At 34.3% G+C, this 72,089-nt stretch overlaps 3 protein-coding genes, 1 long non-coding RNA gene and 1 other non-coding gene across 26 annotated transcripts; 3 read left to right on the top strand and 2 right to left on the bottom strand.

Moving 5' to 3' along the window:
• Window positions 1-3,175: 3,175 nt before the first annotated feature.
• On the top strand, window positions 3,176-3,282 carry LOC128039301 (small nucleolar RNA R71). Its single transcript, XR_008193805.1, has one exon. It is a non-coding gene; the product is annotated as a small nucleolar RNA R71 (small nucleolar RNA).
• Window positions 3,283-36,348: 33,066 nt separating this feature from the next.
• On the bottom strand, window positions 36,349-41,807 carry LOC128035617 (uncharacterized). Of its 3 annotated transcripts, XR_008192147.1 has the most exons (4): window positions 41,603-41,807; window positions 40,974-41,398; window positions 40,539-40,891; window positions 36,412-40,429 (listed from the first exon to the last, which is right to left on the bottom strand). It is a non-coding gene; the product is annotated as an uncharacterized LOC128035617 (long non-coding RNA). The 3 variants fall into 3 exon arrangements; XR_008192145.1 differs by having other exon boundaries at window positions 36,349-40,429; window positions 40,974-41,807; XR_008192146.1 differs by lacking the exon at window positions 36,412-40,429 and having other exon boundaries at window positions 40,509-40,891; window positions 40,974-41,807.
• Window positions 41,808-43,478: 1,671 nt separating this feature from the next.
• LOC128035608 (uncharacterized) lies at window positions 43,479-48,550 on the top strand. 14 transcript variants are annotated; one of them, XR_008192142.1, is made up of 3 exons: window positions 43,479-43,618; window positions 43,799-43,863; window positions 47,633-48,550. XR_008192142.1 is itself a non-coding variant. In XM_052625845.1 (3 exons), exons 1-3 carry the CDS (start codon window positions 43,746-43,748, stop codon window positions 47,678-47,680), a joined length of 258 nt encoding a protein of 85 aa, XP_052481805.1. In that variant the 5' UTR covers window positions 43,625-43,745; the 3' UTR covers window positions 47,681-48,550. The 14 variants fall into 14 exon arrangements, 2 of the variants coding, with proteins under 2 accessions (XP_052481805.1, XP_052481801.1); XR_008192120.1 differs by having other exon boundaries at window positions 43,564-43,618; window positions 43,799-44,018; window positions 47,649-48,516; XR_008192138.1 differs by having other exon boundaries at window positions 43,567-43,618; window positions 47,649-48,550.
• Window positions 48,551-51,140: 2,590 nt separating this feature from the next.
• LOC105788025 (probable dolichyl pyrophosphate Glc1Man9GlcNAc2 alpha-1,3-glucosyltransferase) lies at window positions 51,141-56,089 on the top strand. 5 transcript variants are annotated; one of them, XM_012614698.2, is made up of 9 exons: window positions 51,141-51,347; window positions 51,475-51,573; window positions 52,349-52,411; window positions 52,509-52,608; window positions 52,731-52,783; window positions 53,066-53,815; window positions 54,105-54,311; window positions 54,606-54,843; window positions 55,653-56,089. In XM_012614698.2, the coding sequence occupies exons 6-9, from the start codon at window positions 53,075-53,077 to the stop codon at window positions 56,003-56,005; spliced, it is 1,539 nt and encodes a 512-aa protein (XP_012470152.1). In that variant the 5' UTR covers window positions 51,141-51,347; window positions 51,475-51,573; window positions 52,349-52,411; window positions 52,509-52,608; window positions 52,731-52,783; window positions 53,066-53,074; the 3' UTR covers window positions 56,006-56,089. The 5 variants fall into 5 exon arrangements, with proteins under 5 accessions (XP_012470152.1, XP_052481799.1, XP_012470150.1 ...); XM_052625839.1 differs by having other exon boundaries at window positions 51,470-51,573; window positions 52,509-52,557; XM_012614696.2 differs by having other exon boundaries at window positions 51,470-51,573.
• Window positions 56,090-58,530: 2,441 nt separating this feature from the next.
• Window positions 58,531-61,380, bottom strand: LOC105788024 (1-aminocyclopropane-1-carboxylate oxidase 5). 3 transcript variants are annotated; one of them, XM_052625833.1, is made up of 5 exons: window positions 61,122-61,380; window positions 60,697-61,010; window positions 60,251-60,614; window positions 60,099-60,170; window positions 58,531-58,850 (listed from the first exon to the last, which is right to left on the bottom strand). In XM_052625833.1, exons 1-5 carry the CDS (start codon window positions 61,224-61,226, stop codon window positions 58,626-58,628), a joined length of 1,080 nt encoding a protein of 359 aa, XP_052481793.1. In that variant the 5' UTR covers window positions 61,227-61,380; the 3' UTR covers window positions 58,531-58,625. The 3 variants fall into 3 exon arrangements, with proteins under 3 accessions (XP_052481793.1, XP_052481783.1, XP_012470148.1); XM_052625823.1 differs by having other exon boundaries at window positions 60,697-61,373; XM_012614694.2 differs by lacking the exon at window positions 60,099-60,170 and having other exon boundaries at window positions 60,697-61,368.
• Window positions 61,381-72,089: the final 10,709 nt, after the last annotated feature.

Genomic DNA, 72,089 nt, shown 5'->3' with positions numbered 1-72,089 from the left:
GGTTAAATGTATGGAGAAAGGCTGAAAAAGATGGTGAAAATCGAGATCGAATTGATAAATTACCAAATTAGAAAAAATAAACAAATGTTGAATTAAAAACAATTACATCAATCAAAAACTATTCAAGAATAACATCAGCTTCTTCTCAAAATATAAATTTAACTATTCAAGCTCAATTAACATAGAACTAAATAATAATCATTATATATGTATTTTTATGTGAAGGAAAAGAGAAGGGAATGCGAGAGATAGGTGTAGGGGCTATGAGGCTGGGTCGAAGAGGGTGTAGGGGTCGAGGTGGGAAGAGGAAGGCCAAGGGAGGAGGGTTTGGGTGGGGATGTGCTGTACGACGGGGGTGACGGAAAGTGGCTGCATCGAGGGAAGGGCGAGGGAGAGGAGAAGAGAGAGGCCAAGGGAAGGGGTGTCTCGAAGGGGTGAGGAAGAGGGAAGGAACGGCAGTCGGAAAGGGGCAGTTGGAGGGAGTGGGGGCTAGGGTTTGTTGAAGGAACTTGGGGAGGAAGAAAACAAACTTAGAAAAAAAGAAAAATTGGGGCTAGGGATTTTTAAGGGTGACACAGTCGTGTAAAAGCCCGTGTTGAGACACACAACCGTGTCACACTCCCATGTGGCTTTCCCCAGCCCATATGTGTTTAAAATACCAACCCAGTCTTCACACAGCCTCGGACATGCCCATGTGCCCAGGCCATGTGGAGGGGGTGTCTCGAAGGGGTGAGGAAGAGGGAAGGAATGGCCGTGTCACATGTCGTGTGCCACCTCCTTCACTTCTCCTACGCCCGTGTAGCTCGGTCGCGTCTCGCACACGATCATGTGCCTTAGCCGTGTAACTCTCTAACTTGATTTTAAAATGAAAAAATTAGCTCCAGGTTTTACAGGACTCGCCCGTGTGTCCAGGCGTGTGGTCCACACATCCGTGTGACTATTTTAGTCTGTGTCTCTGTCTATTTTTGAAAAAATTAAGTCCCAACCTCCACACGACCAGGGGCACGCCCATGTGTCCAGGCCGTGTGGGTCACAAGGCCATGTAACTCACTATCGAACCCCTTTTTGTGCACACGGCCTAGGACATGCCCATGTGTCCAGGCCATGTGGGTCAAAAACCCTTTTTTTAATTTAATTAATTTTAAAAATATCATGAAATAAAATTCAAAAAATTAGTAGTGTTAACACTCGAGTTACCTCTCGAGAAGCACTTATTTGGAGTCTGAGCTCGACTTGCCTCAAATTCGCACGGTCGCGGTGGTTTACGGAGTTGAAACTCCTCTTTCTCGCTAGTAATTCTATTATCAAAATAAGGTTTGAGTCTAGTACTATTTACCTTAAAAGTGTCAAATTCAGAATGAATTACCTCGACTGTACCATATAGGAAGACATTCAGTACCGTAAAAAGAGTTGCTCCGTTTGCATTAAGCTCTGAAGTGGCAATACGTGGATCTGTTTACTTCAATTTGGTTTGTTCCATCTACATGCTCGTCATGGGGTCGCTTTGATTCTGCATAGTGTATTCTCGGTTTCTCCTTGACATGTGTCCATCATTCATCTTGTTTATCGATCTGTAGCATTCGTTCTTTATGAGTCATTCTATTTTTGTCGCATGGATTGGAACATGGCTCCATCACATTTTTCTGAGGGGTTTCCTGCAAAGAATTTTGAGCCACAAGGTTACTCATATTAACAGAACTCATATGATCATCTTAATCACTAGATGTCTTAATAAATCACGAGCTTAGAGTGTAATCGTGTCATCACCTACACGAAGTATTAATTCACCTGTACCAACATCAATAATAGTTTTGGCAGTTGCTAAAAAGGGCCGACCTAGAATCAAAGGTACGTCACTATCCTCATCCATGTCTAAAACAACAAAAACAACTAGGAATATGAATTTATCAATTTTTACAAGTAAGTCTTCAATAATACCCCTAGGAAATCTAATGGTTCTATCTGCTAATTGAATACTCATCTTAGTTTGTTTGGGTTTCCCACGACCTAATTGTTTAAACATTTTATAAGGCATGGCAATAATACTAGCCCCTAAATTAGCCAAAGCATTATTAACATTCAAACTACCAATTAAACAAGAAATAGTAAATGCCCTGAATCTTTCAATTTTTTGGGTAGTTTATTTTGCAAAATGGCTGAGCATATTGCATTTAGCTCCACATACGATGAATCATCGAACTTCCGTTTGTTTTCCAAAAGCTCCTTTAAAAATTTAACGGAATTGGGCATCTGCGAAAGAGCTTCAATAAACGGTAAGTTAGTACGTAACTTTTTCAAAAGTTTAAGAAATTTACCAAATTGTTCGTTTGTGTGGTCTTTCTTTGTTTCCTTAGGATATGGCACTCGAGGTTTATAATCTTTACTAACTGGTTTTTGTTCATTTTGGCATACCTCGACCTTACCATTACTTACCACAATTTCTTGCCTTGGTTCTGATTCAGATTCAACTAACCCTTCTTTTTCATGAACAGTAATTGCATGAAGCTGCTTTCTTGGGTAGTTTCGGTGTTGCTAGGCAAGCTACCTTGTGATCATTTTGAAATCAACTTTGCAAGTTGACAAATTTGGTTCTCGAGCCCTTGAATCGACGCTTGTTGATTTTTAAACATTGTTTCAGTGTTTTGGAAGCGGGTTTTTGACACCAAAATAAACTTCTTCAACATCTCCTCAAGGTTCGACTTTTTCTCTTATTGGTAAGGTTGTTGAAAGCCTGGAGGGGGTTGTGGTCTTTGGTTTCCTTGACAACCCCAAGAGAAACTGGGATGGTTCCTCTAACCTATGTTATAGGTATTACTATAAGGATTATTCTGAGGTCTAGAATTATTACCCATATAGTTGATTTGTTCATTTTCTGTGCTAAGAACGTAGGGTAAACATTCTGGATTATTCATTCCTCCTCCATTCATATCGTACTGCATCACCGTATGTACCTGTGTAAAACCATATAAACCATCAATTTTTTTATTTAAAAGTTATTCTTGATTCAATAACATGGTGATCACATCCAAGTTAAAAACACCGGCTGCTTTCATCGGCTTTGTCCTCATGACTTGCCATTGATAATTATTCAGTGCCATCAGCTGCTGCATCAATTAACTGTATAGTTGAGGGATTTAAACCATTGTAAAAGGTTTGAACTTGTAGCCATAAAGGTAACCCATGGTGAGGGCACATTCTCAATAAATCCTTATACCTCTCTCATGCATCATATAAGGTTTCTAAGTCGATTTGAATGAAGGAAGAGATATCATTCCTCAACTTGGCCATCTTAGCCAGTGGGAAGTACTTCAATAAGCATTTTTCGGTCATTTGATCCCATGTAGTGATAGAATCTCGTGGTAAAGAATTCAACCACTACTTAGCCTTGTTCCTCAACAAGAAGGGAAACAACTGTAGGCGGATGGCGTCATCAGAAAAGCCATTTACCTTGAAAGTTTCACAAACTTCCAAAAAATTAGCCAAATGAGTATTTGGATCTCATCTTGAAAACCATCGAACTGAACAAATTGTTGTACCATTTGAATAGTGTTCGGCTTTAGTTCAAAATTATTCGTAGAAATGGTGAGTCTCACGATACTCGATTCAGCCCCAATTATAGTGGGCTTGGCATAATCGTACATAGTTGAGAAGCAGGATCTGGATTTGCAACAACTACAGGAGGCAGCTGATTATCCTGATTATCACCCATCTCCTCAGTGATAATAATAACGTCATCTTGCTCGTTTACTATGCTCTGTCGACTCTTCCTTGCTTCTCTATGATGTCTACAAGCTGTACTTTCAATTTCACTGTCAAATAATAGTGGTCCCGATGGGTTTCTTCTAGTCATAAACTAAAGGAACCTGCCAGAAGCAAATAAAAGAAAAATTAGAAAACAAAAATTAAACTAAAAACAGAAATAAAATGCAATAAAAATAAATGGCTAAATTAATAAAAATCAAGTGTTCCTAATATTTTAGTCCCCGAAAATGGCACCTAAAACTTGATGGTCACTAAATACGACAAAGTCAATACACCTATCGAAAAATAGAATAGCTATGGTGAGTAGGGAATATCGTATCCACGAGGACTAAAAGTACTAGTAATTACCATTTTTCTATTATTTAGTTGATAAATTGAAGTGATTGTTTTTAATCTAATTTAACTAATCTAAATTAACTACGAACACAATAGAGAATGAAATGGGAAAAATAACCGAAGACAACCAATGAGAAAGACAATACCCAGGAAAGAATCCACCTAGACTTCACCTATTATTTTGAATCTAAATTAAATGATTTATTCACTTGTGTCTTGATCTGTAGAGATCTCTAAATTATGTTAATATCTCTTTCAAGAGTAAGAACAACTGACTCTAGGTTGATTAATTGAAATCTCTTTCTAATTAAAACCCCTATCGTCGCATTAACTCGACCTATGGATTCCCCTATTAGTTTATGTCGTCCTATTTCTAGGATTGCATGCAACTCCACTCAATTATGCTAGATCTACTCTTAAACAATGACTTTTGCTCCACTGAAATAAGCATATTAAACATGAATAAATATCCCAAAAATATTAAAACACGAAATAAGCATACATAATTGAGAACAAGAATAAAGTATATTTCATGTTAATCAGAAATCAAATAATAAGATTCGTCATACGTTTCATCTTCCCTAGGTATCTAGGGAATTTAGTTCATAATATGAAATAAAATCATCTCAAAGTCAGAAAAACCAGAAGACATAAAGAAATTCAATAAAACTTTGAAAGAAGTTAAAAGGAGATCTTCAATCTTGAAGGAGATCTACTTCTGAGTTGGCTCCGATGGTGTTATTCGAGTGATTTCTACATTCTTCCCTCCGTTCCCCCTTAGATTGTCTTCTAATTGATATTTATAGACTTTAGAATGCTCAGAAAGCATAAAAATTGGGTTTTTCTGCGTGTTTTGGAAATAGGGAGTGATATTGACACGGGCTGGCACATGGGCATGTGGCCAACCCGAGTGGATCACATAGGCGTGTAGCCAGCTCGTGTGGATCCTGAAAATAGCTCTATTCATCTGATTTTGGCTCATTTTTTGTTCCTTTTGCTCCCAAATGCTCTTCTAAGCATAGAAACATGAATTTAAAGGATTAGGAGCATCATTTTCACTAATTTACATCATTAATCATCCAAAAATGCATTAAGAATGAGATTAAAATATGTTACTTTTACAACTTATCACAAAGCCTAGTTAAAAAATTTACTACAAGAGACTATCACATCCTGGGAAGAATTGTGCAGCTATTCTTGTGCAGAACTTTACCGGTGATCGCAATTTTCCATACCTTCGATGAACCATTTAATTTTGAGCAAGATCCAATAGAAACATTAGGTCAAGCATGGGACAAATTTAAAATAATTCTACGAACAATACTTGGCGCAGTAGTGATATAACAATACAATTACAACACTTTTATGGAGGTCTGGACCACTACAGTAAAGAGCAACTTGACATTATTGTACGGGGTAACATCTAGACTAAAAAAACCCATAAGATGGTCGTTCTCTTTTAAAAATTGAGTGGGAATGATCGTATTTAGGAAAGAAATGAGAACCTAAAATAGAAAAATGAAGTAGTGGTAATCAAAAAAAAAACCAAACAGAGACCTAAGAAGCAGTTGAAAGAACAGTAGGTATTAGTAAGTATATGGAACAGGAGCTGACTAAAGATGGTTCAAACAGAGAAAGAGAACAGTTTGGTGACAATGAGAGTAGTGCATCAAATAAGGAAGATACGATGGAAAATGATCTTGTTGAGGACCTTGTGGGAAATGATCTAGGCTATGTCTATCGATTAGACTGGTGGAAACACTGTAAAGAAATGTTGGGTCCATTGGATGATTCACCTAATAAGATGATTCCATCAATAACCAAACCACCCACTCTAGAATTGAAACCACTTCCTACACACTTGAAATACAGGAATCTGGGTGAGCACAACACCTATCCTATAGTTATAGTCGCTCATCCATCGGTAAACTGAGAAAGTGCATTGTTGGACGTTTTAAAAAAAATACAAAAAGAAAATTGGATGAATGATTGCTGACATTAAAGGGATAAGCCCAACATTATGCCAACATAAGATACAGTTAAAGGAATAAAAGAAACCAGTAGTCGATACACAAAGGCGACTTGACCCGACAATGAAGGAGGTAGTGAAAAAAGAAATAATAAAATGGTTAGATGCTGGAATGGTTTACACCATCTCCGATAGTGAATGGGTTAGTCCTGTAACACCCCTTACCCGAGACCGTTTCCGGTATCGAGCACGAGGCATTACTTAGCTTATCTTACCAATTCGGAGCATACAAACTAGGTTTGAAAATTCATTTCACTATTTACAGCAAATCTGTCCAATCGCGCAGCAGTTACTAAATTAATTATAACTCGAGCTACAGAACTCAAAATTTAATTCCATAAATTTTCCCTAAAACTAGACTCATATATATACTCACCATAAAATTTTTAAAATTTTTGGTTCAGCCAATTAGTACAGTTTATTAGTTAAAGTCTCCCCTGTTTCACCACCTGACTGCCCTGACCTCTAGTCACTAAAAATAAGTTTTCTCACTGTAGGATTTTCATATGAAGTTCTTACTTGTTTATACAGAAAATAGACTCAATGAGAAATCTATACATATAAACTATAACTCATAACCATTTTTGTACAATTTTTAATTATTTTCTAAACTCAAAACAGGGGACACCAAAAACTGTTCTGACCCTGTCTCACGAAAATTCACCTATCTTAAAATATAAAATTCCTTTCGCTACACCGTTATTTTTCCATGAAAATAGACTCAACAAGATTTAATTCCATATATCATTTACCCTCTAATTCATTTTATACTATCTTGGGTGATTTTTCAAAGTCACGTCACTGTTGCTGCCTGAATTTTGTTTCTTTGCAAAATTTCATCCTTTCATGATTTCCATACATAATTTATCACCTAGACTCTTATAACAACAAATACCTTCATACTTAACCATTTTAATAACCATACATCATCAAATACTTACACACCATTCTTTAGCAAAATCATAATCACAAACATACAAAATAACTAAATCCCTATACATGCCATAACTCAAACGTGTTTCGATATAAAATACCGAGCAGTTGTGGTTGATAGTGTGGACGATCTCCGACTTCTTTAGGATCCTTGAAGTAGCTTTGCAATACTATAAGAGAAAGAGAAATAAAAGAAGTAAGCATAAAGCTTAGTAAGTTTACTAGCAAATAAATAACAATATTTAACTTAAATAATTAAACTCAATGTCTATATCTCTAGTTTACTCTTTAGTTAATCTCATACTAGTTCTCGTACTTGTTTACTTAGAATACTTGTGTGCATAACTTACTCAATCCTTGCTGCATCGTTGAACATCAATTGATAGTATAATAAGTTCTTAAGTCTTACAACTTACCTGAGCTTGCCATTTATGCTTTAAACTGAACTTTCATGAACATAATTCGTTTACAAGCCCGTTGAGCTACATTGGAATAATAAGGATACTCGGGTCTCTTCTGATAATAACATGCCAAAGCCATGTCCTGACATGGTCTTACATGGATGTTCTCATATCGATGCCCATGCCATGTCCTGACATGGTCTTACTGGGACCTCTCATCTCGATGCTAACGCCATGTCCTGCACATGGTCTTACATGGGACCTCTCATCTCGGTGCCAATGCCATGTCCTGACATGGTCTTACATGGGACCTCTTTACCCAAATGTCATGACATTCGTATCCAAGACCATCCTTATGTATCAACTGGACTTTTTAATTTTAATTCTCTATCATTTCATGCTTAGATCATCATCAAATAAATTCATAAAATAAATTCATAGTTGCTGGAAAATAACAGCATTGATAATAAATATTGAAATATTGCATTTATTTACCGTAAACTTACATCGGTACCAATTATAGCCAAATTCACCAACTTAGTCTTCAACTTTATTCTTCCCTTTGTCTAACCTCGAGTTTCGTACTTCTTGATCTAAAATAGTAAATTTAACTTATTTAATAATCACATTCATCAAAACAGCCCTCGACTCTAACTTTTCAAAATTACAATTTTGCCCCTAAACTTTACATAATTACATTTTTGCCCCAAGGCTCGGAAATTAAACTTCATCTCTTATTCTTATGTTTTATAACATTCTGAACATTTTTACCTTCTATGGCAACATCAAATTCCCACTCTAACATGTACTTATGAACATTAGGTATTTTTACCGATTATGTCGTTTTACTCGTTTTCACTTAAAATCGCTTAGCAAAAGTTGTTTAACATAATTTCTAGCTTCATATCTATCATAAAACATCAAAATAAACACTTTTCACCTATGGGTATTTTTCCAAATATAAACCCTAGGTTAAATTATTGCTAGAATAAGCTAAATTAAGCTACCGGGATCTCAAAAACGTAAAGAACATTAAAAACGGGGCTTGGGATCACTTACTATGGAGCTTGGAAGCTTGAAAACCCTAACTATGGCTTCCCCCCTTGCTGATTTCGTTCATATGAAGAAGATGAGCATAATTTGTCATCTTTTTCCTTTTAATTCATTTTAATTACTAGATTACCAAATTGCCCCTAACTTAAAAATTTTCTATTTCACTTATCTCATGTCCATTTTTGTCTACCAAGTTACCAATGGTATAATTACCATATAAGGACCTCCAATTTAAAGTTTCATAACAATTGGACACATCTAACATGTAGAACTCAACTTTTGCACTTTTACAATTTAGTCCTTTTGACTAAATTGAGTGCCCAAACGTCGAAATTTTCGAACGAAATTTTCACGAAATCATTTTGTGAAATTGTAGACCATAAAAATATAAGAAAAATAAAATTTTTCTCATCAGATTTGTGGTCCCGAAACCACTGTTCCGATAACCTCAAATTTGGGCCATTACAAGTCCAACATAGTGTGTTCCGAAGAAGGGTGGCTTAACGATTGTGGCAAATGAGATAAATGAGTTAATTCTAACTCGGAGAATGATAGGATGGCAGATATGTATTGATTACCGGAAACTAAATGATGCAACCAAATAAGATCACTTCCCACTTCCCTTCATTGATCAGATATTAGACAGATTGGACGGAAAGTAGTATTATTGTTTCCTTAATAGGTACTTGGGATATCACCAGATTCCGGTGCATCCGAAAAATCAGAAAAAAAAACAACTTTCACATGTCCATTTGGGACATATGCTTTCAGAAGAATGTCATTCAGGTTGTGTAAGGCCCTAGATACTTTCATGAGATGCATGCCAGTGATTTTTTCCGATATGATAGAAGATGGGTTGGATGCTTTTATGAATAATTTCTCGATATACGGAGATTCGTTCACGGAATTCTTGAGCAACTTAGAAAGGGTTTTAGAAAGGTGTGAAGACAAAAATTTGGTCCTTAATTGGGAGAAATGTCACTTTATAGTGAACGAGGGAATTGTCCTAAGGCATCAAATCTCCAAAATAGGGTTGGAAGTAGACAAAGCCAAGATTCAAGTCATTGAGAAATTGCCACATCTAGTGACATTTCATGAAGTCCAAAATTTTCTAGGTCATGCCGAATTTTACAAAAGGTTCATATAAGACTTCTCTCATATTGCAAAACTGTTGACTCAACCCTTACAAATGGACACATCATTTGCATTTGACAAAGTGTGTGCTAAAGCATTTAAGGTTTTAAAGCAAAAACTAATCTCAGCTCCAATTATAATAAGCCTGAACTGGACGAAACCCTTTGTAATCATGTGTGATACTAGTGACTATGCTGCTGGGACAGTACTAGGATAAAATATTGCATGCCATTCATTATGCTAGTAAAAGATTGAATCCAGATCGATGCAATCACACTCCTATCGAAAAAGAGATGTTAGTAGTTATGTTTGCTTGTGAAAAATTCTGACCTTAATGGTGAATCAAGTGTATATTTACAATGACCCTTTAGCCTTGACGTATGTCATGAAGAAGAAAGAAACAAAGGCTAGATTAATGAGGCGGGTACTGTTACTGCAAGAGTTTGACCTTTGGATTTTAGACAGGAAATGTAATACCCCTAACCCGTCTCCATCGCTAGATCAGGGTTATAGAGTATTACGATGGTTAACAAATTTAATAATAATATAAAAAATTCATATATGAATTTAAGTATCAAATATTCATATATAATCATTAATCATAGGATATATACGAAGACAGGCCATAAATTGAGCTTATATAACCCTAAAATTAGTTTGGAAACAAATAAGGACCAATCTGTAACAAAACAAAAAATGTGAAAAAAACTGAAAATAAGGGTCACACGATCGTGTGGCCAGACCGTATGGCTCAAAGACATAGTCGTGTGGCCAAACTGTGTAGCAACCTGAGTCCTTGTAACTAAGGGTCACACAATCGTGTCGTAAGGCCATGTATGGCCTCATTGTAACTAAGTTTAAGTTCTCCCACCATGTGGGAAATCTTGCACCAAAAATCAAATAGACCATATGGCCTTGTGGGGTAACCATGTGTGGTGCACGACCATGTTGTAGACCGTGTGCTCTTAAAATAACTTCAAAAACAAACCATTTCAACTACCATTTCTTAGGTTCCAAGCCATACCATTTCCATCCATTTTTACCTATTCAAAATACATTAAAACATGCCAAAATATACTAAAAACATCCAACCTAAGTGCCTAACCAATATGCCCCCATTGGTACCACAATTCAAGCATTAAACCATACACATTCATCAAGCACATTCACCTTCAAGTATGTAATATTCAAGTCATAACACTTTACCACAATTCAAACCAAGCTTTCAAGGCATGAATCAACTTGCTCACGTGCATATATATAGACATAATTAAGCCAAAAGCACCAAATATGTTCACATCCACAAACTTTACAAAAATAAGTTTTAAACAACATCATTATAAGAAAATAAACTTAGAAACTTCTAGTACATGCCATTTGTAACCCAAAACCAAAATGATCAAAACTTCTTCCGGGTCAATTAACGGATAGTGTGAGCTTTGACTTGAACTTCCAACCGATCGTAACTTCTAGTAATCGATAGAGAAAGAATGCAATGGACGTAAGCAAATCAATGCTTAGTAAGCTTGTATCAAAACTTAAACTTAAACTTACCGAATAGGAATCAATTTAAACAATTCATGCTTAATTTCAATAACTAGCTCACGAGTTCATCCATTTTCTATACACACCACAAATCTCACAAGTTAGTAAGTTCACAATATGAATATTGTAACTACATCATAACATGAAACATTTATAAATAACTAATATAAAGCTCAATTCATCCATCACATGTTCATTTTGCATTTCATCTTTCAATTCAAATATTCAAAACAAAAATCTCCATTCACATGTCTAATTCTATATAACCATTTCATATGTTATTTTAATTTACACATTTAGCACCTGGTGAACCAAATGAAACAATGCCCACACGAGTCCTAGGCCTAGATGTTAGGCTACTCGATGCTACTTACACGAGCAGTGGAGAATCCGCAACAAATGCAGGACCTCAACCATCGGTAGGACATCCAAGACTTGCACCCAAAACGGTAAATACCCTAATGACATGTCATTTGTATCTTAAATTGTCATGAGGTTTATATGGGCCACAATAAACATTCAATTCATTTAAATGTATTCACTTTAAACCATTATAAGCACACATCCATATAGTTCTCACTTTTCATACAAAATTATCAATTTAACTAATATGACAATTTAGTTCAATTCACTAATTATCATATATCAATCAATTAACCCATTCACAACATGTATAATAGTAAATAACCATAAAAAACAACCATTAACTAATTTAGTCAACATATGAACTTACCTTATAAAACTATTACAAATATGATGCCGACAACTATTCCGCTAACTTCACTTTTCCATAATTTGTGTCGGTTGATTTGTTTCTTGATCTAAATAATAGTTTTAACTCAATTAACCATTTAAAATAACTTAAACAATTAAACATTTTTATGACTCAATAAATCACGTATGGGAAGAACTGTATGTATTTCGATAATGCACTGATCAATTAATCAGGTGATGTATGGAAAAAGAAGAAGTAGACGGTATTTTGAAAAGATGTCACACGTCACCATGTAGGGGTCATCTTGGGGGAAAAACAGTATAGAAAATATTGTAATTGGAATTCTATTGGCCGACCATGATTAGAGATACTTATGAGTTCGGACAGAGATGTGATAGATGTCAGGGAAGAGGGAAAATCTTTAAATGGGATGAAATACTGCAAACAGGGATCTTAGAAGTGGAAATCCTTGACATTTGGGGAACAAACTTTATGTGACCATTGCACTGTCGAAAAATGACACTAAATTGGTGGTATAATTTCTATAAAAAAATATCTTCTCAAGATTTGGAACACCCAAAGCTCTCATCATTGATGAAGGATATGATTTTTGTAGTAAGCAAATAGAATCCGCCTTAGTCGAATATAGTGTTAGACACCAGATCACTACTGCATATCACCCATAAGCAAGTAGACAGGTAGAAGTGTCAACTTGGAAAAGAAAGTGAATCCGAACTAGAAAGACTAGGCGATGAGATTAGACAATGCATTATAGGCGTATAGGACAACCTATAAAACCCTGTAAGGTATGTCCCCTTACCAATTAGTTTATGGGAAAACTACAACCTGCTGATTAGTTTGGAGAAAAAAGCATATTAGGCTATAAAAGAGCTAAACTTAGACCCCAACTTAGCTAAAGAAGTGAGATTGTTTTAGCTACATGAGTTGGAAGAATTCAAGTTTTTGGCCTACGAGAAAGCAAAATTATATAAGGAAGAAAGTAAGTTGCGGTATGATGCCATGATCAAGAAAAAGAAATTTCTACTAGGACAACAAGTACTGCTCTTCAATTCTTGGCTGAAATTATTCCTAGGCAAGTTGCGATCATAATGGATAAATCTATATATAGTAAACCATAAATTACCTCATAGTGCAGTAGAATTAATTGTTAAAGACATGAAAGCCTTCCTTGTTAACAGGTAAAGAGTGAAGCACTACTTTAGGGGCACGATAAAAAAGGTTTGCGAAAAATAGTATTTAGAGTGCAAAGTCATAGTGAAGGTAGATAACAAAACGGAGGACCAAGATGAGGAATGGAGGTTAAACATGTATATGTAAAAAAAAATAGTTGTTTCTATGTAGGTAACCTATATGGAATATGCATGACTATATCGAGCTGAACATGCAAGACGAGAACAACCCAACTACACCTTGTTGTACCATTACGGAGAAAATGGGTAGCTCTAACTCTTACCTTTAGTTGTGGCACATTAGGAACAATGTGCAATCTGAAGTATGAGGGGTTACATAAAGATTTTGAAAGTTATTTTGCTGTTGTGTTTTACCTATTTTATTGTATCCTCTCATTGGCATTGTCGAAACCACTTTTTGAAAACAAAAAATAGTGTTGACGAAAAAATGAAAATTGGAGTCGCCACAGATCTTTTATTGAAGTGTGATCGGATCACCTAAAAAAATGATTTTGGTCTATGAGTTTTAGAAAAACAGGTTTGGGAGTCAGTTACGTACGAGGAAGGATTAGTACCCCCATAATGCCCAAAATTTGTAACTAATTGATTATTTAATGTCTTAAGGTCAAATATTAAAAAAAATTTAAAAGTGATTCCCCTTTTAAAAAATCTTTATTGAAATTTATTATTTTGAAAACTAAAAATTTGGTCATCTTGCTTCAATAAGGAAATCGAAACTCCGTAAGTTAGGGTACGATTCTTTGAAGTTTCGATGACAACAAGAATTTACCTTTATTTAAAAAACCTCGTCTCGAGAGAATAAAATGTCATATCCAATGAGTTAGGACACCACATTTTGAATCCTCGAGATATGCTTTAATTTTGGAATTTTTACGTTTAAATTGAAAAAGGGATATTCGGTTACTTAAATTCAACAAGGAGAATTGAAGCTCAGTAAGTTAGGGCACAATCTTCTCGAGAATCTTGGATACCAAGTATCTTGAAAATTTATGGAAAAACCATTTTAATATTTTAATCAAAATGCAACCTTTTAAACAAATATGCGATTGAATGATAACGTACAATGCAAAAGGATAATTTGTAAATAAACATACACTAACAAATAACAAATAATCAATCGCTAAATACAAACAAGCATAGCAACAATAATCTCAATCATACATTATGCACATACTAAAATCAACATTCAAGGCTAATGAATTAAAAGCCAATTCTAAAAAAAATCCCAAGCAAATTAATAAAAATAAAATATAACAAGTTTTAAAATAAATAAAAATAAATATTGAAATAGATAAAAAAAGTTAGAAATAAACACTATATGAAATATTAATATATAAATGAATTTTAAAGTAAGAATTGCATATGAAGAAAATCAAAATAAGTAATATACAAAATAATATATATTAATCTAAATAAATAATACATATGGAATGAGAGACTCAAAATAGATAATAATATATATAATAATAATACATGTAAAACTTAAAATAATAATATAAGATAAAAAATATTAAGCTCAACCATCAAATTAAATTTAAAGTTAACTACATTAAAAAATGATGGAATAATAAAATTTAAAAAAAAACATTAAAATAAACTAATAAGGATTAAATTGGATTTAAAATAAAATTAGAAGGAAAATATGCGAATAAAATAAAAATTGAGGACCAAAATGCGGCGCGCGAATAACATGGGGGACTAAATGGGAATTATTCCCTGCCCTCCAAAATGCGGCGCTGCAACTTGGGTGAAAATGAAAAACAAACCAACTGTAGGGCCAAAATTAAAAAAAGAAAAGGACCAAATTGAATATACTATGAAAGCGGGTGGATTGAAACCATAAATTTCCCATTTGGGCCTTAAAAACACACGGATCTCTTTCTGATCGGGTCAGGTCGTGCAGGTCACAACTAAAACGGCGTCGTATCTCAGCCCATATAAATAACAAAAAAAGGAAAAAAAAAACATTTCAAACTGATTTTAAAAAAAATAGAGAACTCTCTGTTCTCTCATTCTCCCTTCCCTTCTGGCCTACGGTTTCGGCCCTGGCCGCAACCGTGGTGCTGCCGTGGCCCGTGCTGAAAGAGGGTCTTTATTTGCCTTGTTTTAGTGCGGATCTGAAGGTGGAGGTAAGTTTTTTTTCTACTGTTTACTATAAAAAACGAATCGTAACCAAGCAAAAGAGAGAAAAAAACGAATATCTACCTTGAATCTTTTTTTATTTTCTCTGTTTGTTAATACAAAGTGTTTTTTTCTTTTATTTCGTATCTCCCCCTTTTACAATATCAAGTCTGCTTTTTATAGCAGACAATGGAAAAAGAAAATTGTAATAAGAATCTAACTTTAAATGCATTATTTGCTTGTTGCCTTTGATTTGTGATTTTCCTGATTTTCTTGCTTGTTGCCTTTTTTGTTGTGCAGGTACAAGCTCAGAAGAAACGCACGCACGCAGAGGCGCAGCACGGGCGGGGGCCATGAGCGGCGCATGGATCTTCTAGGGTTTCTGTTTCGTGGTCTAAGGCTAGGCATTGGGCCTCTGTAATTGGGCCACTGTTTATTGGGTTTTATATTTCGGCTTTAAATGTGGGTTTGTAATAAGAAACTATACTGTTTTTTTATTATTTTTGTTTTTTATTTTTGGTGCTTATTTATTTAATTGGGCCCGGGCAAATTGGGCTACTACAGCTGCCCCTATTTGCTCATTGTCATGTAATGAGAATGAAGCAAAGACTAAAAAACGTCAATTTTGCCCGGTCTTGCCGAGCCTCGACTTCTTTGGTGCTTTTTTTCTTCAAATAGCCTCATTCTAACCCACTGCAATTTCGGAGAGATAAGGCTCACTTCCTTCAAACTACTCCGCTGCAACTTCAGGGAGATAGGGTTAATCTGCTCCACTACAACTTCAGGGAGATAAGATCTATAATTTATAACTTCAATCTGCTCCACTGCAACTTCAAGGAAATAAGATTCGCTATCTTTAGTCTACTCCAATGCAACTTCAGGGAGATAAGATTTGCAACTTCAACCTGTTCCACTACAACTTTATGGAGATAAGGTTTGATATGATCTCCTTTACTGCAACTTCAGAGAGATAAGATCTGTAATTTAAAGCTTCAATCTGTTCCACTGCAACTTCAGGGAAATAAGATTCGCTATCTTCAGTTTGTTCTACTGCAACTTCAGTGAGATAAGACTTGTAACTTCGATCTACTTCGCTGCCAATTTAGGAAGACAAGATCTGTTATCTTCAGTCTACTCCGCTGCAAACTCAGGGAGGCAAGGCTAGTGTCTTCGATCTACTTCGCTGCTAGTACAAGAAGACAAGATCTGCTATCGTCAGTCTGCTTCGCTGCAAACTCAGGGAGGCAAGACTTGTAACTTTAATCTGCTCCACTGCAACCTCAGGGAGATAGAATTATTGGCTTTAATTTGCTCCACTGAACTTTAGGGAGATAAGATTTTCCATATTCAGTCTGTCCCACTGCAACTTCAGGGGGATAAGACTTGCTTTCTTCAATCTGCTCCACTGCAACTTCAAGGAGATAAGACTTGTAACTTTAATCTGCTCTACTGCAAACTCAGAGAGATAGAATTATTGGCTTTAATCTGCTCCACTACAACTTCAGGGAGATAAGATTTGTCATCTTCAGTCTGCCCCACTGCAACTTCAGGGGGATAAGACTTGTTTTCTTCAGTCTGCTCCACTGTAACTTCAGGGAGATAAGACTTGTAACTTTAATCCGTTCCACTGAAACTTTAGGGAGATAGGATTATTGGCTTTAATCTACTCTACTACAACTTCAGGGAGATAAAATTAGCCATCTTCTTCAATCTATTCCACTGCAACTTCAGTGGTATAGGATTTGTAATTTCACCAATCTGTTCTCTGGGGAACATGACCTGTAGAATCCATTTCATGGACCTATTTATGCCTAATGATTAGGATGTCATGATCGAAATTAGTCAAAATTTACTAACTAGTTGTTATGAATGAATGGAGAATGAAGATGATCCCCTTTTTTAATGTTTGGGTTATCATTACTCATTATTCATCAAGATTTCATCACTGATATGTTATAGAGTTATCTTGTTCGGCTGGTGCCTTCAACAGAGACCCAAAGAAACACTCAATCAGTTTGCCTCACTGTAACCTCAAGGTTCAACTGTTCTTCTGAGACCTGAGTTTTGGGTCATCTTTCTTCCACTGCAACCCATAGGTAAAAGATCTGACTCTTTTCAAACCTCTTTTATCACAATTCAAGGGCATAGTATGAGAATCTTCTTCCCTCATTTTGGTCATTTACACCATTTCTAGGATGTCGTGACCAGGTATTTATGCACGAGTATAGAAATTTTTCCAAGGATAACTTCTTCTTATTGCTTGGCGATCGAAGCTTTATTACTGGCACGATATTTTGTTCAACCAATGTTTTTGACAACAAAACCCGAAGAGATAGTCTTTATTTAAACTTTTCCTTTTTAGATATTTCAACCTTTAAACTTGGTGCATTCTAAACAATAGTCCTGTTTCAGGTTCCTGTATTATTTAGAAACTTCTAGAATAATATGCAAAGCTTCCTTTGAGAAAGTATTATTAGTCCATTAATCATTATTCCAATGCAACATGCTTGCAAAAGATCATATCAATGGATAAAAATAGAATTGATTTGAGAGTACGGCCCAAATGAATAAATTATCAATGATAGTAAGAATAAAAGAGGAATTAAGTGGGAACATGTATCTTGAAAAGAATGAAGTATTCCAAGAACAACAAATTTGATATAAATAGTATGAAGACCAGGTGCCCCAAATATCGTAGCTTGAACTTCTCTGTACAACTTTCTGAAGACCATTCTGAGTTTGACATGTGTTTAAGAGATATAAGTACTTCACCGATGCTCCAAGATATCGCCTACCCTTTCCTGTTGATTCAAGTATAGCAAGATCACCACATGCACCAATCTAATCAAAATTTGCTGCTCTGATCACCTCATGTCCCATTCTGATCAAAATTTGAGCCGCCCTTTTCGGGTTTTCAACTCAAATCTCCTTTAGTCTCAAGGTGCCCTTTACGGGTTTTCACCTTGGCCTCTCCTTTTTTTAAGGACTCAAGGCGCTCTTTGCTGTTTTCACTTTAATCTATTTTCTTTCTTCAGGTGAAGTATTTCTTGACTGAGTCTGAGTTTACAGGATTTGGCAAGTTTTTACCATCCATCTCGCTCAAAATCAAAGCTCCTCCAGAAAAGGCCTTCTTTACAACATAAGGTCCTTCCCAATTTGGCATCCACTTCCCTCTAAAATCCTTTTGTAGAGGAAGGATCTTTTTCAACACTAGGTCCCCTCGTGAAATTCTCTGGGACGAACCTTTTTGTTATAGGCTCGAATCATTCGTTTTGGTACATCCGACCGTAATGAATAGCTTTTAGCCTTTTCCTTTTAGCTGGTTTAACTGATCATATCGAGATTGGATCCATTCGGCCTCATCCAATTTTAGTTCAGCTAATACTCAGAGAGAAGGGATTTCAACTTCAATAGGTAAAACTGCCTCCACCCCGTAAACCAGAGAAAAAACGTTGCCCTGGTAGAAGTCCTGATAGATGTTCGATAGGCAATGAGAGCAAGTGGTAATTTCTCATGCCAGTCCTTGTAAGTTTCAGCCATTTTTCCTACAATTTTCTTCATATTTTTGTTGGCCATCTCCACTGTAACATTCATTTTTGGGCGATACGGTGACAAATTATGGTGTCTAATTTTGAATTAACTGCAGACATCCACTATTGTCCTATTATTCAAATTCAGTGCATTTTCAGATATGATTCTTTCAGGCATTCCATATTGACATGTGATCTCTTTTTTCAAGAACTTACTGACTGCTGACTTCGTGACATTAGCATATGAAGCCACTTCCACCCATTTAGTGAAATAGTCAATAACCACAAAGATGAAACGATTTCCATTAGAAGCCTTCGGCGATATTGGCCCGATGACATCTATAACTCGTAAGGAGAAAGGCCATGGAGAAGTCATAACGTGAAAGGGTGAAGGAGGTACGTGTATTTTATCCCCATAAAATTGGTATTTATGGCACTTCTTAGCATAATTGATGCAATCTCTTACTATTGTGGACCAGTAATACCCAAATCTCATAATCTGTCTAGCCATGCTGAATTTGTTGGCATGCGTTCCGCAAATACCCTCATGAACTTCCTCCAAGATTTCCTTGGCCTCCACAACGTCCACGCATCTCAATAGTACTTGATCCTTGCCCCTTTGTATAAAATCTCTCCATCTAAGACATAGTCAATGGCTAGTCTCCTCAATGTCCTCTTATCATTCTCCGTTGCCTGATCAGGGTACTCGCGATTCTTCACATAAATGCTAGAGCAATAGGCCGGGGTCTCATAAATGCTGATTGGCATAGGCTTCATGTCTTCTAGTTTGCTCACTTTGATCATGGAGGCTAGGGTAGCCAGAGCATCAGCCATCTGATTTTCTTCTCGTGAGAGATAACAAAAAGTGATACTATCAAACTCTTCGATCAACTCCTGAACCAATCTCCGATAACAGATTAACTTTGGGTTTCTCATTTCCCATTCCCCTTTGAGCTGGTATATTACCAATGCCGAGTCCCCGTATACCTCTAGTATCTTAATTTTTCGCTCTATGGCTGCCCAGATGCCCATGATACAAGCTTCATATTCAGCCATGTTATTGGTGCAATTAAAGTCCAATTTACTGGTAAAAGGATAATGATCTCCACTTGGGGACACAAGGACTGCCCAATCCCATTCCTACGGCATTCGAAGCTCCTTCGAAATTTAACCTCCAATGATGATTTTCTTGAGAATCCTCTTCAGAAGTTGCCACACACATTAAGTCTTCATTCGGGAAATAAAAATTCAGAGGTTCATAGTCTTCTAAAGCTCTGCTGGCCAAAAAGTCTGCTATCGCAGTCCCTTTGATAGCCTTTTGATTTACATATATTATATCAAACTTGGAGAGCAAAATTTGCCATCTAGCCATCTTCCCATTCAACACCGTTGACGTTATCATATACTTTAAAGGGTCTAACTTTAAAATTAGCCAAGTCGTATGGTAGAGCATGTATTGTCTCAATCTCTATGTCATCCAGATCAGGGCACAACATAATTTTTCAATAGGCGAATATCTCATTTTGCAATCAGTGAATTTCTTACTGAGATAGTATATCGCCTTTCCTTTCCTTCCTGTCTCATCATGCTAACCCAGCACACATCCCATAGAATTATCAAACACTGTTAAATAAAAAATCAGTGGTCTATCCGGGCTAGGCGGTGACAGCACTGAAGTATTGGACAAGTATTGTTTTATCTTGTCAAAAGCTTCATGGCATTCTTCATCCCACACACCTGGATTATGTTTCTTCAGAAGACAAAATATGGGGTCACATTTCTCGGTCAGTTGTGAAATGAACTGAGTAATGTAATTCAGTCTTCTTAAGAAACCTCAAATTTCTTTCTGAGTACATGGTGGAGGCAAATCTCGTATCGCCTTGACTTTGTCTGGGTTCATCTCGATTCCTTTTTCACTGACTATGAAGCCCAACAACTTTCCTAACCTGGATCCAAAAGTGCATTTCGTTAGATTAAGCTTGAGTTGGAACTTTCTCAGTCTTAAGAACAATTTTCTCAGGACCTGCACATGTTCCTCTTCTGTTCTGGATTTTGTAATCATATCATCAACGTAAACCTCAATTTCCTTGTGCATCATGTCATGGAATAAGGCTACCATGGCTCTTTGATATGTTGCTCCCGCATTCTTTAATCTGAATGGCATCACCTTATAGCAAAATGTTTCCCACAAGGTAATGAATGTGGTCTTTCTCATATCTTCAGCATGCATCTTTATCTGATTATATCCAAAGAAACCATCCATAAAGGAAAACAGTGAATGACCCACCGTATTATCCATCAAAGTGTCAATATGAGGTAATAGGAAGTTGTCATTTGGGCTGGCCTTGTTCAAGTATCTGTAATCCACCCGCATTCGTACTTTCCCATCTTTTTTAGGGACTGGAACGATGTTGGCTACCCATTCAGAATATTTGACCTCTTGTAAAAACCTAGCATCAAACTGCTTTTTGACTTCCTCCTTCATTTTAAGCACAATATCAGGCCTCATCCTTCTGAGCTTCTGCTGAACTGGTTTGCAATCCTCTCTTATAGGAAGGTGATACACTATAATATCAGCGCTTAACCCAGGCATATCCTGGTATGACCATGCAAAAACGTCTTTGAACTCTAGAAGTAACTCGATGAAGTTTCGCTTCATTTATTCGATTATGCATGTCCCAATTTTCACCATATTTCCCTCTTTCATGGTCACAATTTCCACCGTTTCCTTATGAGGTAGTATTTATTTCTCTTCTTGCTCTACCATCCTCAACAAGTCCGGAGATAAGTTATAATCTATGTTATCTTTAAAGTCATAAGATCTCTCTAGACACATGTCTTGTTCAAAAGGATTTTTTGAGTCCATAGCAGAGTCACTCATGTCATTGATATCTGGGGACCTGTTATAGGTACCAAGGAATATACAAAGAACTGTATGAATTTAAGGATATTTATTTGTATGGTATGATTATGAATGAAAGAATGATTTGGAAAAGAATTCAAAAGAATGAAAGAATCTCAAAGGAATATCTGCTCAAAATAATTGCAAAGATATATTTCATTAAAATAATGATGTTCGAATATGAGCCTATCTCACAAAGGAGTTCTTATTGTCTCTAGGCTAAAATAACAAGTGTATTCTGAATATTACTCTGAGAAAGCTCTAAAAACTTTAGGTATTTTTTTTGCGGTCCAATTATTTAGAACACTCCCAAGTTCATAAGGACGGATATCTAACAAGGTCTCTTCTTCATTTGTGTCCTCATGTATGGCATTGATGTGAACATTTTCCAACATCTCTTCGATGCTTTTTTCTATCGATATCCTTCTCTCAAGATGAATAATCCCTCTTGATACAAAGGTTTTGGATATATAGGGAATTATCATTGGTTCCCATTTAATTTTCTCCCCACCTAGGCGTGCCCTTCTTCTTTCTTTTGTTTTTTTAACTCCTTCTTTCTCTGTCTTATATCTGGTCTGTATCCTAAGCCAAAGCAATCTTTTTTTCTTTTAGCACCGGAGCCTCAATTCTTTCTTGAAGATGTCTCCCTAATCCTCCTCCGAGTAAGGCTCATATCCCTACCAACAACTGTAACCCCATCTCCGTGGTTTTTGATATTTTAGGCACTAGAATTTTGTTCCCCTTAAAAATAAATGTTGCATTTACAAACTCCAAAGATCGAAAGGAGCATTCAACTGCCTCATCATTAATTTCCACGTACTACGCATCATTGGCTATAGCTGCTATGATATCCTCCTCAGCATTTATTGTCACCAGTCGACCTTCTAACGCTAGCTTCAACTTCTGATGTAATGGTGACGATACAGCCCCTGCCGAATGTATCCATGGTCTCCTTAATAAGTAATTGTAGGAAGGCTTGATATCCATTACAAGGAAATCCACCTCGTAGATAGTCGGACCAATCAATAAGGGTATTTCGATTCTTTCCATAACCTTCCTTTTTGTGCCATCAAATGCCCTCACTATGTTCTAGCATGTCTTCATGTGCGAGCTATTAATGGACAACCTGTTAAATGTGGATAGAGGCAATACAGCCAACGATGATCCGTTGTCAATCAAAACTCTTGGCAAGGTATACCCTTTGCATCGGGTAGTAATGTACAAAGCTTTAGTAGAACCCATACCCCCAGGTGGTATTTCATCATCGCTGAAGAAAATAAAGTCATCGAAACTTATATTATTGACCAGCCGATCTAATTTATTGACAGAGATATCATTGGCCACATAGGTTTCGTTTAGCACTTTCATCAACGCACTTCGATGTACCTCTAAACTCAAGAGCAAGGCTAGTACAGATATGCGAGCTGGTTGTTTATGCAGCTATTCCACAATGTTGTACTCGATGTGCTTCAAGAATTTGAGGAATTCCTTGGCTTCTTCCTCTTTTACTGGCTCATTGATAGGTAACATAAGCGCAGTTTCTTTCCCCTTCTTTTGTTCTGTCACTATGGTCTTTCCTTTTACAGGTTCTATTTGAGGACTTATCAAATCGTAGCATTTTCTACTACGCGTATAAGAACCTATACCCTGATCTTCTTTTGCAGCACTGGCTGAAGTCTCCCTTCTCAGGATGGTTACATTGCACTCATAGTTCCACAGGACTTTCTTGCTATCCTTGTAAGGGAAGGTTGCAGGTTTCTGAATTATGATCTTCGGCATTACCGGTACTCCCGCTTCATTATTCTTTGGTTGCGAGATGAACACCATAGGATGATTTACTTTCAAAACATTTGTCGTCAATTTTGACGCGCATATGCTTCCTTCTTCCTTCACTTCATCGTAGAACTCCACTTTCTTATCATCCATCATGCCTTGAACCAAGGTTCTAAATTCTATGCACTCTTGGATCTCGTGCCCTTCTTCGTGATAGAACTCACAATAATTTCTCGTCTTTTTACAGCTCCCTTTTAAATTCGAAATGATTAACCCCTTTTCTACCATCTTCTTCTAGACCAATCTCAAAGGAGTTCTTACTTCTGCAATGTCTGCCTTAATTCTTCTCCTCATGTTTCCACTCATCATGTTTACCCCATTATCAGTATGATTAGGTAATGGATTTTTTGCACTGGATGAATCATCAAATTTGACTATGTCCATACTGATGAGCCTTTCAACTAGCTTTTTAAAAGCAGTGTAATTTTCTTTGGAATGCCCCGTAATTCCCGCGTGATAGTCACATTGTGCATTCACATCGTACCATTTGGGGTACGAAGGTTGTAAAGGTTTTAAGTAAAAAAAGGAAACAACGTGTGCATCGAATAAACTTTGATACAACTCCCTATACGACATTGGAATTGGCGTAAACTGAAACTTCTTAGTGTTTTGTCTTGTGTCGGATTCTTGTCTTGATGAACCTTGTTGGTTAGCAGCCACCTTTCTTGGCTGATTCACCGTAATTGATTTTGAGTAACCCTTGCTATATGTACTTGTGTTCTTCACCTCATTTTCCTTTTTCTTCAAGGTCGTTCTTCTGTAACTTTCTCCAACATCAATCTTCCCACTTCTTATGGCGTTTTCAATCATTTCACCATTCATGACTATGTCAGAAAAGCTTTTTATGGCACTTCCTAGAATATGTGTGATAAATAGGGCTTTCACTGTGTTAATAAAGAGCATTGTCATTTCTTTTTCCAGGAGCGGTGGCTGAACTTGAACAGCAATCTCCCTCCACCTTTGTATGTATTGCCTAAAACTTTCCTTCAGATTCTTTTCCCTAGTTTTTAGGGTGATTCTATTAGGGACCATATCTGTTACGTGACTATACTGCTTCATGAATGCTTGTGCTAAATCTCTCCATGAATTAATCCTGGTACGGCTCAATTGGTTGTACCATTTAGATGGTGGCCCTGTGAGGCTATCTTGGAAGCAATGTATTAGCAGTTGGTCATTGTTAACATATTCAGTCATCCACCTACAAAACATGGTGATATAAGCTTCAAGGCAACTAGTCTCATTGTACTTCTCAAATTTTGGCATTTTGAACTTGTAAGGGAGTACCAAATCCGGGACCAAGCTCAAATCTTTAGCATCAATCCCATGGTAGTCCTTAGTGCTTTCTATTTCCCTGAATTTTTCTTCAAGCCATTTACACATTTCCTCTAGCTGTTTTGGCAATTCATCCTTTAGTTTTTCTTTTTTAGCCATTTCATTGAAATCAGGGGTAGCAGGATTAATAGGGTTATCTTCGGGGTTAGAGCCTGATCCGGCTTGAAAGTTCATTGGTATTAAGACACCGGCCTGAAACTACTGAGGCCCTATTGTGATAGAGGATTTGCGCGGGTATACCTCAGCTTGGGTCTGCACATGTGGAGGAGTAAAGCCTGGAGGATAGAGAGGTCCCTCATTGTCTCCTTCTTCAGCATTAACCATAGGGCCCTTTCCTTTATCATTTCCCCCAGCCAACAGTTGAGTCAACTGAGTCATCATGTTTCTTTGAGACTACAACATTTTGTTCATCATATCTTACTGAATCTTAGCTAGCTGCTCTTGTATTTGCAGCTGAAGTTGGTCTTGCATTTCCTTTTGGAATTGTTCAAGCCCTTCCAATCTTTGGTCCATGTCTTTGGTTTTTGCTCGAATACCATAACGGTGTTTGGTTGGTTGGTTGGTTTCCAGATTAACTGATGAATGATTTTAATCAATTAGGATCTTTAATATTCTTTAATACATATGATGCAATGCAATGAAATGAATGCAAAAAAAAAGCGTCAATTTTGATTCAATTCCATTTAGAAAACTTTACTAGAAAATAAATTTATTTACATAAAATGGGCTACAAATAAGACTTTACCCTAATACTCAGAACTTTAATCTTCCTAAGTAACGAGGCTAACTCTCACCTCCGATCTGATTCCAATTCATACTTTATACTCAGCGTATCGGCCTGCACTGCCAAAGTCTACAGGTGATCAGCTACCTCTCGAATCTCAACCACGGCTTCTCCCATAATATGATCCCTGTTTCTAACTTGATTCTGAAAGTAATGAAGTTGTTCATTATGATGATCTTAATTTGCTTTCAAGTACTCGATCTGGATTTCACAATTTTGCAATGTCGTTTCTAACTCTTCTATTCTTTTTTCTATTTCTTCAATACTGCTCAAGCTCGCTCTCAACTCTATCACAGAATTCTGATTTCGATGCTGACGAAGAGATCTTTCTAACTCAGCCACTCTGTCTTTTAGTTCACCTTTTTCCTTTTGGTTCTCTGACAAACTCTTCTCTAAAGCCTCATTCCGTGTCTGAACCTCTCGGAATTTCCTTTCCCATCTATTAGCCTTTTTCTTTTCTTCTCGAATCTCTTCATGCCACTACTTTGAAGTTTTTCCCAACCAGGCAGTTTTCATTGACAGTAGCAGCTTCTTATAATCTGTCTTCAAGCTATGTAAATCCTCATCGGCTTTATTTTTTCCCTTTTCTTAATTTCTCAACCTCGAGTTTCTGAACATCCATGTCTAATCTCAAGTTCATCTTTTCTTCTTCCATTTGTTCTATCTTCTTTTCTAATTCTGCATTTCTTCTTTCAAAATCTTGTCTTATGATTTCTAGCTCGGAAGGGACAACCCGCAGATGTTCCTCTATTGACTGATTGTTTCCTTAACTTGGCTTGGGGATATTATCATTGATCCTCCTAATCCACCATTCATTATACTCAGAAGTTGTCATTGGACCCACGGCTAATCTCTTCATCCGGCGAGTCAGGTTCCATGCATTGGACATCTCTCGAATCTTCTTTTAGTAACCATGGCCCCTGTATGAGAATTCACATTCAGTTATTCCCTGGGTTGCTGGTATAAGTTACCTTGACCTATACTGCCTGAGCATTAGCAATGGGGCATAACCAACAGCTCCCCAAATCCTAAGCAGAGGAACCCAATCAAAATCACTGCATCGATACAGGATCTCATTTGGAAGCAACCAATGACCTCTCCACTCAATTTCCTCTTCCTGAAGATTCCGAAGAATTGCCATCCATTTCTCCTCCAAGATGTCATCCCTCCTCGGTGTAGCTACTATCTCTTTCAGTGGTGAATAGTTTTCAGTGGTGAATAGTCATCCCAGAAATGACTATGGAACCATGTGAGTAGGAGCTACGCACATCCGATGAATCTACCCTCACCCGCTTTCCGACATGCATTCAGTGACCTGAAGGTTTCTGCCAAAATCACTGGGACTGGTGTAACCCTCTTATCAAGCCAATCGAATAAATCAATAACTGCTTCATCAACCTGCCCCAAAGTTTTAGGGAAGATAACTAAGCCTTATATACTCAAAGTAAAGACATTCACCCTCTTCTTCGTATCTGGGTGTGCTAGAATTATATCCTTCAAGCTCTTCTAGGGAATGCACTTACTATCCCCCTTCTGCTTGATCGCGGCTACAACCCACTACTCGTTCATCCCTGTTATATTCATCAGCTTCCTCAAAAAGGTCGGTACATTTACAGCTCTCGAGTAGGCTCTATCTACTTAAATCTTCGAACATCAAAGTAAAGTCATATATTCTTCTATTATAGGCACCAAATCGACCTTCCCAAATGTGAAACAACTGTAAGTTGGATTCCAAAACTGGGTGAGAACCCAAAACAGGTGCTTGTCTATCTTCATATCAAGCAGATAAGGCAAATCCCCATAATTAGAGTAGAATAGATGTAGACCGAGTTCATCTAGGGCAAAGGTACCTGAACCAGCCAATTCCTCGATCTTCACCCATTATAAGCTCATGTAGACCGAGTTTAGTTCAAGGGAATACATTTCCCTATGACTATACGGAGATGAAAATCTCACGTAGGCATAGGTACAGATGTATCTCGAAAGCGATCCACTATCCTATACAGAGGTGAAAACCTCATGGAGGAATAGTCCAACTTATGTAATGCGAAATGAAAATACACTAACGGACATAAACCAACCAACCAAGCACACTATAATGACATTGAATGCAAAGGGGATATTATGAATTTTAAAACAAATTTTGATTTTTCGACCATAAGACAAAAATTAATCAATTTGTGGCTCAACTCTCTTAAAATCAGTCCCTAGTGGAGTCGCCAAGCTGTCGAAACCACTTTTTGAAAACAAAAAATAGTGTTGACTAAAAAATGAAAATTGGAGTCGCCACCGATCTTTTATTGAAGTGTGATCGGATCACCTAAAAAATAATTTTGGTCTACGAGTTTTAGAAAAACAGGTTCGGGGGTCAGTTACATACGAGGAAGGATTAGCACCCCTGTAACGCCCAAAATTGGTACCTAATTGATTATTTAATGTCTTAAGGTCGAATATCGAAAAAAAATTTAAAAGCGATTCCCCTTTTAAAAAATCTTTATTGAAATTTATTATTTTGAAAACTAAAAATTTGGTCATCTCGCTTCAATGAGGAAATCGAAACCCCGCAAGTTAGGGTTCAATTCTTTGAAGTTCCGATGACAACATGAATTTGCCTTTATTTAAAAAACCTCGTCTTGAGATAATAAAATGTCATATCCAATGAGTTAGGACACCATATTTTGAATCCTCAAGATAAGCTTTAATTTTGGAATTTTTACATTTAAATTGAAAAAGGGATATTCGGTTACTTAAATTCAACAAGGAGAATTGAAGCCCAGTAAGTTAAGGCATAATCTTCTCGAGAATCTTGGATACCAAGTATCTTGAAAATTTATGGAAAAACCATTTTAATATTTTAATCAAAATGCAACCTTTTAAACAAATAATGCGATTGAATGATAACGTACAATGCAAAAGGATAATTTGTAAATAAACATACACTAACGAATAACAAATAATCAATAGCTAAATACAAACAAGCATAGCAACAATAATCTCAATCATACATTATGCACATACTAAAATCAACATTCAAGGCTAATGAATTAAAAGCCAATTCTAAAAAAATCCCAAGCAAATTAATACAAATAAAATGTAACAAGTTTTAAAATAAATAAAATATTGAAATAGATAAAAAAAGTTAGAAATAAATACTATATGAAATATTAATATATAAATGAATTTTAAAGTAAGTATTGCATATGAAGAAAATCAAAATAAGTAATATACAAAATAATATATATTAATCTTAATAAAATAATACATATGGAATGAGAGACTCAAAATAGATAATAATATATATAATAATAATACATGTAAAACTTAAAATAATAATATAAGATAAAAAATATTAAGCTCAACCATCAAATTAAATTTAAAGTTAACTACATTAAAAAATGATGGAATAATAAAATTAAAAAAAACATTAAACTAAACTAATAAGGATTAAATTGGATCTAAAATCAAATTAGAAGGAAAATATGCAAATAAAATAAAAACTTAGGACCAAAATGCGGCGCGCGAATAACATAGGGGACTAAATGGGAAATATTCCCTGCCCCTCCAAAACGCGGCGCTGCAACCGGGGCTAAAATGAAACAAAAACCAATTGCAGGGCCAAAATTAAAAAAATAAAAGGACCAAATTGAATCTGCTATGAAAGCGGGAGGACTGAAACCATAAATTTCCCATTTGGGCCTCAAAAACACGCAGATCTCTTTCGGATCGGGTTGGGTCACATGGGTCACACCTAAAACGACGTCGTTTTGGACACCGATGCTTAAGTCCAAAACGGCATTGAATCTCAGCCCATATAAATAACAAAAAAAAAGTAAAAAAAAAAACATTTCAAACTAATTTTTAAAAAAACAGAGAACTCTCTGTTCTCTCATTCTCCCTTCCCCTCCAGCCTAGGGTTTCGGCCCTGGCCGCAGCCGTGGCCCGTGGCGAAAGAGGGTCTTTCTTTGCCCTGTTTTAGCGCGGATCTGAAGGCAGAGGTAAGTTTTTTTCTACTATTTACTATAAAAAAATGAATCGTAACCAAGCAAAAGAGAGAAAAAAACAAATCTCTACCTTGAATCTTTTTTTTTATTTTCTCTTTTTGTTAATAAAGTGTTTTTTTTCTTTTATTTTGTATCCCCCCTTTTACAATATCATGTTTGCTTTTTATAGCAGACAATGGAAAAAGAAAAATGTAAAAAAAAGCTAACTTCAAATGCATTATTTGCTTGTTGCTTTTGATTTGTGATTTTCCTGATTTTCTTGCTTGTTGCCATTTTTGTTGTGCAGGTACAAGCTCGGAGGAATGCTGCCTGAGGCGCAAAGACGCATGAAGGCCGTGAGCGGCCTTGAATCTTCTAGGGTTTTTTTTTCAAATGCATTATTTGCTTGTTGCTTTTGATTTGTGATTTTCCTGATTTTCTTGCTTGTTGCCATTTTTGTTGTGCAGGTACAAGCTCGGAGGGAACGCACGCGCGCGGAGGCGCAACACGCATGGAGGCCAGGAGCGGCCCCTGAATCTTCTAGGGTTTCTTTTTCGTAGTCTAAGGCTAGGCATTGGGCCTCTATATTTGGGCCATTGTTTATTGGGTTTTAGATTTGGGATAAATTTGGGTTTGTAAAAAGAAACTAGATTGTTTTTTTATTATTTTTGTTTTTATTTTTGGTGCTTATTTATTTAATTGGGTCCGGGCAAATTGGCCTACTACAGGCATTGTATGAATTGATAAATATGGAACGTGGCCACGGGTTGCTTGTTCTCGAACAAGCAATTTATCACAATCATTTATTGACAATGATCATATTAATCATTAAGAAGACACAATGGTGATAATGAGATAAAATAGAATTGTATTGAGTGAAAGGGTTTAAGTCAAAGGAATCAAGGATATCATATGAGGGTAACACACACATGACAAGGTTATTGGACAAAGTAGTTGGATAAAATGATTTAGAAAAAGTATACAATAAGGAGTTTTCAATCATGGGACTTATTGTGGATTGACTCAATGATTAAGTAAATTGTGAATTATCAAAACAATGCTTCTGGATATAATTGCAATTACTAGAGCCTAATTGTATATGTCTAATTGATCCCTCTACTAGCTCAACAAAAACTTGATCGGACTGTATTTGAATCAGAAGAAAATTCTACAACTTTGGAAATAATTTAATTGAGTCGATTTATTCTATGTGGAATTAAATTAGGCATTCATGAGAATTATTCAACTAGAAATTTTGATTAATAAATTTTCTTGAAAAATTAATTTGGAAAATCTCAGTAATTTTTGGGAAAATTAATTTTTATCAAGCAAAATCAAATTAATCAAATTAATTAAATCTAATGTGATATTTTTAAAAATTAATTTTCAAGTCAAACAATTATTTGAATGGGTAATTGAAATTGAAAATTGGAATTCAGATCGACAATTTGACTCGAGAACCAAAAACCGAGACCGATACCCAAAACTGGTCGAACCGGGCCCAGTATGTGAAACTAGGCCAACAGTCCAACAAGTGGCTAAACCAGACTAGTTGAGCCGTCATTGGCCCGGACTGAACCGACAATAGTTGAACTGGTTCGGGTGCCATGAGGGTGTCGCACCTGCGATGGAACCATCGGACATGACGATGCCAGTGGCGGGGACAACGGCATTTCGGTGGCCTGCTAGTGGTCCTTTAGTTGTTGAGCACTGGAAGAATTACACTTCTTCTGGGACTCTGATAATTCGGTTTCAGATTAACTATTCCAAAAATAATATGATTTTAATAGTTTTAATATTAAATTAAATTTAATACTTATCTTAATAACATTTTATTAATTTAATATCAAAGTGATTATCTTAATATTAAAGCGATTAAGTTTAATCATAGTTGAATTCTTTAAACTCTCCGTATATAAAGAGAGTCATGGGTTATTATTTTTCACTCACTTGAATTCAATAGAAAGTAGTAGAGAGAAAATTCTCTGAAAAAATTATGTTAGAAAATTTCTAGAGATATTTTTCTTATTTACAACTTGGCCTAGAAGTTTAATGAAGTTGTAAAATTACACCACTGGTAATTTTGTGGAAAACTTTTTGACTCAAAACGAGCCTACACTCGATAGACGTGAGCTTAAGGATAGCGGAGAAGACTATTCAGTCTAAGTGTTCATACTAGACGAATCGAAAAGGTACAATTTTGATTAAGTATTGATTTCTTTAGATATCACAACAAAATTCTTGTTTTTGGAAAAAAAATTTTAAAACTTTGGTTTTTCCCTTAAATTTATTTTTCGCTATGTTTTTCAAACCCGATTTTCCAACAATAGTAAGTATTGGATCCTTAAATTAATTGCATTGCAATCAACATCGATTCAAAGGGTTTCAGATATCAAAGCTTCAACAATTATTTGTGGATCAATATTTCTCCTCTCCCTTTTCTTACTTTTACATTTACTTTGAATGCGCAAAATTCAACTAGGGAAAATTGCATCTAGTATGGACATGAACTAAGAACCCTAGGAAGATTGACGAGTGGAATGGAAATGATTGACTAAGGGTTTAGGGTTTGCCACAAATTAGTTGACACATGTTAAGTGAAATTAAACCCTAGGATTGACGACCTTAGGAAGTAACTTAGGTAGATGAGTTCGAAAGGATAGTCTACCTCTAACCAACATAATTTATCCCAATTTAAGTTATCGGGTCGAAAGATAAGTACATTAGATCGACCAATTAATTTAGTTATAGGCCGAAAGGTATTAACTAGGTTAATCGTTAGCTAATTTGTTAAAAACCTGAATCTGAAGTTAATCATGAACATGGATTTGAGTTAATCTCATGTCTACTTAATTTAGTTGACATTCAGATATTTACTTTGGTGTTTACTCTTATGCTCCTTTATAAATAATCTTTTTATTATTTGTCTAGTCAAAATATAATTAGTACGTAAGTAGTATTTAGACCTAGTAGTGTGTTAATTTTCAATTTAATTTAGGTAAACCTCCCTTGGGTATGATCCTCAAAATACTTTTTTGTGTTCCGTTGTAAAACTTACTATATTACAATTTGACCTGTATACTTTTAGATACTGCGAATAATTAGATATATTTAATTACAAATTTACAAGCCGTAATGCACATACGTCAAGACGCGGTCACCCGTACAACACCCTTATGGAAAGTTAATTCGTATTCTGAAGGAAAATTTTAAATTTCGAGACTTATTTGAATTTGGACCATAGAAAGGTCATATGATATTATGCTAGGTCATTTTGTTTAGAGTTTCAGAGTTGATCAGATAAATTACGAGACGAGGGGTAAACGATAATTTTGCCACTTAAAAGACTTATTGTCATTTGTCATATTTTGATATTAGAATATTAGTGTTTAAATGATTATGAAGTGATGAGATGGTATTTAACCTTTTAAAATTTAATTTATTATTGAAATGAAATTTGGACAACACCATTGATTTGTTTAACCTTTCACCCCTTTCTAAGTATTTTAAAATACCAAATAATTGGAGATAAGAGGAAAAAAAGTCTCAATTTCTCTTACCAACGAACCACACCAAGGAAAATGAGAAGAAACTCTTGTCTTCCATCCTTTGCTCATCTCACACAAATCCCCCTCAAACTCTTACCCCCTTTTTCATCCTTTTTCTTGCAAAATCATCTTACAAAAGCCTCATTTTAGCCAATACTACCATCATCTTCTTCACCTATAATTAGAGTTTGTTGCTTTACAGTGAGAAAATTGGATGAAGTGAGAACAGGGTTGAAATAGGTAATGATTTAAGGACGTTCATCTTATTCATACATATTTTCATATTTATATGAAATTGTTAAATAGTTAAACCATATTAATGATTATTTATTATTTCTCCTAAATGAATCTTTATTTATATTCAATAAGAAGTGGAGATGAGAGCTTCAAGCAAGAGAAATGAGAAGCTTGTTGGTTGAGTGAAAGAGGCCCTCTCTTGTTTTGAAAACTTTTGTTGGTAAGATCTCATGGAAACATTTTTTATTAAAAGAAAAGTTTTGAATTAATATTCTTTATTCATTTTAATTAATACTTAAATATAATTTTTAATTAATTAATGCAAAAAATTCATTTATGAAAACATTTATTCTTTGTTTTGTTCATTGAAATATTTTTGTCATATAATGGAAAATGCTTTACTCAAAATCATTCAAATGAGAAAATATCACATTTTCTAGAAAGTTATATCATTTTTTTAAAATCATTAGTTTTCAGTTAAACAAATAAACCCTAAGTTATGTTTCATTAACTCATAATACTAATTTAATTAGGGATTTAAATAATAAAATAGATAATAAATTTAGTTTATATATATTATAAAATACATAATTTACATGTACTATTTTTATCATTCGTCCTTATATTTTTATTTTATATACCCTGTTACTCATATATACATTTTTCGTTAAAAAAATTAAATCAACCAATGGCAGGATGCCAACTTTCAATTAAAATAAAAACTCTTAATTTTTTAAAAATATTAGAAAATTAAAAATTAAAAATTAAAATATGAAAAAACCAAAAAACCTTAAAAATTAGAAAATCATTAAACAAATTAAAAATAATAGAAAATTATAAGCACATGAAACTTAAAAATGTTTAGAAAAGTAAAATTTTTCATAATATTTAAAAACAATCATTTTTTGGAAAATCTTAAAATTTTATCAAATTTTAAATAATTTATTATATTCTTTTCTAAAAATTTTAACATTTTCTTTTGCATTTTAATGAATTTTTGACATTTTAAAGGAATTTTGACTTTTTAGTAAAATTACCATAAAATTCTTTAAAATTGGCTTAGTTGGATAGATGTAGTTAAACAATACCCCTAGACACGCATAAGAAGTTTTCTCCTTATACGACTCGAGAAAAAATAACTAATTAAAAGTTATGTCTATGAATGAAATTAAAATGTAAAAAGATCTATAAACAATAAATCAATTAGACATTTCAGCTCATCTTTTCTCTGTTTTTTATTTTTTAAAGAAGAAAAAGCATTTACACTCTTATTATTTAAGCCAAATAATTTTCAAATTGCTAAAAAAAATCCTCTTGTTGAGTGGTCTCTAACTATCTATTAAAAGAATTTTATGGTATTTTTATTAAAAAGAATAATAATTTCTTAAAATAAAAATCATTAAAAGATAAAAAAACCCTAAATTTTCCATAATATCATAAAGTTTTAAGAATTTTAGGAAGCCTAAAATATCAAATAAACGTTTTTTTAATTTATGAAAAATTTTAAATTTTGTAAAAGTTTTGCGTACTTACAATTTTAATTTTTTATATTTTTAAAAATAAATTATGATTTTAAAATTTTAAATAATTTTCAATTTTTTAAGAGTTTTTGAGTTTTTTAAAAATTTTAAATTTTCAACCTATTACACAACGAAAAGTTATTGAAATTAGTTCTACTTTCTTAGCACGTTACTATCTGCCACTGCTGGTAGGGGTGAGCATTCGATCGAATCGAATCGAATCGAAAATTTTCGAGTTAATCGAGTTTTCGAATCCCATTTTATCATCCTAACTTTATTTGAAGTTTTCTCGAATCGAGTCGAGTGAGATGGAATAAAAAATCGAATCGAATCGAATATATTTGTTCGAGTTAAATTTTAAAAAATAATTTTGGATCCTTGTAACCACTGTCACCCATCGTAATAAAATTTGTCCACCTTAATCAAATTTTTTATTAACTTTCATCACCTCATAATTTATTTATTAATTTTTATATATTGGTTAGCTTCTTTGCTTGTTTAGTTGTTTCAATTATCTTGATTCTTGTCACTATGTATTTTGGAATTAAAAATATATTAAATGTAAAAATATGATTTTTAATAAAAGTTATTTTAAAAATAAAATGTGAAATTGATACCAATATAAAATTTTAACACGAATATTTTATGGCATAATTAATAATTCAATTTTAATATAAATATTCAATATGACTAAACAATTCAATAATATAAATAATATAAATAATATAAAATGTGAAATTTAATTTAATAATATAAATAGTAGATATAAATAAAATTATTACTATTTATGTTTAGTGAATTTTTTGGATAATTTTGATTTTTTATTTGAGGGTAAAGGGTGATAAGTAAAAGTTTAGGGGAAAAATAAAAAGTTTTGGAGAATAAAAATTTGAGGGAAAGTAAATAAGAGGCGTAAAATTTTGGAGGGAAAATATTAAAAAATTTTTGAGGGGGGAGGGTTTGGGGTTGATGGGAGGTGGGATGGGAAGGGAATAAAAGTTTTAGAGGAAAAGTGGGAGGGAGTAAAAATTTTGGAAGAAAATAAAAGGTTTTGAGAGTTTTGGGAGTAAAATTTTGAGAAAAAATAAATGAAAGAGTAAAATTTTGATGGGAAATGGATTTTGGGTAGATTTGGGGGTTGGGAGGGGAGGGGAGTAAAAGTTTTGGGGGAAAGTGGGAAGGAGTAAAAGTTTTGAGGGAAAAGTAAAAAGGTTTGGGAGTTTGGGGTAAAAATGTAAAATATTATAGTTGTTATTCGAATTATTCGAGTTATTCAAATTCGAAAACTCAACTCGATTCGAACTCGAAATTCGAAAAAAAAATTCGAGTTGATTCGAATAACTCGATTAACTCGAATAACTCGATTCGTTTAACTCGAAATTCAAATTTTTTTTCGATTTTTTCGAGTCGAATCGAGTTTTGCTCACCCCTAACTGCTGGCAAGTTATTGTTCTCTTAGATTAATTTTTTGGTTTTTATGGTTTCGTTGAAGGATTCTACGACATTATTTTTATCAAAGGTTCTACTTTTATCATTGCCAATTGCCATTTTAGTGATTGATTTGATTAAATGGAAAAAGATTTGGCTGCTTGTCTTTAAATGACGAGGAAGAGGAAATTATACACATCCAGAAGGAATCTGATTCGGATCCAGTAGAGGAGTATTTGTGTTTAACTGGGTGTTTTTTAACAGTAAATATTATTCACTTTCCTGCGATGAGTAGTATAATGACAAATCTGTGGCATCAAATAAAAGGGGTTCAGATATCGGATCTAGGGGAGAAAAGATTTTTATTTAGACTTTTCCACAGAATGGATCTGGAGAGGGTACTTAAGGGATCCCCGTGGACTTTTAATAATCATCTGCTAATACCACATCAGTTGATGGATGGAGAGGACTCGTTGAAAGTTCCATTAATCTATGTGAATTTTTGGGTACAAATTCATGAAGTTCCCCTAGGGTTTTTTTCTGAAGCGTTGGTAAGGCAGGTTGGGGATTTTATTGGAAAATTTATAGAGTATGATGGTTCAAATATGGGGAAGGGAGTACGACATTATTTGAGAATAGAGGTTAAGTTGGATGTGAGAAAACCTCTTAAGAGAAAGAAAATTTTATTTTCGTCAGGATTTTGCTCTTATGTCAGCTTTAGATATGAACGATTGACTTTATTTTGTTTCTTTTGTGGACGGTTAGGGCATAATGATTCTTTTTGCCATTCTACGATAGAGCTAGGATTTGAAGTCACTGAGATGGGATGGAATTTGTCAATATGAGCTCAATCTAGAAGAGCTCTCGCAATGAATAGTGTGTGGCTACGAGATGATGGTGGAGAAATCCAATGAGGGAGTTCAATCGAAGGGCGTGAATTAGGGAGAGGCAATTGGGAACTTACAAATAAAGGATGTTCCAAGAATTTTGTTGACCCCATTTTGGAGGGTTAATTTGGAGAGGAATTTGAATTGGTTTTGAATGTGGAGTTAGGATCTTCTAAAATACACAAACAGACAAATATAGAGCATGATGGAGAAGATGGTGTTATTGAAGAGGGAAATGGTAAAAAGAGGCCTAGAAGAGAGGATGATAGATCTTTGATAGGGGAGGAAACAGGCTCTCTAGTTCTTAGAAACAGGAGAGGACTGGAAAAAAATCTTTTGATATCGACGGCTGCCAAGGGGCAAGCCTACCGGTCACAATAAAAATCATAAGTTGGAATGTCCGTGGATTGGGGAGTCAACGGATAGTTAGAAGACTTTGACATTTGCTGAAGATGTACAATCCCCAAATGGTTTTCTTTATAGAGATTAAAATTGATAGAATGTGAATGGAAGGTGTAAGAAGATGTGGGTATTTGAATAGGATTGATGTTGCATCAGTTGGTTCAAGGGGTAAATTGTGCCATTGCAATTAGCTTCAAAAGCTATTCTAACTCTCATATCAATGTTGAAATTCAAGATAATAATAATGAAAAATTGTGAAGATTTACTGGATTTTATGGCTCACCATATGCGCATAATAGAGAGGTTTCGAGAAACTTGCTGAGGAATTTGAGTCACACACAGAGTTTACCATGGATGGTATATGGCAATTTCAATGAAATTCTATATTCTTTTGATAAAATGGGAGGTGTGTACCAAAAGATAAAAGGAGAATGATAGCTTTTAGGGATGATTTAGTGGACTATCAGTTGCTTGATGTTAGGTATAAAGGATCGTGGTTCACTTGGGAAAGAGGTAATCCGCCAGAGACGAATATTCATGAAAGATTGGATAGAGGAGTTGCGAATATGGAATGGCTTCATTTGTTTTCGTTTGCAGAAATTCAACATTTGCCGCATTCTTTTTCAGATCATTGTCCCCTTTTTATTCAAGCAGACACAAAAATGAACAACTTTCCTAGAAAGAAAGCCCGTTTTGAGTCATGATGGATTAAAGAGGATTCCTTTGAAGAAGAGGTTAGAAGATTATGGAGGTCCACTAGTAGCGACATTATGCAAAAATTGAATGAGTTGCAACAAGGTTTGGTAAGATGGGCACACTCAGTGAAACACAAAAGAGAGAGTCATAAGAAGGAATTGACAGCAAATTTGAAAATTCTAATGGGAAGAGAAAGAACGAATGAGAATTTAGTAGAATTAATTGATGTAAATATCCATTTAAACCTTGAAATTGATAAGGAGAGGATGTATTGGGAGCAAAGGGACCGAGCTAATTAGTTAAAACTGGGAGACAAAAACACGGCTTTTTTCCATAGTTATGCCTCACAAAGGAAAAAAAAGGAATACTATTCGAAGTTTAACATACGAAGATGAGAGAGAGATAAGTGATGAGGGGGATATGGAGAATATTGCTCAAAGTTACTTTCATAAGCTTTTCGAATTAAAGGGGTGTGGAAATTTTGATCACATCCTTTCGGGAATTGATAGATATATTTCTGAGGAGGCAAATTCTAAGCTAATTGCAAAATTCACAAAAAATGAAGTTGTGATTGCACTAAAGGATATGGGACCTACAAAGGCTTCTAAGGATGATGGATTTTCGGCTCTATTTTTCCAACAATGTTGGCATATTGTTGAAGTGGATATTATCGACTTCTATCTGGGCGTCTTGAACGAAGGTATGACTATAGATTTTATTAATGTCACGAATATTGTGTTAATTCCAAAAATATCTCATCCGATGAACCTTGGTAATTTTAGACCAATCAGTCTATGTAATGTTTTATATAAATTGATATGTAATGTTTTATATAAATTGATAGCGAAGATGACTGTAAATCAGTTCAAACACGTACTAGAAGACTGCATTGATAGCACTCAAAACGCCTTTGTTCCAGGCAAACTTATTTCAGATAATGTTCTTCTTGCTTATGAGATCTTGCATATATTTCGACAAAAGAAAGTAGGAAAGAAAGGGTTTATGGCACTAAAGTTGGACATGAGTAAGGCCTATGATAGAGTTGAATGGTCTTTTATTGAAGTAATGATGCTACAAATGGGGTTCCATATTTCGTGGGTTGAGATTATTATGAAATGTATTTTAACTCTCTTATTCTGTTATTGTGAACGGGAAAACAGGGGCAAAATTTAAACCGACAACAAGTCTTCGACAAGGTGATCCTCTTAGTCCTTTTCTATTTTTGAAATGCAAAGAGAGTCTCTCATTGCTTATGAGGCTCGCTCTGAGGGAAGGTTTGATTAAGGGTGCTATAGTTAGTAGAAATAGTCCTCCGATTTCACACTTATTATTTACTGATGATTGCATATTGTTCGGTGAAGCAAGTGAGAGGGGTGAGACAATTTTGAAGTTAATTTTGAGAGAATACAAGAATTGCTCGGGGCAATGTGTGAATTACGAAAAATCCATTATTTTTTATAGTTATAAAACTTCTACAGTGATACGAGAAGCTATTTTTTTATATTCTTGGGGTAGACATTCGAATAATATGGAACGTTATCTTGGATTGCCAAATGTAGTGGGAAAAAATAAGAAAGCTTCTTTTTAGATTTTAAAAGATCGCATGAGGCAAAGGATTGAGAATTGGAATGTCTGACTTCTCTCGCAAGGGGGAAAAGAGGTCTTTATAAAGGCGGTTCTTCAAGCTATTCTGACTTATTCTATGGCATGTTTCTTGTTGCCAAAATCTTTATGCGGTGATTTAGAAAATATAATAGCTTGTTTCTTGTGGCAAAAAGGTCATAGTAGGAGATTCATTGGTGTGGGTGGGATCGACTTTGTTAATTAAAGGAAAATGGGGGATTAGGATTTCGTAGCCTGACCAAGTTTAATGTTGCACGATTAGCAAAGCAAGGGTGGCACATTATTAATCGTCCAAATTCATTATTGTCGCGAGTCCTAGAAGCCAAGTATTTTCTGAATACTGATTTTTTAAACGCTGAGTTAGGAAATCTACCTTCGTTTACCTGGAATGTGTGGGCTGCTAAGGGCTTGTTGAAGAGCGGATTGTATTGAAGGGTTGAAACTGGGGAGAAAATTTCAATTTTGATTGATGCTTGGCTTTCGGGGACTGCAAACAATAAAGTATCAACAAATACTTGTAACAGCTAGGTCAGGTTGGTTTCTGATTTAATTAATGCACAAATACGTGAATGGAAAATTGAGCTTATTAATTCTACCTTCTCAAGGGACGATGCAGATAGAATTTTGAAAATCCCCTTGGCCATGGAAGCACACGAGGATATGATGGTGTGGGGGGGAGAATCTTAAGGGGAATTTTCGGTGCGAAGTGCCTACAAACTATTACATAAGGGTAATACTAATCCTACTTATTTACAAACCGAAATGAAAAGCTTCTACAAAAAAACCTATGGAACAGCAATATTTTAGCTTAAGATTTTCATTTGGAAAGTTTCCTGGAATTTCATCCTTAATCTAGCTAATTTATCCATTAAAAGACTGGTGACGGAGACTGCATGCCCAAGATGTGGAGGGGTTGCTGAGAATGTTGACCACCTGGTACGTGACTGTCCTGTTACAATAGAGGTCTGGATAAGTTTAAATCTCGAATGGATATTAACATGAATCAACATGAACTGTTGGGAATGGCTTACCTGGGTATTCAAAAACTATACTGGGTCGCAGTGTCGCTTATTCTGCTACTCCTTGTGGACGATTTGGACCGATAGAAATAAGGGGTTATTTGAGGGGAAGAGAAGTAGGGGCCGTGATATTGATACATGGGTTTCAAGATATGCCAAGGAAATTGACGAGTGTGAGAATAGTAAACTGACCAAAGAAACCGTAGCTATTGAATGGTGTCCCCCGAATGGGTCCGACATTAAAGTAAATTTTGATGCGGCCTTTGATGAGGCACAGGCCTTATCGGCCTCAAAGGTGGTAGCGAGAAATTCTTCTGGAGAGATTCTTGCCTCTAAAACAATGGTACACAGGGGAGTTGCTTCTTCGTTCGCAGCAGAGGCACATACATGTCTCCAAGCAATTTTGTTGGGGAAACGAAAAGGATTTTCATTAGTTGCTATTGAAGGGGATTCAGTTTCAATAATAAAGAAAAGTTAGTCAGATAGCGTGGACAGATCAAAGATAGGGGCGTTAATAAAAAAACATACAACGTCAAAAATGATTCTTCCATCAGATTTCATTCAAACATATACCTAGATCAACAAATATAATGGCTCACGAATTAGCCAGAGAAGCCATAAGAAATGGGACACGGACTTACCTTCTCGGGGGACTGCCTGAGCGAGACGCGGTGGATGATGGGCCGTATAGAAGGAGAGAACCAGATTGAAGGTCAATTGTGGAAGATGTTTGGGTTTTAGGGAGAGAAAAAGGAAGTAAATGATGGTCTGTTGCTTTTTGGAAACTACTTCCTGGGGACTGGAATCGTCGGTATTTACACTGAATGATCTTGGGTGGATGCCAGATTTGAATCAGATTGGGGTGTTTATTGTTTTATATTTGTTTTGTTTTTTTGTTTTGTTTTTTAGGTAGGCCTTGTTCATAGCTCATTTGTTTTGCCTTTGTTTGGGCTCTTGGTTTATGACCTGCCCATTTGGGTGTTTTCCTTTTCTTTTTTTAATACCAGTCTAATTTTATCAAAAAAATTTAATTTTTCTAATTTTTTTAACATTTAAGATTTTTTTTTACTTTTATTGACACATGGCAAGGTGCCATTAATTGATTTAACTTTTTTAATGGAAAACGTATAAATAAATAACGGGGTATAAAAGCCAACATTGGTTTTCAGAATAAGGGATTTAAATTTTTGCTTCACGAAAAAATAGACTCTTCAAGTTCTTGTCCTACTGTTTCAACATCTGAAGATGTGGAAGACAAAGCCACAAAAAAGGCTCAATTTAGAAGTAGTTTTCCTACTTGTACGGATCAGATGATAGGGGTGGAGTTTCAAGATCAACATATAGAGATGGTGAATCCTTCAACGTTGCATGTTTCGTTCAAGGAGATGTTGGTAGGATCAATGAAAAAGGGAGTGTTGGATGCCCAAGAGAATGATGATGGTGATGTATAGTTGTGCAAGGGAGATTTACGATTGGAATAGAAGATGGTTTACTGTTGATTAAGTTCTCTGACCGAGTCCATCAAATCTTTTACAAAAACATCTCTAGATCGGTTGTGGTGAAACTGTTGGGCAGAAAGATCGGATATCAAGCTTTGTTGCATAAAGTTTATAGCTTGTGGAAACCTTCTGGACCTATAAGGATTATGGATTTAGAGAATGATTATTTCTTGATAAAGTTGCAATCGGAAGAAAATTATGTCAGGGCTCTTATTGGAGGTCCATGGGTAGTTTATGGACAGTATCTTACAATTCAACCATGGTTGAAATTATTTTCTCCGGGACAACCTTTCCCTTCTAGTATCGTAGTTTGGATATATTTTTCGGGTAATCCTAATTTTATGTATAGGAAAAGCGTAATTAAGAGTATTGGAGAGATTATTGGTCGAGTTATCAAACTGGATGATAATACTGAAAGTGTACATATGAGGTGTTTTGCTCACATGGCGGTTGTTCTGAACCTTAACAAGCCTTTAATCTAAAAAATTAAAGTGGACGGGGGGTTTCAGAGGGTGGAATATGAATCACTTCCAAATGCATGCTTTTATTACGGTCATTACGGTTATACGAAGGAGTCCTATAATATTTTCCACGGGGGTTTATTATGGAAGAGATATAAGAGCATCTACTTCTTATGTGCAACCGCAAGTAGAAAGAGAGAACCATGGAGTTGTTGAGAAATATGGTCATTGGATGCTAGTTGACCAATGTCCAATGAGAGCTGATCGAAAAATCGGGAATGGTAATGGTGGTAAGGAAACAACTAATTTTAAGGGATCTCATTTTAATGAATTAATCAATTTGAGGGATAATGGTTTGAATGATGGTCAAGCAGTAGAACCCGTTAATTCTGCTAGTTTAAAGGGTAAGGGACTGACAATTTATGACAACCCTTTAGGAGGAGAGGAATCTAACGTTGACTGTGTCATCTTGCAAGGAAATAGGTCGAATCTGTTGGGCTTGAATAAAAATCCTAGAAAGAGTACATATCACTCTAGTAGCGTGTCCAAAAATGTTAATGGGCCTACGATGAGTCATGGATGAGTGACGGAATTAGGTTAGAATCTCCAAGGCCTGGTTGTTTCTCCTAACAATGAGTCTTGTCCTCAATTGGGGGTGCTAGGCTTGTCGACAACTGTTAACCTTTCACAGTTGGAGGTAAAGCAGGGGTTTGAGGGTACTAATTTTTTTTATGGAAAAACCAATGAATTCTACACTTAACATTTTGAAACATTAAGTGGTAGCTTTTGTTGAGAATAAACACCTGAATCTTTCCACTAATACAATGTTAGTTTTTGGTTCGTCGATAGAAGTAAATGTTCTCGCTTCTGTGCGCAGCAATCCATCAGAGGGGAGTTTCAAACATGTCAAAAAGCCTCTTAACATTCTTTGGGGAAAAAAAGGTAAGCTCAAAGTACAGGGCTAGCCCATGTTCCTTTACTGGAAGCCATGAATAAAATAGTTGAGACACTTGGGGTAGATGATTCTTTGTCTACGAATGGCATGGCTGATAGTGTTTCAACGGGAACCGATAGTATGGATATAGCATCTGTTTGAGGTCAGTTTGGTTCAGTTTAAAATCTTCTCTTTTTTATGATTTTACCAAGTTTCTTTGTTTAGAACTGTCAAGGCTATGCAAACCCAAAATTTTTAAGGGTTGTCAAAGACTATTTCAACAAATATGATGTTGACATAGCTTCTTTTCTTAAGACAAGGGTAAGTGCTGTTAAAGTGGATAGGATTATTTCTAATCTTAATTTTGATTTCTCTTATAGAGTTGAATCTCGAGGTTACTCGGGTGGTATTTGGATAGTTTGGAAAATTTGTCTTGAAGTTCAAATTCTTCAATATGACTCTCAATTTGTTCACTGTAGAGTTAGGAAGAATGTGGGGTTCAGGCCTTGCTTGTTACCTTTGTTTATGGGAGCCCAGATAAATAGAAGCGTTCAGTTTTGTGGAATCTCTTAAATAGTATTGGTTAATCTGTCAATGGCCCTTGGATGTTGATAGGAGATTTTAACGCTTTTCTATCACCGGATGAGAAAAGAGGTGGTCGTCCAGCTATTTTTGGTTGTAACTTATTTCAGGATTTTATTCAGTTGAATGCATTAAGGGATCTTGGATTCAAGGGACCTCAATTCACATGGCGTAGAGGGTCCATCTTTGAAAGACTTGGTAGGGCGATCGATAATTTTGAATGGTTCTGGCTTTTTTTAGCTATTGTGGTGTACTATCTTACTCGGTTGAAGTCAAACCATAGGCCACTTTTGACTTCTAAAGAGTCGACCATGATGCCTAGATCAATTAGGCCCTTCAGGTTTTTGTCTTCATGGGTTTCCCACCCTTCCTTTAATCTACTTATCCAAGAAAGGTGGAAATAAGGACCAGACTTATCAGCTTCTTTAAACTCCCTTACTTCAGACCTTAGGAGATGGAACAGAGATGTTTACGGTTATATTAGGAAACAAAAACGAGATATTGCTCATTGTATTGGGAATATCCAAGCAGCGTTAGATAGGAGGTGTCTGAAATTCCTTTTGGATGTGGATTTGGATTTGAGTATTGAGTATGAAAAGACCCTTGAAGAAGAATCACTATGGAGGCAAAAATCAAGAGTGGATTGGTTTCAACATGGTGATCGTAACACGAAATTCTTCCATAATAAAGCATTAAGGAGGAGAAATTCCAATAGAATTTCAACTTTAAAAGTTAATGAGGATTGGCGTTTTGTTGACAGTATCCTTTAAAGTGAAGTTGTTTCTTTATTTAGTTCCCTCTATTCTTTTAATGATGATAGGTATGCTACTTTTCCCTTACATAGGCCCTTTCCTGTGATTGATTCGATTAACTTGGATTTTTTGGGTGATGATGTTTCTAATGATGAAATTAGATGTGCTCTGTTCAGTATGGGTCCATTGAAGGCTCTTGACCGGATGGTTTCCATGCTTTTTTCTATCAAAATTAGTGGGAGACTATAGGTCAAGATATTTGCTCTTAGGTTAGGGGAATCTTTGGTGGTAAATCAATTGATCAAGCTATCAAATGTACTCTATTGGTGCTTATTCCGAAAGTGCAAAGCCCAAAAACTCTATCACAATTTTGCCCCATCAGCTTATGTAATGTTTTAAATAAACTATTTTCGAAGATCATTGCCAATAGATTTAGAGACTATTTTTCCTATGCTCAATGCGCAAACCCAAGTAAGCTTTGTAGCAGGGAGGCATATTACGGATAACATAGTAATTGCTCAAAAAATAATACATTCGATGAGGATAAAAAAAAGGAAAAAAATGGGAGGATAGCCATAAAGGTGATCTAAATAAGGCATATGACAAACTCAGATGGTATTTCATTGAGGATACGTTGTTTGATTCAAGTATTCCTTCTTCGCTTTCTTGGATTATTATGGATTGTGTTTCTTCTGTTTCGATGCAAATAATTTGGAATGGGGTTTTTTCTAAGGAGTTTGTTTCGAAGAGAGGTATTCGATAAGGTTGCCCCCTTTCCCCTTATTTGTTTGTCTCCTGTATGGAAAGATTTAGCTAAATGATTCATAGGAAGGTTAAGGAGAATGCTTGGATGCCAATTTTAGTTGTCAAGAATGGGCCAGCTATTTCACACATTTTCTTTGCTGATGATTTATTCCTTTTCGCAGAAGCAAATGTGTCTCAAGCTCGTATAATTAAGAAGGTTATGGATATTTTTGGTAGTGCATCAGGTCACAATGTTAATTCTAAAAAGACAGAGGTATTTTTCTCCAAAAACACTAATCTTTCTGTAGTTGATGATATTTTTAGGGTTCTTGGCTATGCTAAAACGGATGATTTAGGAACCTACTTGGGAATGCCACTATTTCATTGTAGGTTGACATCGAGTACTTTCAATTTTGTGGTGGATAAATTTCGGCGAAACCTTGATAATCAAGATGCTAAAATGTTATCTTTGGTAGGAAGGGTGACGTTTGTAACAACCCATTTTTAGTGGTGTCAGAAATAGTGGTTTCGAAACCATGACTCTGACAACTATGTTAATATTTTAATATTTATTTAATGTCTATAAGGTTGATTTAAAGTAGTATTAAATTTTCATTAAGAAATTTTGAAGTTTAATTGGTTAACTAGGTAAAAAAGACTAAATTGAAAAATGTATAAAAGTTGAGTTATATTAGTTAAAATGACTAAATGGCTATGGAAGGGATAGCTAATGAACTTAGATGGTAATTATGCCATAATTAAGTTAGTGGATAGTTATGGAAAAGGTTTAATTGAAGTTTTTAATTAATAACAAGGGTAAGATGGTAAATTAGTAAATAAACATAAAATTAATTAAGTTAAAATCATAATCTTCTTCATTTGATTGTTTCAAAACCGATTAGCCATTAGAAAGGGGAAGAAGCTTTCGGTCATGGTGTTTCACCTTGCATGGTATGTAATTAAGCCTCGTTTTTATTAATTTTTATGTTTTTGAGCTCGTTTTAGCTTAAACTACTTAACTCGGGGGTTAATTTGCAAAATTGTTAAAGGTTGAGGGACTTTCCATAATTGAGTTTGAATGTGTTTTGATGTTAGTTGATAGATTATTAATCTTGGTTGTCAAACAAACTTGTTTTGTTAAATAGTTTTTGATGAATTTGAGATTAGGGATTAAATTATTGAAAGTGTAAAAATCCATTGGTTTTAATGTGAAATGTTGGTAATTATGGGTTGTTCAAGATCCCTAGTAGAATCAGTTAACATGGGTTTAGGTTAAAATGGTTAAATTTTAAGTTACGAGCTTAAAGACTAATTTGTGAAAAGTTAAAATGAGAGGGGTAACTTTGTAATTTTATGATAATATGAATTATAGATTGTATTGAATACTTGAGGTTAATTGAAGTACTTAATTGAATGAAACTATTTATTTAGATCAAGATAAATAATAACCGAACTTAAATAGAGGAAAAACTAAAGCTTTAGACTAGAATTCAACTCTGTTATTGCAACCATAGTTGTCTAGGTAAGTTTGTATAAATTATAATATTATTAATGATGGTTTGATTGTTTATCGGCCATGTTGTGTTAGTTATAAACTGACTTGAAAATGGATATATATATCGATGCTTTGAGTAATTGATGGATAAATAATCTCATTTGAACCTTAAGAATTTTTAGGATATGAATGACATGTTATTAGGGATTTCATGTTTCAGGTGCTGGTCTTGAATGCCTTACCGATGACTAAGGTCCTGCATTTATTGCGGATTCTCCATAACTCGTGTGAGCAGCATCGTGTAGCTACCATTCCAACCCACAACTCGTGTGAACAGGCCCATTTCATAGCTCGTGTGAGCACTATTGAAAAAGAAAGGCTATAATTATATGGGCAGGCACACTATGTGTGAGCATTCCTAAGTATCCGATGTAATTCTAGATGGTTCAACGGGTAAGTAAAGGTAATTGGCAAGGCATGTGTTTAAATGGATAATTACTTATAAATTTATGAAAGGTAAATTTGGATGAATGCAAGTGAATTGAATGGAACTATATGATTATGTGATGAATGTTATGTTCATGAAGATTCATTTGTGAAATGGTTGATTTTCTATATGCATTATACATGAGCCTACTAATTTGTGAGTTTGGTGATGCTTATAGGATTGTATTAAGCTTATGAGTATGGTAAAGATGTTATGCACATTTTATAAATTGAGCTTAAGAATGGTAAGTTATGTTTGAGTTTATACGAGCTTACTAAGCACTAGTTGCTTACGTAGTTATTTTTCTTTGTTTCGTAGATTATCAGAAGCTCGATCGGTTGAAAGCTTGTCGAAGATCTATCACACTATCTAGCAACCACTTCGGTAGTTGTTAAGTTATTTTGGCCAAGGTTATAAATGGCATGTATAGGACCTTTTTCTAATGAATGTCTCTGAATATGTTAGTGGACAATTTGGTATGAATATGTTTTTGGAATATGTATTTTGTATGTTAGACTTATAATGCTTAGGCAAGTTTAAGTCTTTTGGTCACTTTTAAGTACTTGTAATATATGGTCCTTTTGGTATATTTGTGGTGAAATGTGAATGGTTAAATTGGTGTCTTTATGTAGTTATATTGAATAGGTTTTGTGTTTGAAATATGACATTATAGCCTTGTTTTGATTGAAGTTGTTGGTATAAATGTGGTGCCTTTGAATGGCATATTGGTTAGGTGAAATAGGTTGATTGAATTGGTATGTTTATATGTGTTTGAAAGGTGTTTAGGTCTTTTGAATGTATGCACAAATGGAATGGTTGATTGGGTATGTTTTGGTCTTGAAATGGGTTGATTATAGGGTCAAATTATAGAGCACACGGCTTGGGACACGGGCTATCACACGTCCTTGTATATCAAGTCAGTGAGTTACATGGTCTAGCACACGGCCTATGACACGACCATGTGACCTAACTCAGTGAGTTACACGGTTTAAGACATGGGCTGGGACACGGCTGTGTGTCCCTTTGTTCGAGTATCACACGGTCTGGGTTATGTCACACGGTCTAGCCACAGGGCCATGTGACCCCTATTTTCAAAATTTTCAACTTTTTCTCAAATTTTTTGATTTGTTTCGATTTAGTCCCGGATTGTGTCCAAATTGATTTTAGGGTCTTGAAGGCCCGATTTAAAGGCCAAATGTATATAGGGTTGTAATAAGTTTTAGGTAATTTTGTTAAATGAAATTATTGATACGTTTTGATATTAATTGTTTGAAATTGTACGGTAATGCTTTATAACTCTAATTTGACGACAAAAATGAGTTAGGGGTGTTACAACGCTTGCATGGTCTATCCTACTTTCTATCCCTAATTATTTTATGCAGACAATTAAAATTCCATTAGTATTTGCACTAAAATTGAAAAGAGTACTCGAGGTTTCATTTGGGGTAAGGATGCAGGTGGTCATAGACTATATTTGGTTAATTGGTTTAATTGTTGTCAACCATTATCCAATGGGGATCTTAGTCTTTGTTGTCTTAAAGTGTAGAACGACTCTTTCCTTCTAAAGGTAGGGTTCAATTTTCTCACAAATAAGCAAGCATTGTGGGTTCAACTTCTCCGTGCTAAATATAAAGTCAAAGACGTGTGTCCGGTGGACATATCGAGGGGTTTGTGTTCCTTTGTTTGGAGGTTTCTTTCGAAGGTGTGGCTTCTCTTGCTCCAAAGTTTTGCTTGGTCTGTTGGTGATGGTAGACCAATCATAGTATGGATAAATAATTGGGTCTCAAAAATTGGTCATTTTATTAACTTTTGCTGTAATATGGATCTCATTAATATGGATACTACCCTTTGGGAGGTTACGTTAGTTGACGGTAGTTGGGATTGGAATTTTTGGCATTGTATGGTGGATAGAAACGTTGTTCTTTATATTGTAGGTATCATGCCTTCGAATCCTTCTATTGGGCAAGATGAACTAATTTCCAAATGATCTACTAACGGTGAGTTTACTATCAAATCGACATATAAATACCTGATGCAGAACTATTTGAAACCTGTAGACAACAAATGGAAATTGGCTTGGTCTTTTGAGGGCCCTCAACACGTTAGACAATTCTTCTGGTTAGTTTTTAAGGAACGATTGCTAACGAATGCCGAAAGATTCATAAGAGGAATGGTTGGCAATCCTTATTGCTTAATTTGTGGTAATTCTGAAGAATCTATCATCCATGTTTTGCAAGACTGTAACAAGACTCGTGTTCTGTGGAAACAACTTATCCTTGAAAGATGTTTAATGCAACTTTTTCCATCTCGTTATTAGACTAGATCACTTTAAATTTAAGGAATGATCTTGATCTAGTCTATACTGAGGTAGAGTGGCAATCTCTGTTTGGTATAATTTGTTGGAATATGTGGAAACAGAGGAATATGTGGATTGTCCAAGGGGTGGATGTTGATTTAAAGCATATTCTTATCTCTTTATAGAGTTGGGCGAGTTCTATCAAGCATTGTCTTATTTCATCTGTTGGATCTTCTAGGAGCTTTAGCCGTTACAATAATTGGAAACCTCCTCCGTCGGGTTTCGTTAAATTAAACACGGATGGGGCAAAATCCCTGAGTTTGGGATTTCCATCAGCTGCTGTTGTGGCGTTAGATGTTATGGGCAGATGGCTTGGAGGTGTAGGCAAAATATTGGAAGATGCAGTGTCGAGTAGATAAAACTTTGGGCGATTTATGATGCCCTTGTGTTGTCTTGGGATGCTAAATGGGATATTATTATTGTTGAAATGGATTATGCCCAAGCCCTTACAGCAATTTCGAACAAATCTCGTGGTAAATTGAACAGGGATTTAGTGATAAAAATAAAGGAACTTTGTAGCAGAAAGTGACAGGTGATTTTACAAAAGGTCCCAAAAGAAGCTAATGCTACAACTCACATATTGGTTGGTGTAATGTAAAAGATCTCATATGGTTCTATCAGGTTCAAAGAGATCCCAACATAAATCATTGAGCAAGCTTAATTTAATGGCAACCAATTTGTAGTACAACTGCTTTATCTTTACAATTGATTTATAAAAACGGGGTATAGAGAATAATAGTACACATTGAGAACCAAAAATAAAGTATAATAGCCAAATTAATAAAAAATTGTACAAATACCAAAGTGATAATTTAACAATAGTACAGGTGGTTTATTTTTCAAACTAATATTTTTGGCCACGTGGTCTCCTATTTCGAGCAGAAGGAGTTTGGGCGGGTTGAAGTTCCCTTCTCAATTCCCATTCTATTTCTCCATTGACCTCTCTCTCCTGATAATCACCATTGAAGCGAAACCAAAGCGTATCTCTTCTCGTCTCTGAATCTCATCAATCAGCAACTGAACAAGAAAACTTACAATTAACTACTGCTGTCTACTGCTACTAGTCTACTACCTAGGTACTTAATTTGTTCGTTAATAATATGAATTAATCTGGTACTTAATTTGTTCGTTAATAATATGAATTAATCTATCAAACCCTAGAAATTCTAACTCCTCACCGTCTTTGCTAATCGTTTAGAACAGCACTATAGGCAGCTCATAGTCAGCCACGATGCCGTAGTGCTAGGAACTGCTCTCAACGAACGCATCCTCCGCTCTCTTCTTTCTGTTCATCGACTCAAGGTCTTCTTTTTTCTTTTTCTTCCCATGTACCTGCTGCTATAATATATTTCCTATCTTCTTTTCTTTGTTTTTCTTTTAAGTAATTGATTTCTGATCCTAGATCTTGATGGGTACATCTTAGATTTGTGTACGGATCTGTTGGATATCGTTGCCATTGATTAAGGCAAACACCACGTCTATGCCTATCTTTCTTTTTCTCTCTCTCTCCCCCCCCCCCTCCTTTTTCTGCACCATTCCTTATCGAGGTGCCTTTGATTAAGGCATGGATCTGTTACATTTTAACGAGGTTGCTGCAAATAGGATATGTTTCCCCTAAAATTTTCAATCCTCCTGTAAACAGTAGCTGCAACGATGCAATTATACTGAAATAAATCAGTTTAATCTAATCAAGGGATGCCAACTACTGACATCCCCCTGTCAAATGTGAAAAATTCTCATGATCCTGCTTGTATAGTTGATCATAGAAACTCGGATTTTGACTATTCTTTTTTTGAGTAAAATCTCTTTATCGTCTAACCATCCCCAATTGCTTGCACTATGTAACTCTTGAAAATGTTTGTGCTAAGGTAAAGTGAGTCTTCTAGATAAGCTTGGTTTTCCTAAATGCTTTACTTGTGAAAGGAAATGCAACTTGTTTATTCTATAACGTTGATTTCAAAGTAGAAAGTGTCTTTTGTTTCGCTCTTTTTGGAAAATTACAAAATGGTGCTAGATATTTATTATATTACTTTTGTTGTTTGTTCATTTCATTTGGTGCTGTTCATCATGCATTTAGGTTCTGCATATGGATAGGAACAAGTACTATGGAGGAGAGCCTACATCACTCAACCTGATTCAGGTTCCATTTTCTGCATAATCCAAAGGCCCAGCTAATCTATTGATTTGTTTTCCGTTATTTATTTATTAATTAATGCCTTTAAATTATTTGTTGGCAGCTCTGGAAGGCAAAGTTAGTGGTGTAACATCTGAAGGTGAAACTGCCAGGTGTAAGAAAGTTGTTTGGGACCCTTCCCACTTGTGAAAGAAGGAATTACTGTACTACTTTTTTCTTTACCTTAGCATTTTCTCAATTGGAAGCAATATAACTCATGATCTTATGAAGTTTTTCTCCTTCTTTCATTTTAAAGGATGCTGAAGAAACAACTCTTTCTCAACAGGTTCACTTGCAGATTATCCTGCCACAAAAGCAGTTGAGTCATAAATCAGACATGTAAGTTCACTTTGGAATTTTTCTTAATAGGAAGCTTTATTAAAGTAAGATATAAGGGGCTCTCAATGATTACCATATATGAATTTTGCGATTTGATTAAATAGAACTATATCTGGCACCTTTCTTGTTCCTGGTATCCTTTATTATTTTCTCTTCATTTTTTTCCTGGCCGTTTGGGGTGTATTTTGACCTAAATTTCTTTCCATGTCAAATTGACACTACTCGTCACTTAACAGTACTGCCCTCAATTTGTGAAATTTTACTGTTCTTTTGACTTTACAGTGTAATTGTATGATGGAAATGCAAGAGAGTCCACAAACACCCTTAGTCATGGCGCAGCTTTCTTGGTTTTTTGGCATAGCCACAATTGTAAAGCTTCTACTAATCCCATCCTACCACAGCACGGACCTGGAAGTCCATCGCCACTGGCTGGCCATTACCCACTCTCTTCCTCTCAGCCAATGGTACACTGATGAGACGAGTGAGTGGACCCTTGATTACCCTCCCTTCTTTGCCTACTTGGAACGCTTTCTTTCCATGTTTGCCCATCTAATTGACCCACAGATTGTTCATCTCCATCATGGCCTCAATTACAAAGCCAATTCTGCCATCTATTTCCAGAGGATGTCAGTAATTGTCTCAGATTTGTTTCTCTTATATGGGGTTTACAGATCAACTCTAGCTCTGGCATCTCTGAAGCGGAATTTGATATGGTTATTGGTGATTTGGTCTCCGGGACTCCTTATTGTGGACCATCTGCATTTTCAGTACAATGGGTTTTTGTTTGGCTGGTTGTTGTTGTCACTCTCATTTTTGGCACAAGGAAGAGATGTGATGGGTGGCTTTCTGTTTGCTGTGTTATTGTGTTTTAAGCATTTATTTGCGGTGGCAGCCCCTGTTTATTTTGTATACTTGCTAAGGCATTATTGTAGAGGTGGGCTGGTTCGGGGTTTTGCTCGGCTTTCAGTTATGGGTGCTATTGTTGTGGCAGTTTTTGCGGCAGCATATGGGCCATTTGTGTATCATGGACAGGTAGGTCATCCTTTGATTTACTTTTATGTGTTCTGGCTTATTCTGCAGTGAGTTTCTCTTTTAACCATATGATTTGCCCTTAGTTATGGGTTTTTTAACCACTGGCCCTCAATCTCTCCCTCTTGTCCTGGCTGCTGTTGTACCCTCTTCTCATTCATTTAGAAGTACATATTTTTACGCAAATTTTATGGTTTCACTTATTAGTCATGCTGAAATTGCGAATGTCTATAGCCATTAGTTTCCTTGACCTGTTATATATAGTGCTAAGCATTTTCCAAATACCTTGCAGATACAGCAAGTCATCCGCCGGATGTTTCCTTTTGGCAGGGGACTTTGCCATGCTTATTGGGCTCCTAACTTTTGGGTTTTCTATATAATGTTAGATAAAGGGATTGCTTTCTTGTTGAGGAAATTTGGCTTCAATATTCCGGCACCAGTAGCTTCATTCACTGGTGGGCTAGTTGGCGATGCATCACCATTTGCCATATTACCTCGGGTAAGAAGGCTACTGAGTTTTTTTCTTTTCCAAAAAGGAGAAAAAGAAAAAGAAGGCTACTGAGTAAATATCATAGATTGATCTTATAACCCTCTCCCCTTACCAATCCCCTACGCTTATCCCTTTGGTAATCATGTCATCTCAGAACTGAGGAAAGGCATTGGCTGTGAGTAGGATTGTTAGATATAAACAAGGATGCTTGATATTTAACAGTTGATGAAATGCTATTTCCTTTTTGTCTGTGGTAAGTGTACTGATTAATCTGTCTTATATTGGATCTCCATGAAATGACAGGTAACACCCCTGACAACCTTTATTATGGTCCTGCTTGCCTTATCGCCTTGTCTTTTTAGAACTTGGAAGGATCCCAGGCCAAGGTTGATTGTCAGATCAGTCGCATATGCATACACTTGTGGGTTTTTATTTGGGTGGCATGTTCATGAGAAAGCATCACTACACTTTTCCATCCCCCTTGCTATTGTTGCTGTGGAAAGTTTGGAGGACGCAAAGCATTACTTCTTGCTATCTATAGGTAATGCTTCTCCTCTGTTATCTCTTTGTTGACTTTTGAACTTGTATAGATATCACAACTCAAAAGAATTTCAGCATTGTCAAGGGTACAGGGCAGGCTGAGGCACTAGAACCCTCTTATTGCCTGAATCAAGGTGTAAAAATTGTGCTCAAGTGCAATATACAGACTTGTGTTTTTGTGTGTACATACTTATGATATATAATAAGCTCTAAAGAGGGGTCTAGTTTATCTACGAAACATGCAATTCTTTTGTTGGTTAATATGTGTGATTTGCTTAGTGTCGATGTCTGTTATTGAATACTAAAATATTGAGAAGTAGATGGTTTTATACTAGCCCTTTATTAGTTAAAAGTACATCTAATGAAAGAAGTTAAAAATAAAAGAAACCAGAGAGAACTTAATGAGGTGGGCTATTTTTATGCCTTTTGCCGTATTAAAAATGCGCTTAGGCAAATCACTTGCCTGAATGTGTCTCGCCCAAAAGGGTTTGTGGAGCATTTGTTGTTAAGCGCCACCCATTTTGTATCATGGATGAATGAATATGTTTCTGTGGTTTCAGCTGTTACCTAGTTTATTATAGTTACTTTACTGCTTTCGTGCACATTTTGTGATGAGTTTTATCATTTGTTGGATAACTTTGAAATGAATTTGTATATTAAAACTGTCGATAAAACTGATTAAGCAGAAGGCAGTTGTACATTATAAGACCGATAGTGAAAAATGTTGGCATGCGTGGGTTTTCCGTGCCAATTTCAGTTTAATGCATAAAGAAAAACTAACATGGATATTGTTGTGTACATGAAATGCAGTGTCATGCTACTCACTCTTTCCCCTACTATACGAAGCCCAAGAATACCCAATAAAAGTATTGCTGTTGCTGCTACACACAATCCTGATGTGGTTCAGTTTTAGTGCACAATACTCGGGCAGTTTGCGGGGGGATAAGAAGGGTGGTGAGAAACAAGGGTTTGAGGTGGGGTGGGTTACAAAGAGTTACCTGATAGGTGTGGTGGTGGTAGAGATATGGGGTCAGTTTTTGCATCCTTACCTTTTTGGTGATAAGCTTCCCTTTGTACCACTTATGTTGATCTCAATGTATTGTGCAATAGGGATTTTGTACTCTTGGATCTGGCAACTGAAATCGATCTTAATCTCCTCCTGACTTCACTTTCTTTTGAGTCTACATTATTTTTCTATTTTTCACTCGAAATATATACATAGACAAGACCATTGTTGGACTGGTTAATTGTGCTCGCAATTCTAATAGCTTCCCCGGTTAAATTAAAGAAATATGTTTTTTTTTTTTTAATATGTAAGTATGCTGTTTTTTTAATTAATATTTTTAACATATTAGTTAGATGGTTAGATGGTTAGATAATTATAATTTCATCTATGAGTCTCAAGTTTAATTTTTCTTATAAGCATTTTAAATCTATTTTTTTATTTCATATTGTTTTGAGTTTTTTAATTAATGTTTATAATTATTAAATATATTGTTTTTAAATTTTTTATTTTTAATTAGTAATTCTTTTATTTATAAAATTAAACAATTATTGCAAATATAATTATTTTTAGTAAATATAATTTTTATGTGTAATATTTAATTTTCAATCATATCATGATTGTAGTAAATTGACATATTATATATTTTTGTATGCGTATTTGAAATATTTCATATATAAATATAATGATATTTGAAACATTTCACATATAAAAATATTTGAAATATCATACCTACAATGTAGATGAAAAAATAATGATATTTGAATTAATTATTTGATTTTATAATATTAGAAATCATCATACTCAAAATATAGATGGAAAAAATAGATATTTGACATAAATATTATATATAAAGAAAAATATATCTAAAGAATTAGTTGATGTTTTAAAATACTTACATATTTATTATTTGATTTTATAAATAAAAGAGTTACTAATTAAAAATAATAAAAAAACACTTGAAAATAATATTTATTAATTATAAATATTAATTAAAAAAAACTTGAAACAACATGAAATAAAAAAATAGAAATGAGAGCAGGAGAGGAATCGAACCTGAGACTCAAGGACAAAAATAATAACATTTAAGCATCTAACCAAAAAAGCCAAGTTAGCAATTTTTTAGTAAAAACATGTCCTATAGGGTGCGTTTTCACTTTCTCTCCAAAAACAGCGTATCCCGATAAATATAGAAAAACGGCATACTTACTTAAATATTAAAAAAACATATTTCTTTTATATAGCCTGCTCTTAATTTTCATTGTTATTTTTATTTTTTATTTCTATATTTTAATTATTAAAACAAATTTTCAGTAAAGGAAATTTTTTATAGAATTAATTATAATTCTTTTCAACTATTAAATAGGACGCTACATATGTTTCAACGCACTCAATTTACATTTATTTTATATCGATAACAATGTTAATACTAAGCGAACTAAAACTCAATTAGCAAACTTTTAAATTTTAAATTTAGGAAATAGGTAAAATTTTAATTTTAATTTATATGTAATATATGTATATTGATATTAATTATACAGGGTCGTGAAAAATATTGTTGTTTTAGAAGTGGAAGAAATTTTGTTTTATTTGAATTTTAACTAAATATTTGTTTTAGTGTAAATCCAAAGAATAAGTAATATCCTATTTACGAAAAAATGACTATTTTAAAAAGAATTTAAGAGATAAAAATAAAAATATGAGTTGCAAATAAGATATACAAAAAGCAAGAAAACAAATTAGTAGTATTAAATGGTTCTTATATTTTGACTTTAGCAGATAGATTCAGTTGAAATTTAGCTAATTGGACAACACTGTGAAGAGTGATTTTCTTTTCATTTTCTATATGATTTGCAGCTATTTATATTAATTTTGCTAAATATTTTTATTTTTATTATAAATAAAAACTGAGAAATAATTGGTAAGTTTTGTATTAAAAAATTGTGTTTTTCTTTATAAAAAAGTAAAATACTTATATAAACATATTAATTTATTAATATTATTTTAAAAATAGTATTTGTGTGTTTTTTCCCAACTGAATAGTGTCTCTTTCTTTACAACTTTACTAGTTTCTATGTAATTTTACATGTTTAATTTTAAAATAATGTATTTTTAATTATTTTTGTCTATCATCGATAATAATAGTTTTTCTTAATTTTAAATAATATATAAATTTAAAACTATATAAAGAAATATCTGTAATGTTAATTTAAAAAAATAGCAATTATAATAATAGTTCATTAATAAACACATTTAGTAATAGTGATTAAAAATAATTTTTGAAATTTAATTTTCTTTTCAAAACAAATTTCACCTGCACCAAATAAATGACAGATAGATAAAAAAGAAACAATTTTAAGTGTGTTTGCCTCACATTGTATAAACTTATAGAAAAATTTTAAAATATGATATCATGGTATTATATTGCCTCATCATCAATCAAAATAAAGTGATAAGTAAGATGCTTAGAGTACTCTATTCTACATCAAAAATTTAGCACAGTTTTAAAAATAAAATAAAATTACAGCTATAATTATCACAATTTTTTTCTATATTTTATGCTTAAAGATCTGTTCAAGTAATAATTTTATTTTAGAATTAATACAACTTTTTAACTAATACTTCTAAATGAAACTATAATTATTTTTAAAGTTAATTTAGTAATTGGATGAAAAATAATGGACATGGTTCAAACTTGTACTTTTATATATATTATAAATAAATAATATAGATGAAAAGGAAATTGGTTGATGGATGAATAGTGTTAAACAACATCAAAATTAGAATTTGTAGTAAACATAGACTAAAATTTGGTATAGAAGAGTGAAAAGTATAGCAGCAATGGCCTGTTGGGAAAGTGAAATGGTGTTCGGCTTTTGTGGGTCAACAAGCCTGCTGTTGGTGGTTGAAGAAGAGTAAAGGAATGCCATTGATATGAACTCTTCTTCCTCTCCTCTATAGATTGGCCTTCCAATTACATGCTTCAATTGTCCACCACTTAGTGCCTGCACAACACAAGATGAATTTTATTGGGGATTCCCCTGTATTATCATGGGATTACACCCACATTTATACCTCTCATTGCATTTAAACTAAACAAGTAATGATAGATTCTTCTCTGTTTCATATTAATGAGAAATTTAGTTTAGGAACATATCAGACCCTACGCTTTTCCTAAAATATATTATATGCACGTTTTAAGAATTGTGGAGGGCTAGAAATAAAATTAAATCGATCCATTTTTTCTTTTTGAAAAGTGTATGCGAAATAGATATTTTCTTTTAAACAGTGGGTATGAAGCGGTTATGTTATGGTAATTGTTTGTCTCACCTTGCCTCACTCACTCAATTATATAAAATTATCATTTTATCATTGTATATATATAACTATTAAAAGGGTAAAAATATAATAACGTATTATAAAAAAATTCGCATATTTTATGTTTAAATACTTAACTTTAAAAATATTAAAAATAAGTAGTAAAATTAAATTAAAGGGGAATTGGGTGGAGCGAGGATGAATGCATCTAACATCCATTAAGGTGGTAATGAATTTTAAGATTATACATCCGTAGTGGAGTGGACGGATGATGGAGCAAAGTATGCTAACTATGAAACGGTGGTGGATTTAGCAACATTCATCACGCCCACTCCATTTTTATTCCTAGTTAGAATTAAAAATTTTATATTAAAATGATTTAAAATAAATTTTTAATTTTTGAGAAAATAAAAATTGTGGAATTTTTTGTTTAACAAATAGATTAAAAGCTAATAAACTGAATTACTAATCAACGAGAAAGACTAAAGTTTTAGTTCTAACATTTAACCAAAGGTGAGGCACTCCCCTGGCCGTGGCCTTGTTATTGTTGTTTAGCAGTGTTGATGAATTGGGTTAGATCGGGTTTGGATTAAGTTTAAGTATAGTATTAACATAATTTATATTTGTTTAAATTTAGATCGACTCAAAATATGAGTTTAAAATTTTATCTAAGTTTACCTATATTTGTAAATAGTTAATCCAAATCCATTTTGAACTCGTCCATATTATTTAAAAAAATTAAAATTTTTTATATTATGTTTAATTTAAAATTTAATAATTATATATTTTTATTTATTAAAATTTTATATGTAATCAACTTAACATTTTTTTTAAATATTTAAATTATGATATTATGTATTGCTATAGAATTCAAATTTTTGTAGTATAAATTATATAATATATTATAAAAAAAAAAAAGGAATCAAATTGGAGACCTTGATGTAGGAATTTAAACGTCGTTTGAAGCAGTGTGTAAAAAATGAGTAAGTCAGCATGCAAGACTGCGTCTGTATATTGAATTAGCAGCGTGTAAGTGGAGTTGAGGGGTTTGAAACCAAAGCTGAAAGCAATGTTTAAAATAAAATACCTGAGTTTGATCCCCAACTGTAACGACCAAGGCATGTTTATGAGGGCAAAACGACACCCAACCTTTCTTGGAATACACATGAAACTCGGAGGATCCATCACAGATATGCAAGCACAATGTATGCGAATAATCCATCCCTCCTATCAACATTTTCATCACATCGTATCGTAAACAGCTACGCCATTTCTCCGCTGAAACATTCCCACCATGTTTGTAAACATAGCATGCCCACCCATTCCCATCTTCCCCTTCCATCTTTTCCTTTTCGCAACGTCCTGTTTTTTCTTGGTAAATTTCCCGGAAAACAGTCAGAATTTTCTCCGCCACTTTTTCCATTTCAGCCACTAGAGTTTCCATTTTCTCACTGAAGGTATTAAAACAACCAACTGTTAGTTATTAGAAAATGCCAGAAGGCAAGCGAAATATAAAGTTGAAATGAGTTTCACCTGAAATTTGAATATCCAACAGGCCAAATTCCCTCCATTGCCAGTTCCAGGGCTTTAGCTTTACACCACACAAACTCTTCACTCACTTCACCTTCATCTTCCTCGTGAACTTCCTCAAACCCGTATAGTTTCTCCGGCGACCTAGTCACTGTCGTCCTTTTCTGGGGTGGAAGTTGAAAAATCCCGGCAGCGGCTGTCAGTGCTGATCGGATAGATTCCACTGGAATCCCATAATTCACTAACTGAAAGCATCCGATTGTAGCTATGGAATCCAGAATCTTGGGCAGAGTTTCAGTTTGCATGGAATTCAAAGCCTGGAAATCAATCTTGGGGGGGTTGTCAATGAATTTCTGCCTAGGGAAAACCTTGTCTGGCAAAATTAAATCAGGGACGAACAGAGAATGTTGGAGGAATTCAGAGAGAACCTCATCATTGGTGACGCAGGAGCGGCGGCCACTGGCGACGGGAGAAGGCGGCGGAGCACGGAAATCAAAGGGATTTTCCGGCACGGATTGAGGTGAGAGGGCCATAGAGCTGATGAATGATGAAGAGCTTACGTTGTCAGCTTTGTTTATGGTAAAGAAAAAGTTGAGATGGAAACACAATGATGGCTTGTCATGGGACTTTGGAGAGAATCATCACTCACTTTTTTTCTTTAGCTTTCACTTTTGTTTTAAATCATCAATTTCATAGCTAGCAAGGAATTTGGCTTTTTACACCTTGAATCAAACTCTTTTTTGGTTTTCATTTTGTGGATATTTATTCAAATTAATAATTTTCACCAATCAAACAGATAAATTATCCACACTTATATGTGAATGATTACATATGTAGAAGTATACAAGTTACTTGATTCCATTTTACCAAGTTACACTTTCCAGTTTTACAGTGAATGCTCAGTTTCCAAGTTCAAAGTTTTGCTGCTGTCTGCGCTTTACTTTTTACCTTTTTAAAGGGTAAATTACAATCATGGCCACTCTATTTTTTTTTCTCAATTTAGTCACCCTAAATAAGATAATTGTGTGAATTAGTCACTGCCGTTAATTTTTTTTCTTTTAACGGATTGCTGATGTGGCATATTAGCACATTGAGTGACTGAAGCGTGACATTTTTGTTGTTGACTTTTGACTAAAGTTTAGGGACCTCCTTATAATTAGTCCAAAACTTTTACCCCTAAACTTTATAGAGAGGTCCCTAAACTTTAATCAAACTTCAATCAAAAGTCAACAAAAATATGTCACATGTCAATCACTCTATGGGCTAATGCCACATCAACAATCCATTAAAAGAAAACAAAAATTTTAACAGCAGTGACTAATTCGCACAATTATCTTATTTAGAATGATTAAATTGAGAAAAAAATTTTAGAGGAATCAAAATAGGACAGACCCTATTTTAGAGTGACAGTCCTTTTGACTAAACTGAGTGCCCAAACGTCAAAATTTTCGAACGAAATTTTCACGAACTCATTTTGTGAAATCATAGACCATAAAAATATAATGAAAATAAATTTTTTTCTCGTCGAATTTGTGGTCTCGAAACCACTATTCCGATTTGCCCCAAATTCGGGTTGTTACAATGGGTATTACTAACAATTCAAAACAAATAATCAATTATAATTAAAAATGTAAGCTAGCCATTAAAATTATAATATATAGGGGCAGAACACGACAATCTAATACTTTCATACTAGAATCTTATACATTCAAATAATAAATCATGCTATGCATTACTAAACTTGGTCTTTCATTGTCTACACTTTTATCATTATTTGTCATTGCTAAACTTGGTCTTCCACTGTCTACACTCTTATCACTATTTATCCCTTCTTGAATGCTAGAAGTTGATTACACACAAGACTATTCCAATTATTAGCATCAAGGTGCAAGTCAATACTCTGACTATTTATTTCTTCATCTTCGATGATGTTAGTAGAATGCATTTAATTTAGGTCTGCTAATCCAGTCCAATTAAGACTAAAAGTTACTCTTACAACCTTTATTTCGAGTCTACAGGACCCTAAAAATAGTTTAAAATAGGCAGGAACTAATTTGAAATAATTTTGGAAGTTTAAGAACATTTTCAAAAATTTCCAAAAACAGGAGACACATGGCCGTGTGGAATGCCCCAGCCCATGTGACTCTTGAAGTTGGGACACACGGTCGTGTCCCAGCCTGTGTCCTTACCAGTGTAACTCATTGACTTGAGACACATGGTTGTGTCTCAGCCCGTGTCTCTACCCGTGTAACTCACTGACTTAGGTCATACGCCCGTGTGTATTACCCGTGTGTGACAAACGGCCGTGTGCCAAGCCATGTGCACCCGAAAGTACCTTAAAACTCAAGTTTACTATTTCCAACTTGTTTGGACACTAAGCAACTCAATTACGAATCATTTAACCTATTCAAAACATGCTCAAAATATACCAAATCCATCACCTATTATGCCTAACCAATGTACCCTCATTGGTATAACATTTTATATGTTGAAACATTTCAACAATGCATCAACCATTCAAGACTTTCATTCATACCAAGTTTTCCAATATTGAACTAACATCTAGCTACTTAGCGTATCAAGCTTTAAAACTAAAAACAAATACCAAAGCCTAACTTCAACTACAACCATATATACATATAAACATCATTTAACTAAGAAACAATAATATCATCATTATAAACATATCAACAAGGACTCTCTAGGTACATGCCATTATAAAATAAGATATCACCACACTTGAGATCGAGATTTGTTAATTGATGTTGAGTCGGCGATAAGTCAAACAGTACCTAGCTTGTGCATGGAAAACAAAACCACACACTACGTATAACTCAGTGGTATTTCTATAATTCGAATAATATAAACTTGATATAGGTAATTAAGATGCAAAATGCAACAAGTAAGCTATGTACATGTGTTTCAAATCAGTAATACAATTTTTCTCATTCCTTATTCACATCTATTAAGATTTTCACATGTTCAAACATATATTAATGACATTTCATATAGCATTTGCATATTATGACTCATGCAATGGCACGATTCCTCTCTTTGGTCAAAACTTGAATTCTTTTCAAGTTCCACATATCATTTCATATTTCATTTCTCATAATTCAATCCATATTCACAACAATATACTAATTCATATTTCATTTCTCATATTTGCTATTTCAATATTTTCTCATCTCATTTCCATTTCTTAACAATGTCATTTCAATATCGAACACATCAATTTTATCGTTTATTTTCCCTATTAACATGACTCAGACTCGGACGGATACACGGGTCCAACCAACATACCAGTTTGACACCAAGTGCCTCATCGGATAAATCTGAAGTAATAACTGCGCCCAGCGCTATATAAATTGACACCCAGTGTCTCATCGGTTAAACCGAAGCAAATTGTCACCCAATGCCTCATTGACTCGAGGTTGAAGAAATCACTGAACTCTTCCTATCCTATGTCATGCCATCTATATTCGACTCAACCCGAATAGTTAATAGGATTTCATTTCACTTTTCAATACAATCAATGTCTCAATTTCACATATATACATATTATCACATATACTCAATTCAATAATCATTTAATCAACTGATTTCATAATATACAAAATCAACCCATTTCAAATCCACTATGAATTCATTTCAATCTCAAAGTACCAAAGTACTCACCTCAAATGGTTACCATATGCAAACAATTTAAATATGCAACAATCTACTATTTAATTCGGATTATAGAAACACAAACCGTGAATTCCGAGCTATTCATTGTCGATTTTTTCCTTCCCTTATTACTTTAGGATTCCGGTACGACATTAGCTACGAAATAAAACAATTAAATCACATTAATATTACACATTTCATTTTCACATTAAATTTTAATTTTCACACTATATTTTGGTTATTCTTCAATTTAGCCCATAAATCGAGAGTAGTTTTTAACCCTCACATTTAACTTTATATTTCACTCTAAAATAAATTTAGCTTCCTCTTTTCCAATTCGACCCCTTAATTTTAATTTTTTTTCAATTTAGTCCCTATTTCTCAAAATCAACAATTTATTCCTTCTCCATTTCTAACTTAAAAATCTATCTATTTAATCCCTAATACTTAAACTATTCAACAATGTCAACATCTAAAATCTTGAACAATACTAAATATCGCAACATGTGTCAGGTAGCCTTAAGTACCGGGATTCCAAAAACGTAAAAATTACAAGTATAGGGACTAAATTACACTAACCAATTTGAGCTTCAACCCCTTAGGTCCCTAGTCGTTCTTTCTCTCCTTCTTTTCGTTCTTTCTTTTCTTTTCTTTCTTTTCTAATTTGCATGCAATTCTCTTTCTCTTTCTTTATTCTTTATTTTATTATATGTTTATTTTATTATTATTATTATTGTTATTATTATTAACTATTTAATATAGCATATATGAAATATATATACATGCGTTACACTTAACCATAACCGGCCACCTATACACAACCATTTATTAAATGGTTTAATTGCTATTTTGGCCCCGCTTTAGTTTATTTCAATCTATAATTTAACTTTTAACTCATATGCGATTTAGTCTTTGAACCATAATAGTTCCTAATTCATGTAAGTTATCTATCCAAAATTTAATTAACTACATAGCTAACTTCGTAAATATTTAATAAAAATAATTGCAAGTCTAATTTACGAAAATGGAGTCCTAAAAATACACTTTCTGACACCCCTGACTATTGGGTCGTTACAATGTCAAAGTTTTATAATTGTAATACCTTATAGCTCGGGTCGGGTGATTGGAACAGGTATAGGGTATTACAATAAACGTAATAATAATAATACTAAGTTATTGCCTCATTCCTCTTTCCCGCTACTTGATTTTCTCTATTACTTCAATGGATTCTTCGAAAGTAAGTTTTTTCCTTGATTTTATTTGTTATATGCATATTTAATTATATATATTATATCGCTTACATATTATATTTATTTTCTATTGTTTTCTTTCTCTTTTCTTTTTGATATATTAATTGAAAATTCAATTTTATTATAGTATTTATGAATCTTTACGAGCAAAAGAAAAAAAATAAGGTTTAGGTTTAACTCTAAGATTGATTTGAACATAACCTTTTTGCATGATTTACCTTTATGTATGTGGTTGAGAATTCTACTAGAATGATTTTCGAGAAGGAGCAAACGATTGGTAGCCCATTTAGAAGGAGATTAGATAAGACAAGTAACCAATCAAATTTCAAAGTATTTATGTACTATATTCAAGTATAATATGTTTTTTTTCACTATCGAAAGTAAATTATGTTATATTGGGGCTTTGAAAAAAATTGTAAAAATTATCAATTAAATTTCAATATTAAATGTTTCTATTTGGAGATCAAAATTGGAGTTAGGTTCTAATTGGAAAGAAGAGTCAGATTAGGTTCCCAAACGCAAAAAGTAAAAACACAGTTGTCTAGCACCTAAAGTCGACTTGCAATTAATTGGATCTAAAGCTTTAAAAAAACACCAATTGAAGAACTAGATTGTTACGTGCCAATACAAAATAAAGTTGACAATATGAATTACATACAACATCTCTAATTGAGAAAATAAATGAAGGAACTTTGACCCACACCACATATAAATCAGCCAAAAACCATGCCGAGAACTTGATCTCAATATAGCATCTTTGACAGTGCAATGACCCGATTTTCAGTGGTATAAAAAAATTCAGTTTCGGAGCCTCATTTCCATAAACCGAGTCCACAAAATAAAATAGGAATATTTACAGAGTTAGAATAAAAGTATATTGAAGAATGATCAAGTAATTTAGCCTATAAAATAGTTAATTAAAGCTTATAAAAGTCCAATCACTATTAAGTTTTAATTAACAAAAGACTTAAGAACCTAGATAAAAATTATCTCAAGGACCAAAATGGTCATTTAACCATTTTCCATCATGAATTAATGGAGGATTTGACCCATTATGTGTGATTAATAAATAGTTTAAGTAAATTAAACCATGATTAGGTTAATTAAGTTAGATTAATTAAGCCTTAAACATGGTATATATGCTAAATTAGTGGATGGAAAGTGTAAACTTCCTCATTCATTTCTCCTTGTCATCCATTAAAGAAAGAAAACCTAAAATTTTAGCTGGAACATTCGGCTATTAATAAGGTGAGAAAATGTAACACCCCAAACCCGGCCTAAACATTAGGGCCGAATCTGGTGATGCCACATTGTAACACCTCTTACCCGTATTTAACGCTGGAATAGGGTACGAGGCATTACTAGAATAAATACACTAATAGAAATATTAAACCGAGTTATAAAATTTCATCCAAATTAAAAACTTTCAAATTATTATCTTCAAGTCGCTAATTAGGGTATACGAGGCCCAATACATACCTATTCATATGCTCAATGTATTCGTTAAATCAATCCAATATTGAAGAATCCACTTTATGTTAGAATCAATATTAATAACAATCATAAATCTTTTCATGTTAATTTCATATATCACTTACCGAACTTCGAATGTTAATTTACAAATATGTAATTCACTAACACATTCTGGTATACACAATGTTTAATTGATGAAATCATTTAATTGATGAAATCATTTAATTGAGCTAAATTTCATGTTCATTCCAAATTTTCTTCTAAATCCATAAATGCTTCCACTTACCATTTACCTAATCAATTTCTCGAGCCAAGTTATCACACAACAATAATACATCACCTGTGCTTCATGAATTCAATATTCGATTCTTATCACCATCAAGTCCATGTCATCATTTGAATACTTAAAGTTTATTCAAGCATATATTATTACGTTTCATATACCAAGCATATGTCAAAATTACGAATGCGCAATCAATTCATTTGTCATTTATTTGACTAGCAAATTAACCTCAAAATTTATAACATTCCATTACTTAAGATATGCCATAAAACACTCCTTTAACATAAACTAGCACCATGGCCGAATTTTCATTATGCTATTTATTACTCTTTTTCTGAATCACATAGCAAAATATTACAAATATGTATATATTTGAATACTATAATTATGCATCAACTTACCAACATGAGTTAATTCATGAGTCACTCATGACATCACTTCATGCCAAATATACCACACACATATGGTATGAAACTTTATTTTCTCTCATGAGCTTACCATGACCAGTAATGCACCAATATAAACATCACTCCTATTTCAACGTTTATCGATTATAATCAGGCATATAACCAATTATACACAATTCATTCATATACTTTATTGTCCTCCTCCTCCTCTCCATCCCACATCCTTTATGTATATAACATGCTCAAATAGCATTATACATAATTTCACTATTCACTTATATTTAAATTCAAAGCATTCTATTTGAGTCAGAGTCACTAAATTATTTTTATCCGGAGCTACAGAGCTCCAAATTAAGATCCGTTAATTTTACCTGAAACTAGACTTACATGTATTCTTACCATAAAATTTTTAGGATTTTTGACTTGGCCAATTAGTACAATTTATTCTTTAAACTCACCCTTGTTTCATTGCTCAACATCTCTGACCTCTCTTCACTAAAAATGAATTATCTCATTGTACAGAACTAGGATGATATTTTTGTTTATTTCCTTAGAAAATAGACTCATTAAGGATTCTAATAATATAAATTATAAATCATAATTATTTTTTTACAATTTTTAATTATTTTCCAAAGTCAGAACAGAGGATTCTGAAATCAATCCGACTCTGCCTCACTAAAACTCAAATATCTCAAAATATATAACTCTTTTGCTTGCTATGTTTCTTTTATGTAAAAATAGACTCATTAAGCTTTAATTTCAGATCTTATTAACTCTCTAATTAAATTTTCACCATTTTTGGTGATTTTTAAAAGTCACACAACTGTTGCTGTCTAAACTGTTTTGTTGTAAAATGTATTATTTCATAATTTCACTTTTTCACTATCTCAATTCCATTGAATTTTTTTCACATCTCATTCCAATAGTTCATTTCAATTCATATAAAATTCATTCAATTTATCACTATATTCAAATCAATTCATTTTCTCATTTCCAATTTCAAGTCAATCTTCAATTCAATTACACTTAGTCAATTTCCCGATGAACACTTCGGAATAATAACAGATACACGGTGGAATCAACACATATAAACCACCTTATAAGAAATGATACCCAGTTCACATAGTAGCCTGCACATAGTACTACACATGTGAGCATTTTCATCCGATACACGTAGTAGCCTGCACATAGTACTGCACACGTGATCGAAGCTATTCGGTACGCATAGTAGCCTGCACATAGTATTACACATGCGACCTATCATTCTGGTACACGTAGTAGCCTGCACATAGTACTACACACGTGACCTAGCAACTTCACTCATATCTCTTTCATTTCGAAGGTTCAACCGGGAATTTTCACTTTTTCTCACTTTTTTTTACCAATCAATGTCAATTTCTCGTCTTTCTCTATTTATAATAACATATTTAGCTTATATAACATTCAAATTATTCAATCTAGTCCAAAAATCACATTTTTCCAAAATTACATTTTTGCCCCTAAAGTTTCACAAAATTACAATTTTGCCCCTAGGTTCAGAAATTAAACTTTATTCATTTTTATTATGTTTTATAACATGTTGAATATTTTTCCCTTCTATAGCAACATCAAATTCTTGCTCTAACATGCACTTATGAACAATAATAATTTTTACCGATTATGCCGTTTCACTTGTTTTCACTGAAAATCGCTTAGCAAAAATTATTTAACACAATTTCAAGCTTCATATTCCACCATAAAACATCAAAATAAACACATTTCACCTATGGGTATTTTTCCAAATATAAACCCTAGATTAAATTATTACTAGAATAAGCTAAATTAAGCTATCGGGACTTTAAAAACGTAAAGAACATTAAAAACGGGGCTTGGAATCACTTACTATGGAGATTGGAAGCTTGAAAACCCTAACCATGGCTTCCCCCTTGCTATTTTCGTTCATCATGGAGAAGATGGACAAATTTTTGGCTATTTTGGCCTTTTTAATTCTTTTAATTACTAAATGACCCAAATGCCCCCAACTTAAAAATATCCTATTTCACTTATCTCTTGACCATTTTTGTCCAAAAAGTTAACCAATGTCTAATTACCATTTAAGGACCTCCAATTTAAAATTTTATAACAATTGGACACTTCTAACATGTAGAACTTAACTTTTGCACTTTTTACAATTTAGTGCTTTTAGCTAAATTGAGTGCCCGTCGAAATTTTGAACGAAATTTTTACGAAATCATTCCGTGAAATTGTAGACCATAAAAATATAATAAAAAATAAATTTTTCCTCATCGAATTTGTGGTCCCAAAACCATTGTTCCGACTAGGCCTAAAATCGGGCTGTTACAGAAAACCCAACCATTTTCTTGTAATTTTTATAGATTTGTGATCATGAGAACTTGATTTAGCCAGACCTTGTACCAATTTGATCAATTTTAAAAGTTTTAGCAAGTTTCCATTATTGAGAAATCAATGAATTAGGCTTGAAATTGATAGATATTGAGCTTAGATTATGAAAATGACTAAATATTTAGTTAAAGCTTGTTTGTTAACCTTGTAACATTAGGGACCAAACTAAATAAATGTAAAAATTGTCATGAAATTATGCTAGAAATAAAAATTACAAGGTCCGTAATGAAAGAACGTGAAATCAAATTTTAATTCAAAGTTAGGAATTGAAAGTTATGCTTATCCCGAGTTTAGGGACTAAATTGAATAAAATAAAAAAATATGTGTGAAATTTAAAAGGGATTATTTAGGATCATGCATCTCATGACAATTTTTAATAATGTATGGTATTGACTTGGTATATAAAAACATTTGTATAGATCATGAATTTTTTATGTCGATGAAATTTTACTAATTGGGAATGATGTAGGGATATTGTTATCGGTTAAACAGTGGTTAACCCAACAGTTTAGCATGAAGGACTTAGGAGAAACTGATTTTGTTCTAAGCATTCAAATCCTAAGGGATCAATAGAACAAAGAGATAGCATTGTCTTAAGCTTCATACATAGATAAAATTTTGGAGCATTATGCAATGACCGATTCGAAGAAAGGAAATCAACCCTCTGTTTTGGGATTTCATCTCTCTTATAAAAGTTATCTTGTTTTGGTTAGGGGTGTTAGAAATTCAACTTCCTGATCTGGTGGTAATCCCGGTAATTCCTCAAGAAACATATAAGGGAATTCACAAACAGTATGAATCTTAGGCTAGAAAAGCTTCATAGCCTTGGTTGAGAAGTTTATTAGCTTGAATTGCCGAAATGATACGAGTTGACCCACTTGTTCGAACACTATTCACTTCAATTATGTTACCATCTTCACTTTGAACCATAAATTTCTTTTTACGACAGTCAAGAATCACTCAATGCTCAATAAGCTAATCCATTCCCAAAATTAAATCAAAGTTGCCAAATGGAATTATTAACAAATCAACAGGGAATGTTATATTCTGTATATCTAACGGGCATCACCCACACACTTGATCCACTATTATAGACTGCCCCAAAGGACTTGACACAACTATTGATCCCTAGACGTCTTGGCTTTTAAACTTCCCGATTTAACTAACTCAGCAAACAAATCAACAAGGAATGTTATATTCTGTATATCTAACGGGCATCACCTACACACTTGATCCACTATTATAGACTGCCCCAAAGGACTTGACACAACTATTGATACCCTAAACGTCTTGGCTTTTAAACTTCCCGATTTAACTAACTCAACATTAACATATGAGCATGAATATCCCGGGTCTATCAAAGCATAAATAGGTTGTGAATGCAATAAAAAGATGGCTGCAATAACGTCAGTAGCATAACCATCCTCACGTGTCCGTACGACATAAGCTCATGTTGGTCCTCTAGCTTCTGCCCGGTGAGTAATAATATCATTTCCCTTCCTCTGAGAAGAAACAAGAGTAGCATCCTCTGAGAAGAAACAAGAGTAGCATTCTCATTCTTCAGACACTCTTAAGCAAAATGCTCTGTAGATCTACAACAAAAACAAGCTCGAGTTAGTTTCCAACATTCACCTTGGTGTTAACAAGCTCGAGTTAGCTTCCAACATTCACCATGGTGTTTTTTACCACAATTTTCGCAATTTAGAATATTAGTATCCCTAGACATACCTCGTACACTACCCGTGGGCATAGTTGGTTGTTGATCATGGTTTCTATCAGATCTGTCTGACTTAAAAGTCGATTTCCAGTCACCGCAAAATTTCTTAATTCATTTTGGTTGAGGATGCGAGCTAGTATCTCTAAACTTCTTCCCAGTAGTGCAAGTAACTTCAGCCTTTTTTTCAAGTCCAA

This window comes from Gossypium raimondii, chromosome 2 (genome assembly GCF_025698545.1).
Source record: "Gossypium raimondii isolate GPD5lz chromosome 2, ASM2569854v1, whole genome shotgun sequence".
NCBI classification, from domain to species: Eukaryota; Viridiplantae; Streptophyta; class Magnoliopsida; order Malvales; family Malvaceae; genus Gossypium; species Gossypium raimondii.
The sequence above is the reverse complement of the archived record's forward strand: the minus strand, read 5'-3'. Positions and strand labels throughout refer to the sequence as shown.

Coding starts and splice junctions, on each gene's coding strand:
- LOC105788025 (XM_012614701.2), top strand. CDS start 53,075: ATGATGGAAATGCAAGAGAGTCCACAAACACCCTTAGTCATGGCGCAG. Junction 53,816..54,104: donor CATTTGTGTATCATGGACAG/GTAGGTCATCCT, acceptor AATACCTTGCAG/ATACAGCAAGTCATCCGCCG. Junction 54,844..55,652: donor TTACTTCTTGCTATCTATAG/GTAATGCTTCTC, acceptor CATGAAATGCAG/TGTCATGCTACTCACTCTTT.
- LOC105788024 (XM_052625823.1), bottom strand. CDS start 61,226: ATGGCCCTCTCACCTCAATCCGTGCCGGAAAATCCCTTTGATTTCCGT. Junction 60,615..60,696: donor GTTGGATATTCAAATTTCAG/GTGAAACTCATT, acceptor TAATACCTTCAG/TGAGAAAATGGAAACTCTAG. Junction 60,171..60,250: donor CAGTTGGGGATCAAACTCAG/GTATTTTATTTT, acceptor TTCAATATACAG/ACGCAGTCTTGCATGCTGAC.
- LOC128035608 (XM_052625841.1), top strand. CDS start 43,746: ATGTTAGTTTTTGGTTCGTCGATAGAAGTAAATGTTCTCGCTTCTGTG. Junction 43,864..46,115: donor CATTCTTTGGGGAAAAAAAG/GTAAGCTCAAAG, acceptor TCCTTTTCGCAG/AAGCAAATGTGTCTCAAGCT. Junction 46,208..47,648: donor TTAATTCTAAAAAGACAGAG/GTATTTTTCTCC, acceptor TTCATGTTTCAG/GTGCTGGTCTTGAATGCCTT.